At 46.6% G+C, this 72,089-nt stretch overlaps 1 long non-coding RNA gene across 1 annotated transcript; it reads left to right on the forward strand.

Annotated features, from left to right (window-relative positions):
• Window positions 1-37,576: 37,576 nt before the first annotated feature.
• On the forward strand, window positions 37,577-39,599 carry LOC125541183. The gene is made up of 2 exons (XR_007297455.1): window positions 37,577-37,849; window positions 39,301-39,599. It is a non-coding gene; the product is annotated as an uncharacterized LOC125541183 (long non-coding RNA).
• The last annotated feature ends 32,490 nt before the right edge of the window (window positions 39,600-72,089 follow it).

Consider the following 72,089-nt stretch of genomic DNA (forward strand, 5'->3'; position numbering starts at 1 on the left):
AGATCACAAGCACAAGATGATGATGGCCATATCATATCACTTATTTTGATTGCATGTTATGTTTATCCTTTATGCATCTTATCTTGCTTTGATTAACGGTAGCATTATAAGATGATCTCTCACTAATTATCAAGAAGTGTTCTCCCTGAGTATGCACCGTTGCGAAAGTTCTTCGTGCTGAGACATCACGTGATGATCGGGTGTGATAGGCTCTACGTTCAAATACAACGGGTGCAAAACAGTTGCACACGCGGAATACTCAGGTTATACTTGACGAGCCAAGCATATACAGATATGGCCTCGGAACACAGAGACCGAAAGGTCGAGCGTGAATCATATAGTAGATATGATCAACATAGCGATGTTCACTAATGAAACTACTCCATCTCACGTGATGACCGGACATGGTTTAGTTGATTTGGATCACATAATCACTTAGAGGATTAGATGGATGTCTATCTAAGTGGGAGTTCTTTAAGTAATATGATTAATTGAACCTAAATTTATCATGAACTTAGTACCTGATAGTATCTTGCTTATTTATGTTTGATTGTGGATAGATGGCCCGTGCTGTTGTTCTGTTGAATTTTAATGCGTTCCTTGAGAAAGCTAAGTTGAAAGATGATGGTAGCAATTACACGGACTGGGTCCGTAACTTGAGGATTATCCTCATTGCTGCACAGAAGAATTACGTCCTGGAAGCATCGCTGGGTGCCAGGCCTACTGCTGGAGCAACACCAGATGTTATGAACGTCTGGCAGAGCAAAGCTGATGACTACTCGATAGTTCAGTGTGCCATGCTTTACGGCTTAGAATCGGGACTTCAACGACGTTTTGAACGTCATGGAGCATATGAGATGTTCCAGGAGTTGAAGTTAATATTTCAAGCAAATTCCCGGATTGAGAGATATGAAGTCTCCAATAAATTCTATAGCTGCAAGATGGAGGAGAACAGTTCTGTCAGTGAGCATATACTCAAAATGTCTGGGTATAATAATCACTTGATTCAATTGGGAGTTAATCTTCCAGATGATTGCGTCATTGACAGAATTCTCCAATCACTGCCACCAAGCTACAAGAGCTTCGTGATGAACTATAATATGAAAGGGATGAATAAGACTATTCCCGAGCTCTTCGCAATGCTGAAAGCTGCGGAGGTAGAAATCAAGAAGGAGCATCAAGTGTTGATGGTCAACAAGACCACTAGTTTCAAGAAAAAGGGCAAAGGGAAGAAGAAGGGGAACTTCAAAAAGAACAGCAAGCAAGTTGCTACTCAAGAGAAGAAACCCAAACCTGGACCTAAGCCTGAAACTGAGTGCTTCTACTGCAAGCAGACTGGTCACTGGAAGCGGAACTGCCTCAAGTATTTGGCGGATAAGAAGGATGGCAAGGTGAACAAAGGTATATGTGATATACATGTTATTGATGTGTACCTTACTAATGCTCGCAGTAGCACCTGGGTATTTGATACTGGTTCTGTTGCTAATATTTGCAACTCGAAACAGGGACTACAGATTAAGCGAAGATTGGCTAAGGACGAGGGGACGATGCGCGTGGGAAATGGTTCCAAAGTCGATGTGATCGCAGTCGGCACGCTACCTCTACATCTACCTTCAGGATTAATATTAGACCTAAATAATTGTTATTTGGTGCCATCGTTAAGCATGAACATTATATCTGGATCTTGTTTGATGCGAGACGGTTATTCATTTAAATCAGAGAATAATGGTTGTTCTATTTACATGAGTAATATCTTTTATGGTCATGCACCCCTAAAGAGTGGTCTATTCTTATTAAATCTCGATAGTAGTGACACACATATTCATAGTGTTGAAACCAAAAGATGCAGAGTTGATAATGATAGTGCAACTTATTTGTGGCACTGCCGTTTAGGTCATATCGGTATAAAGCGCATGAAGAAACTCCATACTGATGGGCTTTTGGAACCACTTGATTATGAATCACTTGGTACTTGCGAACCGTGCCTTATGGGTAAGATGACAAAAACACCGTTCTCCAGTACTATGGAGAGAGCAACAAATTTGTTGGAAATCATACACACAGATGTATGTGGTCCGATGAATGTTGAGGCTCGTGGCGGATATCGTTATTTTCTCACCTTCACAGATGACTTAAGCAGATATGGGTATATCTACTTAATGAAACACAAGTCTGAGACGTTTGAAAAGTTCAAAGAATTTCAGAGTGAAGTTGAAAATCATCATAACAAGAAAATAAAATTCCTACGATCTGATCGTGGAGGAGAATATTTGAGTTATGAGTTTGGTGTACATTTGAAACAATGTGGAATAGTTTCGCAACTCACGCCACCCGGAACACCACAGCGTAATGGTGTGTCCGAACGTCGTAATCGTACTTTACTAGATATGGTGCGATCTATGATGTCTCTTACTGATTTACCACTATCGTTTTGGGGATATGCTCTAGAGACGGCCGCATTCACGTTAAATAGGGCACCATCAAAATCCGTTGAGACGATGCCTTATGAACTGTGGTTTGGCAAGAAACCAAAGTTGTCGTTTCTGAAAGTTTGGGGCTGCGATGCTTATGTGAAAAAGCTTCAACCTGATAAGCTCGAACCCAAATCGGAAAAATGTGTCTTCATAGGATATCCAAAGGAAACTATTGGATACACCTTCTATCACAGATCCGAAGGCAAGACTTTTGTTGCTAAATTCGGAAACTTTCTAGAGAAGGAGTTTCTCTCGAAAGAAGTGAGTGGGAGGAAAGTAGAACTTGACGAGGTAACTGTACCTACTCCCTTATAGGAAAGTAATACATCACAGAAAACTGTTTCTGTGACACCTACACCAATTAGTGAGGAAGCTAATGATAATGATCATGAAACTTCAGAACAAGATACTACCGAACCTCGTAGATCAACCAGAGTGAGATCCGCGCCAGAGTGGTACGGCAATCCTGTTCTGGAAGTCATGCTATTAGATCATGATGAACCTACGAACTATGAAGAAGCGATGGTGAGCCCAGATTCCGCAAAATGGCTTGAAGCCATGAAATCTGAGATGGGATCCATGTATGAGAACAAAGTATGGACTTTGGTTGACTTGCCCAATGATCGGCAAGCAATTGAGAATAAATGGATCTTCAAGAAGAAGACTGACGCTGACGGTAATATTACTGTCTACAAAGCTCGACTTGTCGCAAAAGGTTTTCGGCAAGTTCAAAGGATTGACTATGATGAGACCTTCTCACCCATAGCGATGCTTAAATCTGTCCGAATCATGTTAGCAATTACCGCATTTTATGATTATGAAATTTGGCAGATGGATGTCAAAACTGCATTCCTGAATGGATTTCTGGAAGAAGAGTTGTATATGATGCAACCAGAAGGTTTTGTCGATCCAAAGGGAGCTAACAAAGTGTGCAAGCTCTAGTGATCCATTTATGGACTGGTGCAAGCCTCTCGGAGTTGGAATAAATGCTTTGATAGTGCGATCAAAGCATTTGGTTTTATACAGACTTTTGGAGAAGCCTGTATTTACAAGAAAGTGAGTGGGAGCTCTGTAGCATTTCTGATATTATATGTGGATGACATATTACTAATTGGAAATGATATAGAATTTCTGGATAGCATAAAGGGATACTTGAATAAGAGTTTTTCAATGAAAGACCTCGGTGAAGCTGCTTACATATTAGGCATTAAGATCTATAAAGATAGATCAAGGCGCTTAATTGGACTTTCACAAAGCACATACCTTGACAAAATTTTGAAGAAGTTCAAAATGGATCAAGCAAAGAAAGGGTTCTTGCCTGTGTTACAAGGTGTGAAGTTGAGTCAGACTCAATGCCCGACCGCTGCAGAAGATAGAGAGAAAATGAAAGATGTTCCCTATGCTTCAGCCATAGGCTCTATCATGTATGCAATGCTGTGTACCAGACCTGATGTGTGCCTTGCTATAAGTCTAGCAGGGAGGTACCAAAGTAATCCAGGAGTGGATCACTGGACAGCGGTCAAGAACATCCTGAAATACCTGAAAAGGACTAAGGATATGTTTCTCGTTTATGGAGGTGACAAAGAGCTAATCGTAAATGGTTACGTTGATGCGAGCTTTGACACTGATCCGGACGATTCTAAATCGCAAACCGGATACGTGTTTACATTAAATGGTGGAGCTGTCAGTTGGTGCAGTTCTAAACAAAGCGTCGTGGCGGGATCTACGTGTGAAGCGGAATACATAGCTGCTTCGGAAGCAGCAAATGAAGGAGTCTGGATGAAGGAGTTCATATCCGATCTAGGTGTCATACCTAGTGCATCGGGTCCAATGAAAATCTTTGGTGACAATACTGGTGCAATTGCCTTGGCAAAGGAATCCAGATTTCACAAGAGAACCAAGCACATCAAGAGACGCTTCAATTCCATCGGGATCTAGTCCAGGTGGGAGACATAGAGATTTGCAAGATACATACGGATCTGAATGTAGCAGACCCGTTGACTAAGCCTCTTCCACGAGCAAAACATGAGCAACACCAAAGCTCCATGGGTGTTAGAATCATTACTGTGTAATCTAGATTATTGACTCTAGTGCAAGTGGGAGACTGAAGGAAATATGCCCTAGAGGCAATAATAAAGTTATTATTTATTTCCTTATATCATGATAAATGTTTATTATTCATGCTAGAATTGTATTAACTGGAAACATAATACATTTGTGAATACATAGACAAACAGAGTGTCACTAGTATGCCTCTACTTGACTAGCTCGTTAATCAAAGATGGTTATGTTTCCTAACCATGGACAAAGAGTTGTTATTTGATTAACGGGATCACATCATTAGGTGAATGATCTGATTGACATGACCCATTCCATTAGCTTAGCATCCGATCGTTTAGTATATTGCTATTGCTTTCTTTATGACTTATACATGTTCCTATGACTATGAGATTATGCAACTCCCATTTACCGGAGGAACACTTTGTGTGCTACCAGACGTCACAACATAACTGGGTGATTATAAAGGAGCTCTACAGGTGTCTCCAAAGGTACATGTTGGGTTGGCGTATTTCGAGATTAGGATTTGTCACTCCGATTGTCGGAGAGGTATCTCTGGGCCCTCTCGGTAATGCACATCACATAAGCCTTGCAAGCATTGCAACTAATGAGTTAGTTGTGAGATGATGTATTATGGAACGAGTAAAGAGACTTGCCGGTAACAAGATTGAACTAGGTATTGAGATACCGACGATCGAATCTCGGGCAAGTAACATACCGATGACAAAGGGAACAACGTATGTTGTTATGCGGTCTGACCGATAAAGATCTTCGTAGAATATGTAGGAGCCAATATGGGCATCCAGGTCGCGCTATTGGTTATTAACCAGAGACGTGTCTCGGTCATGTCTACATTGTTCTCGAACCATAGGGTCCGCACGCTTAACGTTACGATGACAGTTTCATTATGAGTTTATGCATTTTGATGTACCGAAGTTTGTTCCCGGATGTGATCATGGACATGACGAGGAGTCTCGAAATGGTCGAGACATAAAGATCGATATATTGGAAGCCTATATTTGGATATCAGAATCGTTCCGGGTGAAATCGGGATTTTACCGGAGTACCGGGAGGTTACCGGAACCCCCGGGGGGGTTATTGGGCCTACATGGGCCTTAAGGGAGAAGAGGAAAGGAGGCAAGAGGTGGCCGCGCGCCCCTCCCCTTCCTAGTCCGAATAGGACAAGGGAAGGGGGGCGGCGCCCCCCCCTTTCCTTTCCCTCTTCCTCCTCTTTCCCCCTTCTCCTTCTCCAATTAGGAAAGAAGGGAGTCCTACTCCCGGTGGGAGTAGGACTCCCCCTTGGCGCGCCCCTCCTTGGCCGGCCGCCCCTCCCCTTGGCTCCTTTATATACGGGGGCAAGGGGGCACCCTAGGACACACAAGTTGATCTTCGTGATCGTTCCTTAGCCGTGTGCGGTGCCCCCTCCACGACATTACACCTCGGTCATATTGTAGCGGTGCTTAGGCGAAGCCCTGCGACGGTTGAACATCAAGATCGTCACCACGTCGTCGTGATGACGGAACTCATCCCCGAAGCTTTGCTGGATCGGAGCCCGGGGATCGTCATCGAGCTGAACGTGTGCCAAGAACTCGGAGGTGCCGGAGTAACGGTGCTTGGATCGGTCGGATCGGGAAGACGTACGACTACTTCCTCTACGTTGTGTCAATGCTTCCGTTTCGGTCTGCGAGGGTACATAGACAACACTCTCCCCTCTCGTTGCTATGCATCACCATGATCTTGCGTGTGCGTAGGAAATTTTTTGAAATTACTACGTTGCCCAACACTTAGAGTTTGATCTGGTTGGATTCTCGGATGCTGATTATGCTGGTGACAAAGTTGATCGCAAGTCTACATCAGGCACATGTCACTTTCTGGGACGATCACTTGTATGTTGGTCTTCAAAGAAGCAGAACTGTGTATCTCTCTCCACTGCTGAATCTGAATACATTGCTGCTGGATCTTGCTGCGCTCAGCTTCTGTGGATGAAGCAAACGCTCAAGGACTATGGCATTCATCTGAAGCAAGTGCCACTCTACTGCGACAACGAAAGTGCCATCAAGATTGCCAACAACCCAGTTCAGCACTCGAAGACAAAGCACATTGAAATTCGTCATCACTTTCTCAGAGATCATGTTGTGAAGGAAGATATTGATATCATACACGTCAACACTGAAGAGCAATTGGCAGATATCTTCACCAAGCCCTTGGATGAGAAGAGATTTTGCAATTTACAGTGTGAGCTAAATATCCTGGAATCCTCAAATGTCCTGTGATCAGGCACACATCCTAACCCTTATGCATATTGATGACTTAGATGTGCAACACACGAAATAAAGTATATCTTCAATCAATGAAGACATACATTCTAAGTGTGAATACATTAATGTGGAATTTGACTTTGGAGCGCCACGATAATTGTGCACCGTGTCTGGGTCTAATACTTCCTATACGGTGGGTAACACCACCACCAAATGTTCTATTTTGAAGTGTTTCACTCATGGCGTTACCTTGCTATGTCTTCACATTTGGTTTGGCTTCAATCTCAACATGTCTTCATGATTATCTTCACTATGTTGATTATATATATATATACTAGTGTTCTGTCCTCTACAACATTCACTTATAGCTATGTCTTCTTGTTGAATCTTTTGAACTAAGTGAATGTGATCGGACCCTAACCTCTCTATGCTATCTATCTCAAATTCTATCTCTCCAAATCATATGCATTCTATTGAAACTTTCGAATGTCTTCTCTGCGTCCTTGTCAGCAGAAGATACAAAGACAAACCTTAAGTCCACTTTCAATGCTCATTCCTCCACATGAAACCCGAAGAAGTAGGAACGACCACCCGACAATCCAGGCGTGCATGGGACGTGGAACAAACCCCAAAATTCTGCATGATGGCCACGTGTTCCTCAGATGCGAATCGCCAGGGGCACCTGTGTAATAACGTCGTGCTGCCCCTGTACCTATAAATACACACTTCACGGCGGTCATTATCTCTTCTTCCACTCTCGCACGAACCCTAGCGCCACCGCTAGCCCTCGACGATGCCGGCAACGAAGCGCTTCGCTGCCGCAACCTCTCCGACGCCGTCTTCACGCCGACCGCGGACATCGTCCTCTCCGCCGTCGCCGTAGGTGTCCTCTGTTGCCAAGTTAGGGCACGGAAGATCGAACTGCTCAGCCTCATCTTCCACTCCGTCTAGCAGTTCTTAGTGTGGTAAATAAAACTTCCTTTTTACGGCACCATTGATCCTATGGCTTTGTCACTTTCTACCACAAGCAGTTTCTATTCACACAAGTTAGATCTCTCTCATACTACATCTCATAACATGCCTAGTATATTCACTTATGCTTCACAAATTAGTTAGATTCCTCACTTGTACTGATCTCTGGATTCGTACAAATCTGGAACCAACTCCTTATCTATGAGGGAATGTCTTCGCACGATGAGGTCAATGTCTTCTAAACTGATTTATATTCAAAATCTTCTGAGAATGCATATGACCTCTTCCCCTTCCCTCGCACCTTAATGCTGTCACAGGTACATGTCCGTGGGAGAATCCCTTGGTTCTCATAGTCTGCATTCATTTGCAGAATTCTTACAACATCATATAAATTCTCCCGAAGCAAGTTCCTGTTTGTCCAGCAAGCGAAAATCTTTGAAGCCTTTGAACGTGTTGAAGCCTTTCAGTTTAAAGTTCATGGCTTCAGAGAAATAAGCAAGGAAGGGTGGCAAAAAGTGTCGTGGAGAAACATCTAGAGATCTGCCAGATGACCTCTCAGAACTGTACAAGATAGATCCTGAAGAGGATTACAATCAGCGCAAGACCCGAATCCAATGGATTCGAAGATATTGGGCAGAACAATGGTTCAAATACCGATTTGTAACCCAGGAATATGCTGAGAAAAATGCCATCAAGAGACCGTGGGGAGACATCCTATACAAGAATCTTCAACCAGGTCCAGAGATGAAGCCATTGAACAAGGCTTCTATCCCTGCATGGTCCGTGGGCCACAGCCTGCTTATGCACACCCATCATCACTACTATGGTGTCGTGACGACATTCTGTTCAAGCGCAACTTCCAGTTTGCCCAGAACTCAGCGAAGCAAAACAAGAAGACATTGGGACTAGATTTCAACCCTGGTCCCTCAGCTCCAAGGGCCGATGGCACACGAGATGCGGAACCCAATGTCGTCGGTCCTTTCTACAACCTTGAAGGCCTCATCACCCATATCTTGGTTCAAGGGACTGCAGTGAATGAGACTGCAGCTGACACTGAATCAGATGAAGCGCCTGCAGCGCCGAAGCCAAAGAAGTTGAAGAAGCCTAAAGCTTCAAAGCCTGCCCCTTCACCAAAAATCTCACGGGTGAAGCCACTGGCAACTGCACCTCCTGAAGACAGTGTGCAGTCCGAAGATTTATCACGCATCTCCAAGCCCCAGAAGGTCAAGATGCCTCTGCCACACACCGGCCAAGAGCTAACAGCTGCTGCCATTCTGCGCAATGATGCCATTGATCTGTCAAGTGATGAAGATCTTGCAGATGACGCTCTTGAGCAACTCATCAAGAGCAAAGAAGAAGCAGAAATCTTCAATGATCTGCCTCTCTTTGATGTAACAGTCATTCACAACTTCATTGATGAATGGTTTGACACACCAAACATCAGCTTCGACGATCTCCAACTACCCATTGGCCTCAGTGTCGCCTTCCATGGCGCCATTGCTTCAGAGTTAGCTATCGCCCAGCGCATTATCGAACCGAAGCAGAAGATTGACTTTGAGAAATCTTATTTCAAGAAGCATATGGCCAAGCTCAGCGTGCAAGACGTGAAGAATTTCAAGATTATGCTGCACGAGCTCAAGGAAGCCTTTCTAAAGAAACGTGCAGAAGCTCAGGGTTCTCGTGAGCGCATGAAGGTCCTAGCTGATAGGTGTGTGCAAGCCTACAATGAGGCTGAGAAGCACAAGGCCCTTGGGCGTCCTGGCATCGACCCCAGGATGGCTGCCAAGAAGCAGAAGAAGCCCGCTATGGCTGAACCTGAAGCACAAAGGCAGGAGGCAGATCCCCTTGTCTTCCCAACTAGCATGACTGGCCCGAAGCCAAAGGCCAGGTCAACCGCTTCAGAACTGAAGAAGACCAGGACTGCTGAGGCTGAAGCAAGGAAGAGAAAACATCCTGAAGCCTCTGCTACTGCCCCCGCCAAGAAGAAAAGAATGACCAAGAAGGAACGGGCTGCTCCCACAGAGCCCTTGATTGTTGAACCCATTTCCATGGTTCACCCCGATGCCGATCCATAAGAACGTCAACTGACTGTCCATGAGCCTGCTTTCACAGAGGCTCATGAAGCTGAAGACCTTCCAGCAGCTGATCCCCTCGCTGCTGAGGACATTGGTCATCATGACCATGTTGAAGATGATGCAGCCCTTCCTCAGCTAGAGCACCAACAGGTATCATCGCCTGTGCTCATGGATAGTGAACTCATCAGCATTGGTCGTCCACTGACACCAATAGCACAGGATGCTTCGTGGGTGGATCGCCCACAAGAGGAAGAAGACTCTGAGGTCCAGCCAACACAAACTCCACAGGCATCGCCCGCGTTGCGCAGGCTTCGCAAAGGTCCAAGGCCTCAAGTCTCTGCGTCTGAAGCTAAAACTGCTGAAGACATTCCGGCTGCATCAGCCGATGAAGAAGAAGTACCACAAGCTGCTAGTCCCCTGTCCCACCAAGAAGCAGTTCTCGAGGAGAACGTGATCGTAAGCGACCCTCTAGCTCGTCAAGTGGATATTGAAAATCTTGCGGCTGCCACCACCAACACCACTGAAGCCACTGACGCTGTCATGGCTGAAGCAAATGTGGAGCCCTCACCAACAAAAGCACTAGAAGTCAGCGAAGCCACTGATCCCACTGCTTCTGTTCCTGCGTCTGCTGTCGATCCCCAATTCGACTATCATGTTGAGCACATGCCTCAAGTACAGAATCCAATCCCAAGATTGCCAAGGTTCCCAGGTCCTGCATCAGCACCTGGCTCCTTCAATATCAATGGCTTCAGAGCAGACAACACATTCTTCAACAGCTCCAGGAACCCCTACTCCAGGGAAAGAATATCATCTGATCGGTTCTGGAGTTATCCGCAATGAAGCTATTACTCATGCATTCTTTACAACCAAGGTCGCATCTTCCCACACAAGCGCCTTGACATTGAAGCAATAGCTGGTCTGCCCTGTCTGGAAGAAGCTCTGAATTGCTTCAAAGAGGTTGGACTGCTGCCGTTCGTCACTGACCAAGAGCATTGGAATGAAGAGTTGCTGCTCCAATTCTATGCCACACTTCACATCCGCGGGTATAGCAGAGATCCGAAGACTTGGGTCCTGGAGTGGATGACAGGAAACGTTCATCACGAAGCCAAAGCCTTTGACATCATTGAGCTCACTGGTTTGTCCACTCCTGGCGATCTTTACGAGCATGGCTGTCAGCTTCATAGTGAAGCTATTGAGAGCATCCTTCAGAAGACTGGACCTAATATGAGTCAGATGCTCAGTATGATGAAGCCATTGCCCCAAGATGCTGCTTATCCCACGGAGTTCTTCGTTGAAGACCTTGAGTATCTGCCAAGAACCATTTATCACATCATAAGGCGAACTCTCTGGCCAATCAAAGGACATTCTCCCCATGCCAAGCTGGAAGGTGCAATGAAGACTTTGGTCTTCTACATTCTTCATGGAAAATGCTTCAATACACAGGATTTCTTCATTCGCCAACTTGCTGCATCTGGCTCTGATCTATTTGGTTTGAAGTTCTATGCCCCTTGGGTGATGCGGCTGATCAAACTTCACTCCGCTATCTCATATCAGCCCTCGGCCCGCAACTATCGGATCTTTTTGCCTGATGTGGATATGTCTATTGAAGCCATCTATCCTGAGCCTGCCAAGGAACCTCTCAGTCTTCAGAATGCAGAGCATCAAAGTTTCACTCAGAATGTTGAAGGCGTTGAAGCCGTAACTCGTGTGTATCCTTTGGCTAGCACTACACGTGCACCGCATCCTGCTCTCACTGAAGCCACTGATAGTACAACTGCTCCACGACCCAAGAAGCGCACTCGTGTTCTCAACGACCGAGAGCTTCTTGTGGCTCTTCATCAGAAACAGGATAGGCATCATGACTGGCTGAAGCATCAGATGCAAAGCCTCTTGGTGGATGTTAATCGCATTCGCAATCTTGCCACCAAGAATACTTTTGTTGCCCATGAAACCTCTCGCCGCACATGGAAAGGGCTAACACTGAGGTGTTCTGAAGATGATCTTCAAGAGGATGGCTTCACTGAGCGATTCAAATTTGACTCCACACCTCCTCGAAGGGCAGTGCTGCGACGAACTCCATCCCTTGAAGACTTTGAGTTCTCTTCCTCTGCTGCAACTGTGAATGCCAGAGTAATCGAGGATGAAGACGATGCTACTTCACCGCCACCTCCTTCAGCACGCTTCGACTCTGCTCCAAGCTCTTCAGCACCGCCAAACACAACCAATGACCCTGCTGCTTCACCTACTCCTCATGGGAACGAGTAGATGCTCTATGTCTTCAAACCTTTTTGGTCCTTACTGACAAAAGGGGGAGAAGCATATGAGGTTGATAGTCTTCAAGCGGGTCCATATGGGCGGGTGCTTTATATTTTGCTTCGTGCTTACAACTCTCGTTTTGCTACATTTGGTTCTTTGAGTTGTAACACTTAAACTCGATGGTCGTCTGCTACTTATTTGCCACCTTGTGTTGCGATGATAAATTCCGCATGTGCGACGATAAATTCCGCATTTAGATCATTCTGCAGACGTCCATTTTCCATTATGCATGTCATTATCTTCATATACTTTCACATGCATAGTGGATTGTCATCATAAGTTGAAGTGGATCTCCACAAGTACAACCTGCCATGTGCATTTGCATTCCAAAAGCAAATTACTTATATGCACATCTTCAGGGGGAGCCCTTGCAACTTATGAAGACAATTCCTTATCCTTTACAATTTCACAGATTATATTCCCCGTTGAAAACTTCAACTAGTTTGTCATCAATCACCAAAAAGGGGGAGATTGTAAGTGCATCTAGTGCCACCCCTAGTTGGTTTTGGAGTATTGACGACAAACCTAGTTGAGGGACTAATGTGTTTGTGAGAATTGCAGGATAACACAGGTAGAAGTCCCTCATTGATTCGGTTTTCCTACCAGAGATGACCCCTAAAAATGTATGAAGACATTGAAGTCAAAGGTGGTATATGAAGATACTCACATTGAAGACTATGACAAGAGAAGACACCACATGAAGCCTATGGAGCTCGAAGACTTAGATCTTTCGTAGTTCTCTTTCTTCTGTGTTGAGTCATAGGAACCACCGTACTGTTAAGTGGGGTCCAAGAGAACCAGTCAGAATGACTAAAGTGATGCTTAAACAAAACCTATGTCTTCGAGTGAAGACTTTGAGAGCGAATCTTGTCCAGAGTCGGGCAAGTCAGCTTTGCTTGAAGCCCAAGTAAAGTTGTCGTGTGAGTTTGAAATCTGACCGTTGGAACACGTGTCAGTTCCTTAGTGACCCAGGGTCATTTCGGACAAATCAGGTCGGGTTGCCAAGTGGCTATAAATAGCCCACCCCCTACAACCATAAACGGTTGGCTGCTCAGATTCAGAGTACGGCTTTTGTCGTTTGAGAGCAACCCACCTCGAAGCCTTTGAGAGAGAATTCCTTGCGAGGATAAAGCCCTAACCACCGAAAGCCAAAGAGAATTAGGCATCACTTAAGTCTTCTTGTCTGTGTGATCTGAAGACTTATTACACTTGAGGACTGTGCATCCTCCAGCCGGTTAGGCGTCGCGTTCTGAGAATCCAAGAGACATTGTGGATTGCCGATGAACGAAGTCTGTGAAGGTTTGGGAGTCTACCTTGAAGACTTACCAGAGTGATTGGGCGAGGTCTGTGTGACCTTAGCTCAAGGGGAATACGGTGAGGACTGGGTGTCCTGAGCTGCGTGTTCAGGACTGGGTGTCCGGGACTGTGTTTCCTAAGGTTTAAATACCTAGCCGCCCTAACCAAACGTACAGTTGTCACAGCAATTGGAACTGGTCCAACAAATCATTGTCTTCAGCGAGTCACTGGTTTCATCTTCCCTTCCCTTTACTTACTGTTACTCCTTGTGAAGTCATTGTATGTTCGCACTATCTTTTGTCTTCACTGAGTGACTGCGTGTTCTGTGTGGCTTCACAATATCTTCCTACCTGATCCTTACTACATTGCTGCTATTAGTCATTGTGCTTTCATCTATTGAATACTTGACTATGGCTTGCCTAGTGTAGTCTACCTTCCGCTGTAGGGTAATAGGTTTATTTCTATCGTTTGTCTTCATAACTTCCACATTTTGAAGACTTTCATAAAAAATCGCCTATTCACCCCCCTCTAGTCGATATAACGCACTTTCAGTTGGGCGCACCTCCAGCTCGTCCAATGCTGCCTGGGCCACTGGCGGCAACGGATGATCATCGGGCCAGGGAGGCAGCCCGTGCACCTGATCAGCGGGAACAGGGCCCTGGCGATAACAGGATCGCCACTTTGCGCAATTATCGCCGAATGCGAGGGTTGTGTTTCAAATGTGGTGAGCGGTCGGCCCGGGGCATCAATGTGGCCCAACTGTTCAGTTGCACATTGTGGAGGAACTGTTGGACATATTGCAAGCTGACAATGTTGAACCAGAGATGCCTGAACTAGAGGAGGACGACGAGGTTCTCATGTGTATTTCGAAGGTGGCCACAACAGGGCAAACCACCCCTCGTACAGTGCGGCTTGTGGGGAAGATAGCAGGCAAGGAGGTTTTAATTCTTGTTGATTCAGGCAGTTCGCATAGCTTCATCAGTGAGACAGTGGCAGAGCGGGTGCAAGGGCAGATTCGACTGCAGCAACCTATGGTGGTCAGAATTGCTGATGGAGGTTCTATGTCATGCAATGGGGTCATTCCCGCTTGTGCTTGGGCGGTTCAAGGGCAGGAATTTGTCACTGATCTTCGCGTTCTTCCCTTGGGCTGCTATGATATGGTTGTTGGGATGGATTGGCTGGAGGAGTGTGGGCCAATGTGGATAGACTGGGCAGTGAAGCAGCTCCAGTTCTAGCATAAGGGCGCGTTGATCACCCTGACAGGTGTGCAGAGTAAGCTGGAGCCTGTCCAACTCATATCTGGCGCTCAGCTGCGAGCCATCGAAGACATGGACACAATTTCTCAAGTGGTGTTGTTACACGCTGTGGGTCCTGATGTTCATATCACTACAGTCCCTGAGGAGATTCAACAAATGCTTGATGAGTACCAGTTGGTGTTTGCAGAACCAACGGAGTTGCCCCCTCACAGGTCGTGGGATCATACCATTCCACTGTTTCCTGGGGCTAAACCAGTTAACATCCGGCCTTATAGGTATACACCGGAGCAGAAGAACGAGATTGAAGCACAGGTCCGAGAGCTGTTGAAGGCAGGATTAATCGTTCCAAGTGTCAGCCCGTTTTCTTCACCGGTGCTGTTAGTTCGGAAGAAGGATCAAACTTGGAGGATGTGTGTGGACTTCCGCCATTTGAATGCCATCACAGTGAAGAGTAACTACCCCTTGCCAATCATCAACGAAATCCTTGATGAATTGGTTGGTTCCTGCTGGTTCTCGAAACTTGATTTGCGAGCCGGATACCATCAGATCCGAATGGTTGAGGAGGACGAGGCAAAAACAGCATTCAAAACGCATTAGGGCCACTTCCAGTTCAGGGTTATGCCGCCCGGAGTGACGGGAGGACCGGCTACGTTCCAAGGTGGTATGAACACAGTGCTCTCACCTCTCATCCGTAAAGGCGTGCTCATGTTTATGGATGATATATTGGTCCATTCCCGCACCTGGCCAGAGCATGTGACTCTCCTTCGTGCCGTGCTGAAGATACTCTTGGAGAATGGTCTAAAGGCGAAGATGTCTAAATGCACATTTGCTCAGAATCGCATGGACTATTTGGGACACCACATCAGTCAGGAGGGTGTCGCCACGGATACCACTAAGATCCAAGCAGTGCATGATTGGCCAAGACCGGACTCAGTTCGCAAGCTAAGGGGATTCTTAGGGCTGGCAGGATACTATCGCAAATTTCTCCGCAATTTTGGCGTGATTTCACGACCATTGACAGATATGCTGAAGAAGGGGATAGTTTTTGTGTGGACACCAGTAGAGGATACAACATTCAAGGAACTGAAGCGAGCATTGATTGAAGCCCCTGTTTTGGCGCTTCCAGACTTTTCCAAGCGGTTTGTCGTGGAGACAGATGCAAGTGCTATAGGAGTTGGAGCTGTGTTGATGCAAGATTCACACCCGGTGGCGTATCTCAGCAAAGCATTGGGGCCTAAGAATATCGGACTCTCTGCATATGAGAAAGAGTGTCTAGCTCTCTTGCTAGCCATTGAACGCTGGAGGCCGTACCTGCAACACGCAGAATTCACCATCCGCACGGATCAGAAAAGTTTGTTGAATCTTACGGACTAGCGATTGAACACCTTGATACAACAGAGGGCGTTTACTAAGCTGGTGGGGCTGCAATTTGTTATCCAGTACAAGGTGGGAGTCGCCAATCGAGCCGCGGATGCTCTCTCGCCCCGTGATCACCTTGCTGATGCTGAACTCGTGGCTGTGTCAGTGTGTAAGCCAACGTGGTTGGAAGTGATTGCTGCGAGCTATCGAACAGACCCGGAAGCGCAACAGAAATTGACAAAGCTAGCGGTGCAGACCCCGGATGAACAAGGCTACTCTTTGAAAGATGGCATCATTCGGTACCAAGATAGGATCTGGGTGGGAGTGGACAGTGACATTCAGCGTTCCCTGATCACGTCCTTGCATGATAGCGCTGTGGGGGGCCATTCCGGTTTCCATGCCACTTATAATCGCATCAAGAGATTGTTTTGCTGGAAGGGAATGAATGATATGATTAAGCAATATGTGCGGGCTTGCGTAACCTGTCAGTGGGCGAAAACTGAGAGGGTTTCACCAGCAGGGCTGTTGCAGCCTTTGCCAATTCCAAAGAGGCCTTGGGCAGTGGTATCGCTGGACTTTATTTAAGGGCTTCCTAGATCCGGTGGCCATGATGTCATTCTGGTGGTTGTGGACGAGTTCTCGAAGTATGCTCACTTCGTGCCCCTGACTCATCCATTCACGGCTCTCTCGGTGGTGACTGTTTACATGCAGAACATCTTTCGCTTACATGGTCTTCCCTTGGCTATCATATCAGACCGCGATCGAATATTCACGAGTGCTGTGTGGCAGGAGCTGTTCAAGTTATCCCAGACTCAGTTGCGATTGAGTTCATCATATCACCCTCAAACGGATGGCCAAACCGAAAGGGTGAATCAGTGCCTGGAAGGATATCTTCGCTGTGCAGTTCATTCATGCCCCCGCAACTAGAGTAAATGGTCGTTTCTTGCTGAGTATTGGTACAACACCTCTTTCCACTCGTCGCTGGGTCATACGCCATTTGAATTGATCTATGGGCATTTGCCTCGCGAGTTTGGGGTGATGCAAGTTGAGGAGTGCTCGGTGCCCGACTTGGCATCATGGCTGCAGGAGAGGGAAGTGATGATGCAACACCTTCTTCAACAACTTAAGCGTGCTCAGGATCGCATGAAGAGGCAAGCGGATAAACACCGTACTGACCGGGAGTTCGTTGTTGGTGACTCTATTTTCCTCAAGCTTCAACCGTTTGTGCAGACGTCCATGGCCTAGCGACCGCATTAGAAGCTGGCCTTTCGATACTATGGGCCCTATCCGATCATTGCCCGCATTGGTGCAGTGGCCTACAAGCTGAAGCTCCCCGAAGGCAGCAAAATTCATCCTGTGGTGCATGTGTCTCAGCTCAAGAAGCTGGTCGGTCCAGAGATTCCGGTGAGTTCTACCTTGCCCCCCGCTAACACCATCCTGCAGGCAGAGCATCAGCCGACGTGCATCCTGGGGCACAAGATGATCAAGACGCAGGGTGCCTCTCAACCCCGAATTCTGGTGCGGTGGAGTGACCTGCCATCGTCTCTGGATACCTGGGAGGATTTAAGCGATCTTCAGCGTCGTTTTCCGGTGGCACCGGCTTGGGGACAAGCCGGTTCTCAAGAGGGGGTGAATGTCACGGCTGACATGGTGGACCCGAAGTGCCTGGAGGAGAAGGACTCAACGGTCCCGGTGGTTGGTGGACTGTGAGGCCGAGTGGATTAGTTTGGTCGGTTCGGTTGGGCCTATGCTTGGCCTTGTGGGCTGCAGCCCGTCTCATTCTTGTATAACTAGGCCTTCTCTGTGTAAGTTGAGGATATCGATGAAGTGGATATTGAATCGGCCGTGAGCGAGGAGCTGATCTTCTCCTCCGGAACCCTAAATTCCTTCCCCTCCCCTACCGATCCCCTTTCTCTTCCCCACTCCAATCCCTCAATAGATCGGGCCAGTTACAAAGGCTCGGATTTGTGTTCAGAAATGCGGACTACATACGTACGGTATGGAAGGTTCAAATTTTGATAGGATCAATCTATAGAGGGTCCAATAATTTGACAAGGATTCAGCCGTATATAAACATGCAGGAGGACACAACACACAGGTTTAGAGCAATACCCATCGCCATTGGCACGGCACTCGTTCGTTCGAACTGAGACTCGCCTCGATCAGGTCTTCCGGCGACATGGCAAGCCAGCACCCCGCCATTGACATCGCCGAGGACGAAGACCGTCGGCAAAGAGAGCGCCACGCTAGAACGGCCGAGGAGGAGGAGGAGCCTTCCATGAAGGGCTAGTGTGTGCAAATTTACCTGCAGCGTATGCGATCATATAGTAACTTATGCAAATTTCCGAATGGCGTGTCTCTAATTCATGCCCATCTTCTCTTTTACGACACGTGTTATCCTTCTTTGCTTACCTCTTTCTGGAGGCTGGCGCCATCTTTTACATTATACGGGACCTCAAGCGCACCCCGGATGAAATTAGCACCTATCTCATTAGCTATGCTTTGGTGACCCTGCCTTCCATCTTCCTGATAATTGGCATAGCTTGTTGTAATCCGAAAGATGCAAATTAGATTTCGGGTGATACTAGAATCTGGATGGACACGTATACTGTTTTGTTTGCTCCAATGGATTTTTTGTCCAAAAGGACCCCCTGACCAGCAGAAGTGCCAAAAAGGACCACCCGTCAAAAATATGGACAAAAAGGACCCCCTAACTAGTGGCGGCAGGCGCAGCAGGCGACACGTGGCACCGGCCGCCACGCCAGGAGGCGGCGGGCCCTGCCGCCACGGCAGGAGGCGGCGGCCCGGTGTATAATGTCCTTCGTACAGTTCCACGAGACAGGACGGAACGGGGCGAGCATGGTGGGCCCGACCGCCACCGGGTGAGGCGGCCCCTCTTGCTCCTGCCGGTTGCAGGCCGACAGGCCCTGCTGCACATGCGACGTGACTGCGGGCCATGCCGCCACCGGGTGAGGCGGCCTCTCTGCTACAAGCGACAAGGGGACATTGACGACGCTGATTCCTGTGTGCGACAGCGACGCTGACGGCGGTGATTCCCACGCACGGGAAAATGCACGCTGATGCCCTGCTTTAGGTTCTTCCGCCCGAGAATCAGTCCTGCTTTAGCTTCTTTTGCCTCAGCGGATGGGACAACACTGTGAGAATCGCTTTGGCTATTGCTTGAGCGGATGCGACGACACTGCGGGAATCAGTCACTCGCCGCGGGAATCCGATGCTGCGGGAAGCTGTTGTGCCGACACTACAGGGATCCTAAAATTTCCTGCTTAATTTTCTCGCCATCATTTACCGTCTGAGCTTATAAAAGGAGACACCGAGGCTCTCGTCCAGCCATCCTCGAAATTGCCACTGCGCAAAGTGTGTAACACATTTTTTCAGTCGGTATGAGTTTGCCTTGCTCGGATCAAAGCATTAGGCCAAGGAAAATGAAGAATGCAAGTTTGCCTCCGGGGGTGGCAGTCCTGCGGTGTTGGTGTGGAGATCTTTGCAAGGTGAAGGAGGTTACAGATTTTTTAGATTGGTTGGGCATGAAGTTTTTCATGTGCGCCAATTATGAGGAAGATCCACCCGTAGCTATTTCAGAGTACGACAAGCCTTCGATATGCTTTAACCATCACAAATAGATATTTTTGGTATTTTGATAGATTCTTTAATAACATTCTTGTTTCTTATTGTAGTCTCCTCCGCCTCTGTGCATGTACTATCGTTGGATTGACACGAAGATGTCGGCTTGGGCAGTGACTGAGATTCGTGAAAGAAGTCGCCATGCGTGGAATAATTTCTATGTGGAAGAGCGACACGAGAAGGCGGAAGCTGAGGAGAAAGCAGAGCAAGAGAGAGAGTTAAAAGAATATTATGCGGAGCAACACCGTTTTTTCAGGATTTAGGAAAGAAAAACAGGGAAGAGGCTCGTCGCATGGAGGAGCAGGAACGACAGCGAAAGGAGGCTCGTGAGGCAGAGAGGCAGAGAAAGAAAGAAAGGGCTCGTCAGGCCAAGGAAGCAAAAGAAGCTGGCGATGGAAAAGGAAAATATCCACACTGGACTCAGTAGATTCCTGTGGTAGTATTATAAATTTTGCAATCATTTGTATCTTTAATTCTGCAGCTTAATGTAGCTTTATTTCAGTAGTTAAATGTAGCTTTATTTCAATTCTATGATGTCTCTCCCCCACTGCCCATGGCTCGTACGCGCCTCACTCGGTCTGGACGACGGCGCCGCACTCGGTCTGGCTGACCTCGCTACCGGCATGTTGTACGCTCCAGTGACAACGTCGTCGCCTCTACCGCATCTGAACTTTGTTGCCATGTATTCTTGAAAACGTTTCTGGAATGACTTGCGAGCTGGGCCCTGGGCCGGCATGTTTTCCGTAGCCATCTTCCCTACTTCGTTGCAACTTTCAAGCTGAACAATATTTGGATGTTATTTGGTTCAAATGATTATGAAATGATGGACCTAAAAAAGTTATCAGTGATTACCATCTAGTCACGATAGTAAGCTGCATGCAGCTTAATACATCTCTGCGCCTGCTCCTCCTGTGTGAGATGTGTTGGTATAGTAGCTGGCTGACTGCCAGGCTAGTACGTGTGTTGATGCAGTACCACTGCTTGTACATTTGATCTGTACTTTCATCGTACGGTCTACAAAATTAAATAATTAGATAAACCATTGTAATGAAAGCAAAGCATCTTCAAGCATCGTATGATCATCGTAATAAAATAATGTAAATAAAATATACCTAAGTTGATGCACTATATCTGCTAGTGCTTCATTTTCCCACTTATGTACCCATTGAATGTTGTGTTCCCTCCAATCGTATAAACTCCAACCCCTGCCCGTATTGGTTAGCCTGCAAATTATGTAACAAAGTGTGAGTTTAGTAAATTAAAAAAGACACTAACTATTTAGGCAGGTGGAATCTTACTTATGAGTTTCCTCATCTATACATCTTGGAAAATGTGGTGGAATCTTTTGATAGAGACCGAACTGTCTCATTACACGCTCTGGATTGTAAGGCTCAACACACCACAGGAACAATAAGTTGCAGCGAGTCAGCCAGAATGCACTATCGCTCAAGATGCCTGCTATGATGGGTCGAGCATCAAAGACCATTTGTACCTACTCCTGAGTCCACAGGTTCCATGTGATTTCTGCCTCATCAAGTATCTCAAACTGCTGGTGGTACATAGGGTAACAATTTTTTGCAATATCTGGAGACCAACGTTTCCGTGCCTTTGTCCACCTGGTGGCCATAGTTGCACTACTGCCCTCGCTAAAGTTGTATGGGTGTACGGGGTTTACTAAACGAGGTTGTCCTACAGGGAGGTATTCCCAGGACCACAACTGTAGAAACTCGTAGGCGACACAAAGTAATGGAGCTTTTTTGTGCGAAAGAGGTTTTTTGTGTGGCATCATACAAGCCTCTATATGTATGAGATAGCATGGCAGAACCGAAGCTGTATTTTGGCTGCTCGGGTAAAGGTCCATCTACCATATTCTCTGCAATGTAGATGATACCAGGGAGAACTACATCCCCGTGTGAATTTGGAAACATAGTCCCGAGGAGCCACAACAAATACGCAAACAGATGTCTTTTTCTCGTCCCCTCATCAGCGAAGCTAGATATAATACGAAAGTTATCACGAAGCCAGACGAGTGGGATGCCCCGAGGGCCACAACGTTGTGATTCTGGCATTTCCATCCCAAGACGGGCTGCTATATCTAATGCCCAAGATGGAGACACTCGTGGAGAGACTAACGGCTCACCTCTAATTGGTAGAGCAGTGATCATAGAAACATCTTTCAGTGTAGGTGCAAGCTCCCCAAAACGAAAGTGAAAGGTGTGGGTTTCAGGTCTCCACCGGTCAACGAGGGATGTCAAAAGGGATGGGTACGAACGTAATTGGTCATTGCATGATGTGAGAAATGCAAAACCTTGTAGTCCATGAGTGACAAGGTGAGCAAGGAAAGAATTGTGTATTGGCCATGTTTGCTTTATGGTTCGAAGTCTAAAGGCCGATAATCATGCTTAGTATTTGGGTTCAAAAATAGGTGGCAACGGTGGCCGGCGTCATGGGGCCCCTGCAAAAGCACTGGCACTTCAGCCATAACCTGCACACAAACATACACATATAAATTATGAGGAAGACATAAATACAAATGCAAATGGAAATTAACTTAAAAATACAAAGAGATACAATTTACATTAATTATCTGAAGTGAACATCACAAGTACAATAATACAAAGAGATTCAATTTAAATTTAATATAAGTACACATAACGAGTAGAAATATAAATAGACATAGCGAGTACAGATATATCAACATCATGCGGTGTGGTTGGCTCGATACGGGCATTCTCTATGAGAATGTCCAGGACACCTACAAACGTGGCATCGCCTTGGTTCTCCCATCCGGCTATGATCCATGTCATTGCGATGATGCCTAGACTGACGTCGTCCCTTTGCGGTTCTCATCAAGTCGGCGTTCAGAACCCATTTCAGCCCATCTGGCCACAACATTTTGTAGTTCATATCAATGCCCCAAGCCCAGAACTCACCGTTCCAAGTGTTGTACAAATTGTACATGTTGAAGTACGGCGATACGTATGGCTCGACACTAATTTTTTGATCAGCAGCCGCCCGGAGAACATGACTGCAAGGGTAGCCCTCAAGCTTGGGCTTGTTACAAGTGCACTCATAGGACGTTGAGCCGAGGGTGACAACTTGCTTTTTTGACCCTCTGTGGTGACCCTTAACGTACTTGGCTCGCACATTGACCTCCCACTTATTCCTAAGTGCGTCCACTTTCCTGCAGCCATGACTTTGGGACTTCTTTGCTTTCTCGTCCAGATGTCTTTGCATCTTCTCGAACCATGGCTTGTTCAATTCAACTTGTGCTTTGGCGACGGTGACCCTGTCTGCAAAGTATGACAGGGTCCTGTTCCAAGTTTCTTCAATTAGGGCTATGATAGGCAGTGCTCGCACCCCTTTAAGAACACCATTGTACACCTCTGACATGTTGCTGGTCATTATTCCATACCGAGCCTCGGTGTCGTGAGCCTGCGCCAACTTGTCCAAATGAGGGCAATTCTCGCAGATCCACTGGCTCAAATTTATGGGCGGCCTACAACCCCTCTGGTCTTCTCTCTGCGGCAAGGCCGCGCGGTCGATCTCACCATTGATGCCTGCCCAGATCGCATTCATTTTGGCTTCCATTCTTTGCATGCACATCCTCTTGAATAACTTGAACCAATCCTTGTTTTTGAATTTGGAGTAAAAGTTTGCTGCCAAATGCCTCATGCACCACCTTCCCTCTAGATCGGGCCAGCCCCACTCTTGTTACGATGCCTTAATTATGTTAAGAGCGCTTAATAATCCAGTGTTGCGATCAGAGATGATGCAAACACCTTCACGCTCTTCCACGACACCCATCTTCACGCAGCTCAGGAACCACAACCAGCTATCTTTGTTCTCGCTCTCGACCAGTGCATATGCAATAGGAAGAAGCTGATTATTTGCATCCGCTGTAATCGCCACCAATAGTGTGCCCTTGTACTTTCTAGTGAGAAAGGTACCATCAACTGATAATACCGGCCGACAGTGCCTAAAGGATTGTATAGTCTGGGCGAATGCCCAGAATAAGCGGTCCAGGATTAGCTCACCCGGGTTCATTGGGTTTGGACGTTCTCTCCGCCAAACTTGAGTCCCCCTATTAGCACTTGCTATCTGATGAAGCATTCTGGGGGCATAAGAATAGGCCTCCTCATAGGTACCATACAAGTTCTTGAATATATTTTCCTTCGCACACCTAGCCTTGCTGTAGCTGACAGGGAAGCCATTTTGATCCTCTGCATCTTTTTGCAGAGCCCTAACACTAATGTTGAGACTTCCCTGCACAATCGTTTCCATCATCTGTGCCACATATCTTACTGTCACATTGCAGTGATTTGAAAGAGTCCTAGTTTGCTCATAGGTATGCTCCACTATTTTTGTGATATGCCATGACTGACATACCCCAAGCTTCAGTCTAGCGAGAACTCTTCCGCGGCAACCTTTCGCGGTGTGGATGCATATGACCTTCATCTCCGTTTTATCAGACTGCTTCACTCTATGCTGGCGGTGGATGCCAATTGCATAGCTACTCATTGCCTGGTAAGCAGACTTCTTGTCTGGGAAAACTTGCCCAACCTCCAGGCTCCCCGCTCCTAGGCCAGAAGCAGAGTGAAATTCATTGGTGATGCTCATATACAGTAAAAACCCAGGTTGCAGTGCCGCCGCGACCGCCCTCTGAGGAGGAACATCTTCTTCTTCGCTTGACTCCGAAGACGCAGAAGAATGATCATCATCATCTAGCGCCTCCGGCAATCCCTCCATGTGTTCGCTCATGTCAACGGTCGTAGACCAATATCCTGTGTCATACACAGGCTGGCCGCCTGTCGGTTCCGATGGGCCGACGCTAGGGGCTGATGTGATGGCCAACTCGACCTCACCACCCCTGCTACTGCATCCGGCAACATCAGTGACTGAAATGAACTCCACATACACCATCGGTTGACCATACATTGAGTTATGGGATTGCTTGCAAACCTCATGTACGACCCCCACGACCGTCACTTGTGACAGGCCGCAAACCCCAACGGGCAACTGTCCTATCATTTCCTCCGTCAACGACGAAGGCCTCCATTGTCATTTTCCCCCTGCATCCCTGGGCCAAACACCGCTCGGATGCACCTTCTAACTGCCGCGTAACCCACGTTGACCATGTCTCTCACTACAACTGTAGTCGACTCACACAAGGACACATCCACCCCGAAAGGACTGTCGCGTAAGACGTTCCCATAGTACACTACTAAATTTTCCATAGTACCTAACCACCATACATGTTTACATTTCAAATAATTAGTAACTGATCACTTAGTAACGATGACAAAATTTACATATCATACGACTAAAATAATAACCATATTTTCGTTACAAATATTCGGTTTGTTTCTAGAATCATTTGCTTAGACTTTAAGGGGTTGTTTGGTTAACGGGTATTTAAAGATCTATTTTTTCTCAAACTTGTCTACGAGAGTAAAAATGACAATTAGTAAAAACTAATTTTTCTTACAACAGGTTATGACAAAACCGATGGTAATTACTCGCTATCCAAACAACCACTAAACATAATAGTACGATAATAACATTTTAATATCATATGAGTAAAACATTTAATTTCTTCCGGCTTTATATAATTTTTTCATATCATACGATAGCAATCATTTATTTACAAATAATAATATTTGCAGCGGCATGCACATTATTCACAATAGTACATCAATATAAAAAATATTAACAAAATTACGGTGTCATTTTATACCTTAGCTTCAATATGGACGTGCTTGCGAATGCAATTAAGAGTCCAAATAGTTCGAATAAATTTCCGTCACCAGTACTATATGAACGGAGTCAACCTATTATCACATGAACATCAATATTACACACGGATTTTTCTTTCTGCTATCAAAAGTATGAAAATAGCACTTGCATGTATGTGGTCATCACCTCAAAAGGGACAGCAAAGATGGAAACACAATTTCTTCAATCACGCCATCTCCTCCTTGTTTACTACTAAGATAAATTATTTTACCTAATTACATACATCATCAAGTACATTAGCACATAATCTTAACATATAAAATTTAGATTATTGCGACATAACAAAGTAGACCTATGGCTTCCTAACATAGACTTATTAATAAACATACCACATGCAATGAACAATTACAGTATAAGTTTTTTTCTTAATTACCGTATTAAGATTTCTCGCATGCCAATACTAATGGACGCACCTAACATAGATACAACATCTTCAACCTACTCTTCTAAAAATATATTATAAATGTTGTATCTGTCGTCTGAAATTATTTCTAACCTCTAAGCACTAACATCGCATAGCTAATGACGAGCTAAAAGACTAACTAATTACCATCGTGCATGCACAAAAAATTCCATGTATTGCAAAGCTCATACCTTGATCTTCAACTTCGTAGTTCACTTCGCTTAGCAAATCCTACTCCTCAAGCTCTAAATGACTCCAAATGACTCCTCCAAGTGCTAAAATTATGCCTAAAACAACAGAGAATACACACTTATGAACTAATGAAATAGAATGAAAACATCATGCATGCGAATGAAACCAACAAAAATGGATAGATCTTACCTTAATCTATCTTTTCTTCAACTTCATCATCTTCGAAATCCAACTCTAAATCAGCCAAAATCACGAGTGAAAGTGGCTACCAAGTTTTTCTTTCTGTCTGTGTATTCTTCTACACTTAGAGAGAGGAGAGAGGCAGAGAAGGCAACCAGAGATATGCGAGAGAGAGTGTATGAGCACGGAGCCGCGGATGTGCGTTTAAAAAGAAGAGGACCACTATATTGTCGGCAGAACGAGCCAGAACTCACCTACCGCGGCATCGGATTCCAGCATCGCGGTGTCTCATCACACGCAGCAACAACAACGCTCTCGAGTATGCGGCAGGAAAACACACGTTGAAATCAGCACGTCTGAGTGCTGTCTCTTCGGCTGGAGCAATAGACGGAAGCGAGAATCACGCACTGCTTTAATCAGTGTCGTCTACGTAGCAATCAGTACTACAAAGTTTAGGCGGGAACCCGATTCCAGATCATCGAAACTTGTGGCAGAAAGCAAAACAAGGAACCATGGAATCAGCGCCCATGAAAATCTGCGCCGTCAGCACGGGAATCAGCGCCGTCTGCGTCGTTGTCGCGCGTGCAGCTACAGGGACGCCGCCTGCTGCAGTGGCGGCGTGGCCCACATGTTGGGCCCGCGAGCAGCACGGCCTGTCGGCCCGTGAGCGACAGCGACAACAGTGGCCGCCTCACACGGTGGCGGCATGGCTCACCTGGCCTTACCCGTTACGTCGTGGCTGCTGCGCTGTACATAACCCGTTACAACCCGCGCTGCCGCCTCATACTGTGGTGGCAGGGCCCGCCGCCTCGTGGCGTGGTGGCAGGTGCCACGTGTCGCCTGCCGCCACTAGTGAGGGGTCATTTTTGACAATGTTTTTGACATGTGGTCTTTTTTGACAATTCTGTTAGCCAGGGGGTCCTTTTGGACAAAAAATCTGCTCCAATGTACAACTACTTTTGCCAATCCAAGATGTGTTCGTGAGTCCTGGGTGCAATTTCCCTTTTGTTTTCGTCCAAGAATCTATCTATCTTGAAAACCTATCAGAAAATTAAGACATTCCTTTTGAGCTTTTAAACATATTTCGATGACACTCAGTTTTGACCCGGTTTTTCGTTAATTAATTAGGCAATTCTCCTCTTAATTAATTGATGAGGCAAATCTTTTGCCTCCATTTCGAAGAAAAAATATTTCGATGACACAGGTAGTACGCCATTGATTTTGCAAGCATACTACTAAGATCAATATCGGCATGGTAAAAGTCCTACTGAGTGCCTGAACATAGACAGACATACAGAAACCCTTTCCCTCATAAAAAAACAAAAATACATAAAAAAACCCCGATGTCCTATACCACGGAAAAAAATTGTTCAGAGACAAAGTGTTAGATTTTTTTTTTTTTGAAACGGTAAGTGTTGGAACTGTCAACTGAACCAAGTAGAGAACCACCAGATGGTATTGTTAGCCTACTTGTAAACGATTGATTAGGAAATAAGGACCACACACACGTATGGAAGGTTCAAATTTGGTTAGGACATGTGGAAGGTCCAATTATTTGACAAGGATTCAGACGAAGACCGTCGGCGGCGGCGAAGAGAGCGCCCCGCCAGAAGGGCCTTGGAGGAGGCGGAGGAGGACGCTCACACTCGAGCGCGCATTATGGGCGTCAATAGGGTGTGTGGAATTTACCTGCACCATGTGCAATATATAAATAACTTACGCAACTAGTAGCCTACTACTATCACTAATTCATGCCCTTTCTTCTCTTCTATACCGCAGGTGTTATCCTTGTTTGCCTACATCTCTCTGGAGGCTGGAGCCGTCATGTTTATTATACAGAACCTCAAGAGCACCCAGGATAAAATTAGCGGTTGTGCTAATTCTCAGTCGACTGAGAATTAGCTATGTCTCAGTCGACAAGAATTGTTATATAATTTGATGGATCTGTGATTTGTCGCTGTATTCCTCTCGTCCAAAACAGGCTTTGTCCCTGCGGGCAGATGGCAGAGCGTGCCTTCTATGGGCTTTGCAATTGTATCTGACCGTGGGCTGTGGCTTGAGGTACTTTCCAATTTCTTTTTTTCGTTTTTTATTTTCTCATATGTCTCCCATGTGAACATTTTGTTTTTTCTTTGTTTTTTATTGGGATTGTGTGTACAGTAGGAAGCTCAGTGGAGCAGCTCACTCTGTGTACATACGTACTCTTTTCCTTTTTATATTTTCTGTTTTCCTTTTGTATTTAGTGTATTTATTTTTCATTTTAGTTTTATAAAACTGTTTTCGCTTGTATTTCTATTTTTCATATTTTCAGTGGAGCAGCTCACTTTGTTTTTTGTTTTTTTTGCTTCTTTATTCTGAAATAATTGTAGCACTGTGTGAGTCAGCAACATGAGGTCCGGGGCTGATGATAATTGCATGTCTGCTGCACTGTAGGAGTTTGTCACTGTGCCCATGTATCCAGTAGAGTAGTTGGGATTTTGTATGTCCATACTTTGCCCCCACGCCTTTCTTTTTTGTTTGTATCAAATATGTGATAGTAGTTTCAAGCAGAGAATCGCCCCCATAGTTTAGATCTTTTTTAGGTTTGATTTTTTTTGTGCATTCATGCACAATCGTGTCTCTTGCTCATGTGTCTCTATCGGCAATGTCAGTGTGGTGGATTTTTTGATGATGAAATTGGTCTCTTTGCTTGTAGGTAGATTCACTTACCTCGATAAATAAAGCTCCGTTTTTATGTGCCACCGTCAAGTGTCATTCAGATTTTTTTTTTGCTTTTTTTGTTTATTTTGAGGTTCTTTTCAGTAAAGATTGTTTTACAACTAGTAGTACTAAATTTCTTTTAGTAGGCCAAGAGACTGAAGATGAAGTATGTTTCTGCGTTGGATTGTACTGGAAGTAGTATTTTATCAACACATTTTTTATGCTTGTACGTACTTATAGAGAAATTTTTACACCCCCTTTGTACATCCTTTGTACAGAGAGTATATTTCATTTTTTTACACCCTCTGTTCATGAGTAGGTGACAAGACAGATGTGTCTTTAGCGTTTTGCTAAGTTGACATTCTTTTTTGTTTTTTAGGATATAAACCTTTGCTAGTTATCTTTTTTACACATTTTTTTCCTTTTTTTAATCTGGTGAGTGCTATAATTTATACTGTTTTTACTGAGATATTTTTTGGTGTCTCAAGAAGTGCTTCTCTCATATCCCCTCATACACATGATTGAAGCCATTAGCAGGAGTGATTCAATTCACTTGTTTTGTTTTATTCTAGTCTGACATTAGTATGTCGAAGAATATGATTTTGCTGAAACATTACTTTTGCGAAATCAGATCCATGTTTTTGAGGATTATCTCTGAACTCAAATCCCCTCATATGTATTACTGGGCCATAACTAGGAGTTGTATAGCCCTTTTGTTTGTTTTACTTGGTTGCAACTCGACTTTCAGTTTTGTTGTGCGGGAAGAGGCGTCAGTTGCATGTCCCACAATGGGCACGCAACTGCATGTGTTCTAACTTGGTATCAACTAGGGGGGCCTTTGTTTTGTCGGAGGGGGCTACGTCGAGAGAGATGGGGCCCAGTTGCATGTCCCACACTAGACGCGTAACTGCATGTCTTCTAACTTGGTCGCAACTGCATGTCTTATAACTTGGTTGCAACTCGACTTCCATTTTTGTTGTGCGGGGGAGAGGCGACAGTTGCATGTCCGACAATGAGCACACAACTCCATGTCTTCTAACTTGGTCGCAACTGGGAGGACCTTTGTTTTGTTGGAGGGGCGGCGTCGAGAGAGATGGGGCCCAGTTGCATGCCCCACACTAGGCACGCAACTGCATGTCTTCTAACTTGGTCGCAACTGCATGTCTTATAACTTAGTTGCAACTCGACATCCATTTTTTGTTGTACTGGGAGAGGCGCTAGTTGCATGTCCCACAAAAGGCACGCAACTGCATGTCTTTGAGCATGGTCGCAGCTACATGTCTTATAACTTGGTTACAACTCAACTTCCATTTTTTGTTGTACGTGGAGAGGCACCAGTTGCATGTCCCACACTAGGCACGCAACTGCATGTCTTTGACCATGGTCGCAACTGCATGTCTTATAACTTGGTTGTAACTCGACTTCCATTTTTGTTGTGCGGGGGAGAGGCGCCAGTTGCATGTCCCACAATGGGCACACAACTCCATGTCTTCTAACTTGGTCGCAATTGGGATGACCTTTGTTTTGTCGGAGGGGGCAGCGTCGAGAGAGATGGGGCCGAGTTGCATGCCCCACACTAGGCACACAACTGCATGTCTTCTAACTTGGTCGCAACTGCATGTCTTATAACTTGGTTGCAATTCGACTTTCATTTTTGTTGTACGGGGAGGGGCGCGAATTGCATGTCCCACAACAGGAACGCAGCTGCATGTCTTTGAGCATGGTTGCAATTGCATGTCTTATAACTTGGTTGCACCTCAACTTCCATTTTTTGTTGTACGGGGAGAGGCACCAATTGAATGTCCCCACTAGGCACGCAACTTCATGTCTTCGACCATGGTCGCAACTGGGGCGGACCCTTGTTTTGTCAGAGGGGACGCCGTCGAGAGAGATGGAGCCAGTTGCATGTCCCACAACGGGCATGCAACTGCATGTGTTCTAACTTGGTCGCAACTAGGGGGGCCCATGTTTTGTCGGAGGGGGCAACAACAAGAGAGAGGAGTCCAGTTGCATGTCCAACTATACTCATGCAACCGCATGTCTTCTAGCATGGTCGTAACTTAGTGTCTTCTAACTTAGTTGCAACTAGGCGCCTTTGTTTTGTCGAAGGGGCGGCAACAAGAGAGGGGGGCAACTAGTCATGCAATTGCAAGCGTTGTCCCCGGGACTATAACTACATGTCTTTTTACAAACATTTTTCGCAACTAGACTTTTTTGCTTGGTCGGAAGGGGGGCAGCTCCACCATGAATCCCTACCCTCGCTATGTGTCACACGAGCACCATAACGCCCCCATTTTCTGCCATGCCCGCAAACACAAATCAAGCACCCGATCTCACAACCAGTTTTTTTCTTATTTTTTGAAATCATACAATTTTTTTCCTTTTTTCTTTTTGCATTTTTTTTCTAAGGATGAAGAATTTTTTTAATTTTTTGTCTTTTTGTATCTGATTCTGACAGCAGAGCTCATTTTCTCAAAAAAAGCATATGAAAGGAGAGAAGAGTTACTTGTCCAGATCCTCAGACACATTTTTAATGCTGTTGTGAATGGAGTTTGCTAGTAGGCACGGAAAGGCAAGCTTCGCCCGGATTGCAATTGCATGTCTTCCAATAGTTACGCAATTGCATGTGCGTCTCCTGATTGTAACTCCAACTTAGTACTGTTCTGTCCGCGCAAAGAAAGGCAATTGCAGTTGCTATTATGCACGCAAGTGCAAGCATCTTTCCAATGCACTTTAAAATAGAAGAAAATACTTCTCTCTTATCACACGGTAATCAAAACCAATAATAATCTACACATGGTCTTCTTAATTTCTACACGCACTTAGCTCATTGGGGGTTGAGTAATTAAAGAGGAAAGAGATGGTGGCTTGTAAATTTCCAATGCTTCTTTTACTTCACTTCATAATTTGTCCTTAAATCTCTAGATGTACACTCTTCACCGGGCGGAGGGAGTACATGTCAGCCGCATGCAATTGCATGTCCTCGATCGAACGCAATTACATGTCCTTGATCGAACGCAATTACATGTCGCACACAATTACATGTCATTCACATGCAAATTACTTTTCCCCTTCCAAAATAATATTGATACCCATTTGCACACTTGTCGGCCGCATATAGTTATTCGTCGGTCACAAACAATTAAATTGTCTTCTTCTTTATATTTTATTTGTTTTTATATTTTTTTTCTTTGTTGCATTAAATGTTTATTTATCATTTAAAAATACCAAAAAATTTAAAAAAGATTTAAAAAACAAGATGACACAAAAACAAGGAACAGAGCATTAGCAATGCTAGCGTAAAAAAATTGTAAAAATATTTTTTGTTTCTTTGTGTTTAAATACTTGTATTTTTTTCCTCCAATATAAAATCACCATAAGTAGCATGTCCATAGCTCACATGGTCACACCCAACTACAAGCAGCATATCCAAGGATTTTTCGGCGGACAAAAAAAATACAAGAATTTGAACACAACAAAGCTGCATCATTTGTCGAGGCTGAAGGTACTAATTAGCAGACACTTACATGGGCAGTGGTACGTCCCAAGTACAAGAAAGAGAAAAAAATATCCGGCAAACTGCATAACGGTGCAGAGGAGAAAACGTAAGACAAAAGCCCAATAAAGGACCAGGCCAGCCCATCACGAAGACAACACATAGACAGTTTCAGACAAAACAAAAAAGCCTGCTCTGTACATGTACTGATGTCATCAGTTGACTTAGACTTCGCGAAGTCTCAATCGACTGAGACCTAGATAGACCCTAAAATTAGCATCTATCTTGTTAGCTACGCTTTGGTGACCCTCCCTTCGATCTTCCTAATAATTGGCATAGTTTGTTGTACTCCAAAAGATGCCAATTAATTTTCGGGTGATACTAGAATCTGGATGGACATGCATACGGTTTGCTCGAATGTAAACTATAGTTTTGTTAAGGGGAAAGCTATTTTCCTGCCGACTGTTGGTTAATGCCAGGCACGTATGATTTATTTTTTTTCTTCGATCTTTTTTTTCTGATCGGCTCGATCAGCTTCTGCTCTGTCGTGTAAAAAGAGCTTCAAAAAAGTAGTGCCACTGCTAGGATTCGAACACAGAACCCGTTGGTCGTGGCAACGACTCATTACCAGCTGAGGTGACTACTTGCTGTGCTTCATTTGCAGGTTAATCTGTATTTCTACCTTAGTAAATGAGAGCGAGAAAAAATGACCACAACACCTTTGATGAGGAGACAAAACCATTTGCTCCAAGTTTTTTAAAGGGCCGATACAACGTGTTTTGTACTTCATTTGTCTCTTTTTTGTAGTGATGAATGTTTTCTAGAGAAATAAATGTTTCACTCGTATAAAATTCGAACAACGGTCTTCTCGTTTGTCATATCTCGGTAAATTCTTTTGTAATGAGATTGATAATTATATGTACCACAAACCTGATAGCTTATGTACAAATATCGTCGTAGCTTTTTTTTGACAAAATAATTCCTGCCGACTGTTCGTTAGCGATAGGCACGCACGCTTCGATTGCCGTCGGATGCGCATCGAACGATCCCGCGAAAGCCTCCCGAGCGCCACAGTTTCCTTTTCTTTTCTTTGTTGCATGCACGCACGATCCGCTTCAGATCCGATTTTCTTGCTCTTCTCCCGATCCATTTTTTCCTCTCCAGATCTTTTTTCGTTCGAGATTTTTTCACGCAAAAATTGGTGTGAACAAGAGAGGATTCGATCCTTGCACCACTAGTGAGCCAACTCAACTAGCCTACCACCTGACCTACGATCCCTTTCTTGAACAAAAGAAAGTAAATGGGCTATTTAACATGTCTCCTCTACTACGTATGCATAAAAACGAGTTAATTTAGTGTTCGATTTTTCCGCGCTTAGGTACCCCGTTCCTGCTAACTTTACCGACAGGGGGGGTGATGAAATATCTTCCGTTAACTTTCGTGTGAATAACATGGTAAGTAAAACTTCATAGACCTGATAACTTATGTACCCCGGTCCTAAAAACTTTGTCGGCGAGGGTGAGGGTGGGGGAGTTGTTTAAACATACCACGGTAACTTCTGTGCAAATAACATGTTAACTCAAACATGCCGGACCTGATAACTTATGTACCCCGGTCCTGATAACTTGGTCGGCGAGGGTGGGGGTGGGGCAAGTCGCTGAAACATGCCATGGTCACTTCTGTGCAAATAACATGATAACTCAAACATGGCGGACCTGATAACTTATGTACCCCGGTCCTGATAACTTGGTCGGCGAGGATGGAGGTGGGGCAAGTCGCTGAAACATGCCACGGTAACTTCTGTGCAAATAACATGATAACTCATACATGGTAGACCTGATAACTTTGTCGGAGGGGTCGGGGTGGGGGTGTCGTTGAAACATACGACGGTAACTTCTATGCAAATAACATGATAACTCACACATCGTAAACATGATAAATTATGTACCAGTCCTGGTAACTTTGTCGGAGGGGCCGGAGTGGGGGAGTCATTGAAACATACCACGATAACTTCTATGCAAATAATATGATAACTCACACATCATAGACATTAAATTATGTACCCAGGTAACTTTGTTGGTGGGGTTGGGGTTGGAGGAGGGGGGAGTCACTGAAACATACCACGATAACTTCTATGCAAATAACATGATAAGTCACACATCATAGAAATGATAAATTATGTAACCAATCCTGATAACTTTATCGGCGGGGGTAGGGTGGGAGGAGTTGTTGAATCATACCACGATAACTCTTCTGCAAATAACATGATAACTCACACATCACATACTTGATAATTTATGTACCCGACCCTGATAAATGTGGCGACTGTGGCGAGGGGTGGGGGGGGGGGGCAACCCCGGTAATTTATATATGTAAATAGCTTGTTAATAGACACATACTAAGCTGATAACTCACATACAAACGCCATTATAATTTTTGACCTAAATTTTTATTGTTGAAAAATATACACCCTGTAATTTCTATGTAAAAAGCATGATAATGTATACATCATAGATTTGATAACTAATATCTTACGTTTTAAACACCATGGTATCTTTCATCCAAGGGAAAAAAGTTTTTTAAACACTTTCATCTGTAATTTATGTGTTAAATTACCATACTTCCTCATGCCTTAACCTTCTCGTACTGTAGTTATCAGCCTTATCATGGTATAATTATCATGTTGCTCATACCCTAATTATCACGCTGGTCATGCCAAAGTTACCAAGCCAAACTTTATTTTTTTTCTGATATGGCAGAAATAAGAAAGGTTCAAATAATATTGTTTGCCTACAATAGACAACAACAAAAGGTGGCTTAGTTGGTTATTAGGCTCAATAGGTATTGCATAGACCTAGGTTCGAATCCTCTTTCAGGCACTTTTATTTTATTTTCATATTATGCGGTGAAAAACCAGAAAAAACCACTAGCGATTTACCACGGTTTTTGAGAGAAGGAAAAAAATCAGTGGAAAGCGAGCGTGGGAAGATAGCGATCACGTAGGAACTAATCGTGCGGATCTGTCGCTAACGACCAGTCGACTGGTCGTTAGCACAGTCCTTTTGTTAATCCAAGAAGTGTTCATGAGTCCCGGGTGCAATTTCCTTTTTGTTTTCTTTCAAGAACCCATCCGGGACACCTATCAGTGATATTAAGTCATTCTTTTTGATCTTTTAACTTTTTATTCCCATGCTTGCCTCTGATGGGAGATTTCGACACCTCCTAGTTTTTTTTGATAACCATACAGTAATTAAGAAATGAATTGTCTGCTTCATTAATGGGAGACTGCCGAAAATTGTCACAAACTAGATGATCATGTTTTTTTTTTTGAAATTTAAACAGTCTCTATTTATTCATAAAAGGTAGGAATCTCTGCGAGAGAATGTGCAAGATACAATCAGGCGTCGTACATGATCATGTTAGAAATAGGTTATAGTGCCCAAGCATCGTACCGACACATGTGTCCGCATGGTGGCAAAATTGACAAATCTGACCTATAGACGAAACTATTTCACAAACTGAACTGTGTTTGAAAAAATTTCACCCAACTGACATTTTTATGTAACACCCAACATTTAGGCGTCACACTATATTGTGCAATGCCTAGCTCTCAGGCGCTACACGTTTAGCCAGGGTTGCACTACAGGCTGCCTGAAAAATACTAAGTCAATGTGCAACGCCTGAGAGGTAGGCGCCACACTATACAGTGTAGCGCCTAACTTATAGACGTTGCACTAGTGGCTGATATATTTAAACCTTTCACCAACGTTATGGTGTGGACACACTCTAAACAGTGCAAGCCCATGCGTGCATGGCACGGTGTGGACCCGGCCCAAATATTGTATCCACTTGCCATCTTCATATATATTATGTATACTACTTGTACCACTTTTTCTCCAGCATGCATGCATGAAAGCACATGCCCAGACGTGCTGCGCGTACCTCTGCCAGTAGGCTCTTTTGTCTGCTTCCACATTTTGTTTCTTGCCCTCTCCTGTGTGTTAAATTAACTTTGTGCATGAGTTTGCATATTGCATGTTGTGCAACACCTATACACTAGGCGCTACATTGTATAGTGTAGCTCCTACCTCTCAGGCGTTGCACATTGACTTAGCATTTTTCAGACATTCTGAGATGCGACACTGGCTAGACGTGTAGCGCCTGAGAACTAGACGTTGCACAGTGTAGTGTGACGCCTAGATGTCGGGCGCTACACAAAAGGATCAGTCGGGTGAAATTTTTTCAAACACAGTTTAGTTTGTGAAATAGTTTCATCCATAGGCCAGATTTGTCATTTTTGCCCCGCACGGTCGCGTCCCTTTGCCTGTATAGACATCAGTGTCCGTACATACGCATCTTCCTCATGTCCGTGCCCTCTCGAGGCGCACTTTAACTTGTATATATACCTAATTTATCAATGGAAAGAAAACACCTGATTCATTCACTCAGTTACATCTCGTTTTCATTCAAAACGTTATCAGCTCATTCAACACGTCATCAGCATGCTCTCTGGCGGAGCAATTTCACGGCGAGACTCGTCAGCAACGCTGAAACAGGCGGCAGGCCACTCCCTCCAGCCGGTGGGGCGAGCACGCTCGAACACCCGAAGAAATCACGGGAGAGAAGAAGAACCAATAGAATCGGTAAGTATAAGGCCATGGAACGGCCGAGGTCACGATGAGGGAACGCCATCCGACGCGATGCCTCCCTCCGAAGCGCGTGCAGCGGAGTTTGCCACGGCGCGACGCTACGGCAGCCGACATGCGAAGACGCCCACGGCGCGGTGCTTCCCACCCCGCAGCGAGGCAGCGCCCTCCGGAGCGCATCCAACAACGACGGCGCACACGGCGGGGGGCGCGCAACCTGCTATGGCGCTCGGCCCGGAGCAAGACGCATCCGCGTCCTCTCGTGACTTCCCGCAAGGGGAAGTGGGCCGACGCCCTTGGCTTGCTTCAGCGCGGCGTGGCGGTGCCCGTAGGCCGTAGCCCTCGGCACGACTCCTCGTGGAGCGGCAGCACCATATCCTCTAGCCCCTCGACCCGGCCTAGGACCACGGCCCCCAAGGCGACGGCAGACGACGTACTACGGCTCGCCGCCTAAGGCCTCGTTTGTTTCGCGAGTATTGGAGGGGTTTTCAGCGAAATTTCCCCGCGAGGCCCAGATTCCTCCCGAATACCCGTTGGCCCATTTGGTAGGCAGGGTTTTCTCGGCCCAACCCCTTCGATTCCCCTTCGACCCACCTGTTCCCACACGGTTCAGAATCATCTCGCCCGCCCTCGAGGATTTGGCCGCCCCGACTCGAGACGATGCCGCCGACGCCGCGCCGCCCGACTCGACGCCGGCGATCTCTCCGGCCTACTGGACTTCTCACTGGTGGTTAGTCATCGCAGCCCCTCCCCTCCCCCCTCCTCTCCATGGCTGCCACCGCCCGCACGCCCTCCGTCCTCCTCGTCCTCACCGTCGAGCACGCCAAGAACGGCGTCCCCTACCCCAGCTCCACATGGACCCTAACCCTAGGCCAGCCAGCTAGCTTGCCAAGAATGCCCGCCTCCTCTAGCCTATCTGTTTGTTTGTGCTACCGGGCTCTGTTCTGATCCAGTGGCAAAACAGATGTTAGCTTGTGCCTGCTGTTCTACACTGCCTTATTTTCTATACTGCTGTTCTGATCCAGTGGCAAAACAGATGCTAACTCTGTCATGTGACTATCTTCTACATACAGTATCTTTAACTAAAGTGGCATTTTGATTATCAAGGAAATTAGTAGTATCTCGGTAACTAAAATGACATTTTAATTAGCAGCGACTATTCAGATTTAACAAGGAACTTACAAATAACATGCTTTAACCTGTCAAGTCACGAGGAAGATTTGCGGTGGTCTGGACTCTACTGGTGCATGCTTTAACCATCTTCTTTCATTCTCTCGAACACGCATCTAATTGCGTGTCATTTTTAGTTACCATCGTCTTCCATGCTTTTGCTTTTCACCGAGACAAATTTCAAATTATCAGTAGCTATTGTCTAATTGTGTGAGTTGGTGTAACAAGGAACTTGCTTTTGCCAGCTGTTTTATCAGGAATCCTTTTTGTGTGGTCAGGGAAATCTTTTTTGTGAGGATCTCTATTTAGGTGCACTCTTCCTATCCAGTTCATTGGTCTGACTTCGAAGTGCCAGCTCAATTAATTAGGTGCCCTCACCAACCAATGGTTAACCTAGCTGACCTCCCTTTTTGAAGCCATGTATATACCCGTACACAGGCAGCTTATTCCCCTTGCCAATAATTAGTGTCTCTTAGCTCCTATGCTTGCAGTAACCTGCTGGCTTCCCTTTTTAATTAGTCCTATTAAAACATCTGAATTACTGCTGTGTAATGCATGGTATGTTGTGAGACAGAAACATGAATCAGTGCTACTACATCTGTTAAATACTCCAACACATGGTATGTTGTGAGACAGAAACATGAAGAATCACTTGCTTAACATGTGACCAGATTTTGCGTGACAGTTCTCCAGTTCTTCCTTGGAAGCTTGCAAAACTTGATGACTTGTATTCCATTCTTTTGTAATCAATCCTGTTTTCGAGCAATTTAAGTTTGATAAATCATTTCTTGCTTGCTGGAAACTTTGCTTTAATATATACAGCTTGTTTCTTGCTAGTAGTACAATGCTCCTACTACAAGTACAATACTCCTTGCTTGTTCTATTCCTGAAACTTGCTGTACTACAGGCCTACTTATGTTCCAGAAGGCACTCTAATGTTCATCTAGCAAAAATTATAGTTATAAGTTATTCTGAAGGCACTCTAATATTCATCTCTTTTTGTTTCATCAGGTTCTCAAGCACCAAAAGAAGCAACAATAAACAAGCTGGAGGGATAACTTTCTCTCAGATTCTCAAAGATAGATGATCATGACACCAAAAGATTGATATATCTGTATGCGAAATTATAACTGATCTTGAGCTATTCCAGAAGTACTTGTGTTGCGTTATCTTTGCTGCAAAATTATGTTGGGGCTGTGATGAACTGTTGTTGCTGCGAAAGATCATGTTGTCATGATAAATTATGATTCCTGGGATTCGGGATTCGAAGTCATGTTGTTATGATAAATTATGATGTTGTTGTGATGATATATTGATTTCGAGTCATGCAAAATTATGTTGCTGATGGGAAAAACTACTGCTAAATTATTCCCCTGTAGCAGCTTTTCTCATTTTTATTAGGTGGCCTTTACAATTCTGTAGCAAGGATATAAGGGAGTTAGTTACATTGTAAAGATTGAATTTTTAGATGTTCTACACCATGTTATGTCAATTTGACAAACCCTACCTACCAAACAGAAATTTTAAACGAAGAGGATTGGGGATGGAGGGGTTTTGGGGATTCAAGGGGTTTTGAGGGGATTGGGTGGAAGGGAGGGATTCACCAAATCCTCCCAAATCCCCGCCTCCGAAATCCTCCCAAATCCATTTGTGCCAAACGAGGCCTAAAGGTACTGCGGCAGCCAACGAAAGCCGCTCGCGTCTCCCTCCTGCACGGCCTTGACCGCGTCCGCACCTGGCCCGGGTTCTCGCGGCGGAGCGGCCGACTGCGGTGGAGACGCAAGCTAGCGACCAGCGCTCGGCCCCAACTCAAGCGACCGGCACGCGTCGCAGTGCGTGCTCCGGCATGTCTCACTTCCGCAGCTGATTCTAGTTGGGGAAAATTCCTGATAGAATCCACGCGAGGAAGTGGAAACGTGGGATGTTTGCGTTATAATCCTTCCACTTTCTCGTGTTTAGAGGCTTGTCCTCACGTATTATGCTGCTTGCATTTAGGCATTTTTGGCTTAGTATAAATAGCAGTGTAACCCTCCGGTGCACTGTAATTGGCATGATCAGTTTGTCATTTTGCCAATCCCGACAACATATCTATTTGGTATGATTTGCGACTGAGAAATATATTTTTTCTTGCAAAACAATCTTATTGCGATTGAGATCAATTTTTTCTCGCAAAATATCAATTCACCCCGATGAAATTATCTTGCAACATGATACAAGATCATCTCATCTGATTTGAGGTCTATACAATTCAAGTTTTTCACTTGAGCTTCAAGTTTGCAACATCATTATTATTCATTACATCAGTAGTGTATATATGTAGAGTAACTTGTAGTCTAGAATAAACTATGATGTAATATATTTCTATGTTATTCTACATGTTGGGATTATTTACATCCATTGTTTGCAATTGAGATTTTAATTTCTTGCAAATAAAAATCATTTCATCTTAATTGAACCTTTTGGCTTAATACGTGTAACAATTGATATGCAAAATTCGAAGTAATTTCTTCAAATTAATGTTTTGGGATCACATGGTAGAGTGTAGATCTATTGCATTGTAAATTATCTACCTTTACTGTTTAAGCCTACATTTTGTCATTTTTTGACATTATGATTGCTAAAGTGCTCTCCCATATATTTGATTAAGTCATGGCATAAGGCATTTGAAGTATGAGATCTACCGATTTCATCGAATTATACTCCTCTAATGCTGCTAGATCTACTCCTAATTTTCTTTTGGAGAATATCTACAAAGTGTTATGCTTAACAATTTAAAGTTCACACTAATGGTCTTAGGCCAACTCCTTGAAATTTCCATTAATTTTGCAAAATTCATTACAATATAAACCATGATGATTTTTAATTTACTCATAGTAAATTAATTATCTCTGATTTACCCATATAGGTAACTGATGGCTAGAGAATTTGAGGCATTCGCCCTCAATGGCCACAACTACCCTACATGGACCATGGACATCATGATCGCTCTTGTGCCTCTTGAAATAATCCGTGCAATCCAAGACCCGTGTGCCCCTCTACCGGTTGGAGTCACACTGCTAACAAAAAAATATGTTATCTTATAAATCATAAGGCATTATATCAATCCAGATCTTAGCATCTAGTGCTGGCTATAAAACCGTGTAAAGGAAGACATGGGCAAGAAACGTGATAATGATTATTTCGTATGAGCAATTCCTGGGACACAAAGAATCTCAAGGGTAAATGTTTGAATCTCACTTCAACCTTCAACCTGACAGCGACTAGGAAGTCAATTGTTCGTGCGGTGTTTTTCCATGACCTAGCGACAACATGACTATCTAGCAGTCACGAGACCCTTTGGGCATGGAGAACATGATGGTTGAATATGACTCAACTAACATGTTTGAAGACTTCGTCTAGTCTCTCAATATCCCGAGTGGTCAATATAATTTATGTCCATTTATGATGTTCTAATAAGAACGTAAGTATTGTTGTCATCATATATTGTAGGCTGTTGTCCGAACTCCCACAAAGCTCCCCCTCCCTAGGTTTGTTTTGACTTTGCAAGAAAAAGTGTGTCTGAACCGGTGGAGGGATCGATACAAGCCCGTGTTAGATGGCTAAACATATCCGGAGTGTGCGTGGAATTTGGAGATGCCCTTATGACCTTTGAGATAACTGGTGCAATTTGGAGAACCTATAGCATGATCCCTACGGTAACATTCACTTTTTGTGTTTGGCTTAGACGATCTTTCTTGATATTATGCGTGGCGCATGTGTGTGATCGTCTAAACCCTACCTCCTAGCGGTAGATTTATTTATGTATACTTCATGTACTTGGTTTCTATCTGGTTTCTCACAATTAATCAGGCAACTCTCTTCTTCTATGAAATGACATAGCTTATGTCCTTGCTGTTGGAAATATGCCCTAGAGGCAATAATAAATTGATTATTATTATATTTCCTTGTTCATGATAATCGTTTATTATCCATGCTAGAATTGTATTGATAGGAAACTCAGATACATATGTGGATACATAGACAACACCATGTCCCTAGTAAGCCTCTAGTTGACTGGCTCGTTGATCAATAGATGGTTATGGTTTCCTGACCATGGACATTGGATGTCATTGATAACGGGATCACATCATTAGGAGAATGATGTGATGGACAAGACCCAATCCTAAGCATAGCACTAGATCGTGTAGTTCGTATGCTAAAGCTTTTCTAATGTCAAGTATCATTTCCTTAGACCATGAGATTGTGCAACTCCCGGATACCGTAGGAGTGCTTTGGGTGTGCCAAACGTCACAACGTAACTGGGTGGCTATAAAGGTACACTACGAGTATCTCCGAAAGTGTCTGTTGGGTTGGCACGAATCGAGACTGGGATTTGTCACTCCGTGTGACGGAGAGGTATCTCTGGGCCCACTCAGTAGGACATCATCATAATGTGCACAATGTGATCAAGGAGTTGATCACGGGATGATGTGTTACGGAACGAGTAAAGAGACTTGCCGGTAACGAGATTGAACAAGGTATCGGGATACCGATGATCGAATCTCGGGCAAGTATCGTACCGCTAGACAAAGGGAATTGTATACGGGATTGATTAAGTCCTTGACATCGTGGTTCATCCGATGAGATCATCATGGAACATGTGGGAGCCAACATGGGTATCCAGATCCCGCTGTTGGTTATTGACCGAAGAGTCATCTCGGTCATGTCTGCATGTCTCCCGAATCCGTAGGGTCTACACACTTAAGGTTCGGTGACGCTGGGGTTATAGAGATATTAGTATGCGGTAACCCGAAAGTTGTTCGGAGTCCCGGATGAGATCCCGGACGTTACGAGGAGTTCCGGAATGGTCTGGAGGTAAAGAATTATATATAGGAAGTGCTATTTCGGCCATCGGGACAAGTTTCGAGGTCACGGGTATTGTACCGGGACCACCGGAAGGGTTCCGGGGGTCCACCGGGTGGGGCCACCTGCCCCAGGGGGTCACATGGGCTGTAGGGGGTGCGCCTTGGCCTACATGGGCCAAGGGAACCAGCCCCTAGAGGCCCATGCGCCAAAGGGACAAGAGGAGGGGAGAGTCCTAAAGGGGGAAGGCACCTCCGAGGTGCCTTGGGGAGGATGGACTCCTCCCCCCCTTGGCCGCACCCTTCCTTGGAGGAAGGGGCAAGGCTGCGCCCTCCCCCTCTCCCTTGGCCCTATATATAGTGGGGGGAAGGGAGGGCAACCATACCTGAGCCCTGGCGCCTCCCTCTCCCTCCCATGGCACATCTCCCTCCTCTCACAGCGCTTGGCGGAGCCCTGTTGGAATCCCGCTATTTCCACCACCACGCCGTCGTGCTGCTGGATCTCCATCAACCTCTCCTCCCCCCTTGCTGGATCAAGAAGGAGGAGACGTCGCTGCTCCGTACGTGTGTTGAACGCGGAGGTGCCGTCCGTTCGGCGCTAGAATCATCGGTGATTTGGATCACGACGAGTACGACTCCATCAACCCCGTTCTCTTGAACGCTTCCGCGCGCGATCTACAAGGGTATGTAGATCCACTCCTCCCTCGTTGCTAGATGACTCCATAGATAGATCTTGGTGACACGTAGGAAAATTTTGAATTTATGCTACGTTACCCAACAGTGGCATCATGAGCTAGGTCTATGCGTAGTTTCTATGCACGAGTAGAACACAAAGTAGTTGTGGGCGTTGATTTTGTTCAATATGCTTGCCGTTACTAGTCTTATCTTGATTCGGCAGCATCGTGGGATGAAGCGGCCCGAACCAACCTTACACGTACGCTTACGTGAGACCGGTTCCACCGACTGACATGCACTAGTTGCATTAGGTGGCTGACGGGTGTCTGTCTCTCCCACTTTAGTCGGATCGGATTCGATGAAAAGGGTCCTTATGAAGGGTAAATAGCAATTGGCATATCACGTTGTGGTTTTTGCGTAGGTAAGAAACGTTCTTGCTAGAAACCCATAACAGCCACGTAAAACATGCAAACAACAATTAGAGGACGTCTAACTTGTTTTTGCAGGGTATGCTATGTGATGTGATATGGCCAAAAGGATGTGATGAATGATATATGTGATGTATGAGATTGATCATGTTCTTGTAATAGGAATCACGACTTGCATGTCGATGAGTATGACAACCGGCAGGAGCCATAGGAGTTGTCTTAATTTATTTATGACCTGCGTGTCAACATAAACGTCATGTAATTACTTTACTTTATTGCTAACCGTTAGCGGTAGAAGTAGAAGTAATAGTTGGCGAGACAACTTCATGAAGACACGATGATGGAGATCATGATGATGGAGATCATGGTGTCATGCCGGTGACGATGATGATCATGGAGCCCCGAAGATGGAGATCAAGAGGAGCAAAGTGATGATGGCCATATCATGTCACTATTTGATTGCATGTAATGTTTATCATGTTTATGCATCTTGTTTACTTAGAACGACGGTAGTAAATAAGATGATCCCTCATAATAGTTTCAAGAAAGTGTTCCCCCTAACTGTGCACCGTTGCGATAGTTCGTTGTTTCGAAGCACCACGTGATGATCGGGTGTTAGATTCTAACGTTCACATACAACGGGTGTAAGACAGATTTACACACGCGAAACACTTAGGTTGACTTGACGAGCCTAGCATGTGTACAGACATGGCCTCGTAACACAGAAGACCGAAAGGTCGAGCATGAGTCGTATGGTAGATACGATCAACATGAAGATGTTCACCGATGTTGACTAGTCCGTCTCACGTGATGATCGGACACGGCCTAGTTGACTCGGATCATGTAATCACTTAGATGACTAGAGGGATGTCTATCTGAGTGGGAGTTCATAAGATGAACTTAATTATCCTGAACATAGTCAAAAGATCTTTGCAAATTATGTCGTAGCTCGCGCTTCAGTTCTACTGTTTAGATATGTTCCTAGAGAAAATTTAGTTGAAAGATTGATAGTAGCAATTATGCGGACTAGGTCCGTAAACCGAGGATTGTCCTCATTGCTTCATAGAAGGCTTATGTCCTTAATGCACCGCTCAGTGTGCTAAACCTCGAACGTCGTCTGTGGATGTTGCGAACATCTGACATACACGTTTTGGTAACTACGTGATAGTTCAGTTAAACGGTTTAGAGTTGAGGCACCGAAGACGTTTTGAAACGTCGCGAAACATATGAGATGTTTCGAGGGTTGAAATTGGGATTTCAGGCTCGTGCCCACGTCAAGAGGTATAAGACCTCCGACAATTTTCTTAGCCTTCAAACTAAGGGAGAAAAGCTCAATTGTTGAGCTTGTGCTCAGATTGTCTGAGTACATAAATCATTTGAATCGAGTGGGAGTTGATCTTCCAGATGAGACAGTGATGTTTCTCCAAAGTCATTGCCACCAAGCTGCTAGAGCTTCGTGATGAACTATAATATATCAGGGACATATATGATGATCCTTGAGATATTCGCGATGTTTGACACCAAAGTAGAAATCAAGAAGGAGCATCAATTGTTGATGGTTGGTGGAACCACTAGTTTCAAGAAGGGCAAGGGCAAGAAGGGATACTTCATGAAATGGCAATTCAGCTGCTGCTCTGGTGAAGAAACCCAAGGTTGAACCCAAACCCGAGACTAAGTGCTTCTGTAATAAGGGGAACATCCACTGGAGCAGAATTACCCTAGATACTTGGTAGATTAGAAGGCTGGCAAGGTCGATAGAAGTATATTGGATATACATTGTGTTGATGTGTACTTTACTAGTACTCCTAGTAGCACCAGGGTATTAGATACCGGTTCGGTTGCTAAGTGTTAGTAACTCGAAATAAAAGCTACGGAATAAACGGAGACTAGCTAAAGGTGAGCTGACGATATGTGTTGGAAGTGTTTCCAATGTTGATATGATCAAGCATCGCACGCTCCCTCTACCATCGAGATTGGTGTTAAACCTAAATAATGGTTATTTGGTGTTTGCGTTGAGCATAGACATGATTGGATTATGCCTATCGCAATACGGTTATTCATTTAAGGAGAATAATCGTTACTCTGTTTATTTGAATAATACCTTCAATGGTCTTACGCCTAAAATGAATGGTTTATTGAATCTCGATCGTAGTGATACACATGTTCATGCCAAAAGATATAAGATAGTAATGATAGTACCACCTACTTGTGGCACTGCCACGTAAGTCATATCGGTATAAAACGCATGAAGAAGCTCCATGTTGATGGATCTTTGGGCTCACTCGTTTTTGAAAAGTTTGAGACATGCGAACCATGTCTATTGGTATCTATGCATAAAGAAACTCCATGCAAATGGACCGTTTGAACTCACTTGATCTTGAATCACTTGAGACATGCAAATCATACCACATGGGCAAGATGACTGAAATCCTCGGTTTCAGTAAAATGGAACTAGAAAGCAACTTGTTGGAAGAAATACATTTTGATGTGTGCAGTCCAATGAGTGCTGAGGCGTGTAGTGGATATCGTTATGTTCTTACTTCACAGATGATTTGAGTAGATGTTGAGTACATTTACTTGATAAATCACGAGTCTGAATTATTGAAAGGTTCAAGTAATTTCAGGGTGAAGTTGAAAGATCGTCGTGACAAGAGGATAAAATATCTATGATATGATCATAGAGATGAATATCTGAATTACGAGTTTGGCACAGAATTAAGACATTGTGGAAATTGTTTCACAACTAATACAGCCTGGAACACCATAGTGTGATGGTGTGTCCGAACATCATAACTGCACCCTATTGGATATGATGCATACCATGATGTCTCTTATCGAATTACCACGATAGTTTATGGGTTATGCATTAAAGACAACCACATTCACTTTAAATAGGGCACCACGTAATTCCGATGAGATGACACCGTATGAACTATGGTTTAGAGAAACCTAAGCTGTCATTTCTTAAAAGTTTGGGGCTGCGACGCTTATGTGAAAAAGTTTCTGGCTGATAAGCTCGAACCCAAAGCGGATAAATGCATCTTCATAGGACACCCAAAACAGTTGGGTATACCTCCTGTCTCAGATCCGAAAGCAATAAGGGATTGTTTCTAGAATCGGGTCCTTTCTCGAGGAAAAGTTTCTCTCGAAAGAATTGAGTGGGAGGATGGTGGAGACTTGATGAGGTTATTGAACCGTCTCTTCAACTAGTGTGTGGCAGGGCACAGGAAGTTGTTCCTGTGGCACCTACACCAATTGAAGTGGAAGCTTATGATAGTGATCATGAAACTTCAGATCAAGTCACTGCCAAACCTCGTGGGATGACAAGGATGCGTACTACTTCAGAGTGGTACGTAATCCTGTCTTGGAAGTCATGTTGCTAGACAACAATGAACCTACGAGCTATGGAGAAGCGACGGTGGGCCCGGATTCCGATAAATGGCTCGAGGCCATAAAATCCGAGAGAGGATCCATGTATGAAAACAAAGTGTAGACTTTGGCAGAACGGCTCGATGGTCGTAAGGCTGTTGAGTACAGATGGATTTTAAAAGGAAGACAGACAATGATAGTAAGTATCACCATTAAGAAAGCTCGACTTGTCGTTAAGATTTTTTCCGACAAGTTCAAGGAGTTGACTATGATGAGACTTTCTCACTCGTAGCGATGCTAAGAGTCTATTGGAATTATATTAGCGATTACTGCATTATTTATGAAATCTTGCAGATAGGATGTCAAAACATTGTTTCCTCGACGTTTTTTTGAGGAAAGGTTGTATGTGATACAAACCGGAAGGTTTTGTCAATCCTGAAAGATGCTAATAAGTATGCAAAGCTCCAGCAATCCTTCTAGGGACTGGAGTAAGCATCTCGGAGTTGGAATGTATGCTTTGATGAGATGATCAAAGATTTTGGGTTTATACAAAGTTTATGAGAAACTTGTATTTCCAAAGAAGTGAGTGGGAGCACTATAGAATTTCTGATGAGTATATGTTGTTGACATATTATGGATCAGAAATGATGTAGAATTTCTGGAAAGCATATGGGGTTATTTGGAAAGTGTTTTTCAATGGAAAGCCTGGATTAAGCTACTTGAACATTGAGCATCAAGATCTATAAGGATAGATCAAAACGCTTAATGGTACTTTCAAATGAATACATACCGTGACAAGATTTTGAAGGAGTTCAAAATAGATCGGCAAAGAAGGAGTTCTTGGCTGTGTTATAAGGTGTGAACATTGAGTAAGACTCGAAACCTGACCGCGACAGAGTAGAGAGAAAGGACGAAGGTCGTCCCCTATGCTTTAGACATAGGCTCTACAGTATGCTATGCTGTGTACCGCACTTGAAGTGTGCCTTGCCATGAGTCAGTCAAGGGGTACAAGAGTGATCCAAGAATGGATCACAGGACAACGGTCAAAGTTATCCTTAGTAAATAGTGGACTAAGGAATTTTCTCGATTATGGAGGTGGTAAAAGAGTTCGTCGTAAAGGGTTACGCCGATGCAAGCTTAACACCTATCCGGATAAGCTCTGAGTAGAGATACCGGATACGTATAATGGAGCAACAATTTAGAATAGCTCCAAGTAGAACAGTTATTTGGAATGGCTCCAAATATAGCGTAGTAGCTGCATCTACAAGATGACATAGAGATTTGCGAAGTACATACGGATCTGAAAGATTCAGACCCGTTGACCAAAACCTCTCTCACAAGCAAAACATGATCAAACCCAGAACTCATTGAGTCTTAATCACATGATGATGTGAACTAGTTTAGTGACACTAGTAAACTCTTTGGATGTTGGTCACATAGCGATGTGACCTGTGAGTGTTAATCACATGGCGATGTGAACTAGATTATTGACTCTAGTGCAAGTGGGAGACTGTTGGAAATATGCCCTAGAGACAATAATAAATTGATTATTATTATATTTCCTTGTTCATGATAATCGTTTATTATCCATGCTAGAATTGTATTGATAGGAAACTCAGATACATGTGTGGATACATAGACAACACCATGTCCCTAGTAAGCCTCTAGTTGACTGGCTCGTTGATCAATAGATGGTTACGGTTTCCTGACCATGGACATTGGATGTCATTGATAACGGGATCACATCATTAGGAGAATGATGTGATGGACAAGACCCAATCCTAAGCATAGCACTAGATCGTGTAGTTCGTATGCTAAAGCTTTTCTAATGTCAAGTATAATTTCCTTAGACCATGAGATTGTGCAACTCCCGGATACCGTAGGAGTGCTTTGGGTGTGCCAAACGTCACAACGTAACTGGGTGGCTATAAAGGTACACTACGGGTATCTCCGAAAGTGTCTGTTGGGTTGGCACGAATCGAGACTGGGATTTGTCACTCCATGTGACAGAGAGGTATCTCTGGGCCCACTCGGTAGGACATCATCATAATGTGCACAATGTGATCAAGGAGTTGATCATGGGATGATGTGTTACGGAACGAGTAAAGAGACTTGCCGGTAACGAGATTGAACAAGGTATCGGGATACCGACGATCGAATCTCGGGCAAGTATCGTACCGCTAGACAAAGGGAATTGTATACGGGATTGATTAAGTCCTTGACATCGTGGTTCATCTGATGAGATCATCGTGGAACATGTGGGAGCCAACATGGGTATCCAGATCCCGCTGTTGGTTATTGACCGGAGAGTCATCTCGGTCATGTCTGCATGTCTCCCGAACCCGTAGGGTCTACACACCTAAGGTTCGGTGACGCTAGGGTTATAGAGATATTAGTATGCGGTAACCCGAAAGTTGTTTGGAGTCCCGGATGAGATCCCGGACGTCACGAGGAGTTCCGGAATGGTCTGGAGGTAAAGAATTATATATAGGAAGTGCTATTTCGGCCATCGGGACAAGTTTCGGGGTCACCGGTATTGTACCGGGACCACCAGAAGGGTCCCAGGGGTCCACCGGGTGGGGTCACCTGCCCCGGGGGGCCACATGGGCTGTAGGGGGTGCGCCTTGGCCTACATGGGCCAAGGGCACCAGCCCCTAGAGGCCCATGCGCCAAAGGGACAAGAGGAGGGGAGAGTCCTAAAGGGGGAAGGCACCTCCGAGGTGCCTTGGGGAGGATGGACTCCTCCCCCCCTTGGCCGCACCCTTCCTTGGAGGAAGGGGCAAGGCTGCGCCCTCCCCCTCTCCCTTGGCCCTATATATAGTGGGGGGAAGGGAGGGCAACCATACCTGAGCCTTGGCGCCTCCCTCTCCCTCCCATGGCACATCTCCCTCCTCCCACAGCGCTTGGCGGAGCCCTGTTGGAATCCCGCTACTTCCACCACCACGCCGTCGTGCTGCTGGATCTCCATCAACCTCTCCTCCCCCCTTGCTGGATCAAGAAGGAGGAGACGTCGCTGCTCCGTACGTGTGTTGAACGCGGAGGTGCCGTCCGTTCGGCGCTAGAATCATCGGTGATTTGGATCACGACGAGTACGACTCCATCAACCCCGTTCTCTTGAACGCTTCCGCGCGTGATCTACAAGGGTATGTAGATCCACTCCTCCCTTGTTGCTAGATGACTCCATAGATAGATCTTGGTGACACGTAGGAAAATTTTGAATTTATGCTACGTTACCCAACACTTGCCTCATCAAGCATTTTGTAAGAAAGCGTTTGCTATTTCTAAACTGAGATAGTTATTATCATGTCAATTAAATTGAACAAAATGTTTACTGGATAAAGTGTCAATGATGTGTCCGACTTTAAAATAGTCGCTCTCTTGCCTTTTGCAATCAGATCCTAGTTTTGAACTGAAGAATCACTTATTTCATCTCTATGCATGGGCCATGTTAGGGCATCTTCAATGGCAACTCGCAAATTTCCTCTGGCATGCTTCCATGGATGGGAGGGAGGGACCAGTCCGTGGACACATATGCGGGAGGACGCCATCCAATGCTAGCCGCATATATTTCAGACTTTTTTTCAACAAACCGGCTGAAATTCATGCAAACACGACCGTATTTCATACAAACATGACAGATTTCATACAAACACAATGGATTTTCATTACATTTCAAACATCTAGAACAAAAAAAAACCCGACTCTAAACCTATCCTACGGCTGCGGCGCCCGGCATCCAAGCCCGTGTCATCCTCCATCCGCCGTCTCCATGAGCACCGTCGATAAAACCGCTGAAATGAAGGTGTGGTCACCACGAGGAAGAGTAGAACACGGGAGACGGACCGGCCCACAAGGGACACTAGGCCCTGCCGCCTCCCGTGGCCTACTCATCCTCGGAGGAGTCCGCGAGCTGTCCGTCGTCGGTGGATGTGAGATCCACGATGGAATGGTGGCGCCGACGCTGATGGTTCGTCGGCGTCACGTAGGAGGCACAGTTCGTGTTGTTCTACTCCGCGATCGCCTGCAACCATGCCTCCGCGGTGGCCGCTTCCTGGCGAGCGACGGCTTGAGCGCGGACGCCATCGTAGATGGCACGTTGCTCCACGATGAAGGTGGGGTTCGCCTTGGCCATGGGCCGCCACAGCCTCCTCGCTTGCCCGCTCACCGTAGATTTGGCCCTCCGATAGTCAGTGCTGCTTCAGGAGGAATAGGTTGTACCGTTGTTCCTCCTGCGCCTGCTGGAACGCTGATACGTCTCCAACGTATCTACTTTTCCAAACACTTTTGCCCTTGTTCTGGACTCTAACTTGCATGATTTGAATGGAACTAACCCGGACTAATGCTGTTTTCTGCAGAATTATGGTGTTATTTTTGTGCAGAAATAAAAGTTCTCGGAATGACCTGAAAATCAACGGAGATTATTTTTGGAATATATAAAAAATACTGGAAGAAGAATTGAAAGCACAAGTGCTCCCTGGGTGATTTTGGTAATTAATGATAACATATCTCTTGTTGGACTAACACTTTTACCTAGTATGTTTCAGATGAGTTCAACAATGAAGTGGCATGGACTAGAGGATGTGGAACCCCTTCAAAATGCTAAGGACAAATGATTGGCCCAAGATCCAAGCTCAAGACTCTACATTTTATATTTTAGTGATCCAAGATCACATTGAGTCTATAGGAAAAGCCAATACTATCAAGGAGGGATGAGGTGTTGTTTAATGAGGTTCTTGCTTCATAGTGCTTAGTGATATGCTCCAAAACCCTCAACTACCTTCCCACATCCAATATGTCCTAAACCAAAAGTCAAACTCGGCCCTACCGATTCTTTCTATCCGGTGCCACCGAGTTTCAAAAGTCATAGCCACTGCCACAAACCCGAGGCAAATCGGTCTTACCGATAGGGATTTCGGTCACACCGAGATGGGGTTGTAATCTCTCTGTTTCCCTTCGTAACGTTTCGGTCCTACCGAGATGAGCGATCGGTCCCACCGATATTGTAATGTAAACTCTCTGTTTCTCTTTCGTAACATTTCGGTCCCACCGAAATGAGCGATAGGTCCCACCAAGTTTACCTGATCAACTCTTTGGTTAGCTTATTACCAAAATCGGTCCCACCGAGTTTGTGTAATCGGTCACACCGAGATTACATTATGCCCTAACCCTAACCATATCGGTCCTACCGAGTTGCATCTCAGTCCCACCGAAAACCCTAACGGTCACTAGGTTTGCTAAATCGGTCCGACCAAGTTTTTCACTTCGGTCTCACTGAGATTGGTAAATTGTGTGTAACGGTTAGTTTTTGTGTGGAAGCTATATATACTCCTCCACCCACTCTTCATTCGTGGAGAGAGCCATCAGAACATACCTACACTTCCAATACACATTTTCTAAGAGAGAACCACCTACACTTGTGTTGAGACCAAGATATTCCATTCCTACTTTTGGGGATATTACTACTGGAGGTAAACCGGCCTTATGTAGCCGGGTTGACTCCTTGAAGATTAGAAGCCCATGAAGACGTAAAGATGCTAGCGCTTTATGGAGGGCCCAAAGGCGAGTTATAGTATGTAAATGTAAACCAGCCTAGTCATGTAACTTGTATAGTAAGATAGAAAGAGAGAGGCCGAACCGGATACGTTTATAAACCGGCTTCGGGACTCTGTAGCCCGTCGGGCGTCAACCTATGTATATAAAGGGACGACCCGGCCACGGTTTAGGGACAGACAACAACAACTCGAAAGCCAGACAAAGCAGATTCGCTCCGTGGCCTTCGAAACCCTATCAATACCAATAACAACTAGACGTAGGCTTTTACCTTCATCGAAGGGGCCGAACTAGTATAAACTCCCGTGTCCCCTTGTCCGGTTTAACCCCTTTAAGCTAACCCGTTGCGATGGCTCCACAACTAAGTCCTTTCACGAGGACATCTGCCGTGACAAACCCACGACAGTTTGCGCCCACCGTGGGGCTATCGCACGATGGTTTCGAGTTCTCGAAGGGCAGCTTCGATGGACTTAAGGGATACGCTGTGGGCCGGATGACGAAGAGTCGCCGCGGCAAGCTCTACATCGACAACGCAGGATGGGGTCCCGAGGCCGATTCAATCGAATATGGGTATCAGGTCCCCTTTGGTGGGATTCACGTCTTCATCGGCAAGATCGGCGAACCGGCCCCCGAGCCGGACATCTGCACCGACATCATCGAAACGGCTCGGCGTGCAAGTCCTTCGCCGGTTCAGCCCGAGGCAAGGCATGTTTTCGTAGGTGTCGTCCATGGATCAGGGCGCGAGGACGGACCGGTGTCCGAAGGAGAAACCGTAGTCTGCTCTGATGACGAGTCTTCCGGAGAAACCGAATCGCTTTACCAGTTGCAGGACGACCGGATTGAGGGAGGATCTGAGGGCAACAGTATTTCGGATTCCCCCGGTCTGCCAAACCGGGCCGCCATCTTCATGGCCGGCACACAATCAGCGCCTCATTCATCTACCGCCGCAGCAATGCTCTCCAGTTCAACAACGGCCACACCAGCAGGGGCAGGAAGCTCGGCGCCACCTCCGGCCCAAGTCTTATCTGATTTGTTCGACGCTCTGGCAACATTGATGTCCATGGAGGTAGACGCAGCAGCCAGGGATCAGCACGATGCGGAGATTGCAAAGGTGAAAGATCAGATAGCCCAGGCCAAGGCGGACCTGGCAGGAGAGAACGCCAGGATGGCTACGGAGCGGGCCGAGTTGGAAGCACAGGCTTACCGGATTAGACTGGATCAGAATGCTTCAGAGGAAGTCATGAGAAGAAGGTACCGATCACGTCTCCTGTCGGTTTATGAGCCACAGAATCTTTTCAACACGCCAGGCGCAGGAGCTAGTAATCAACCCACACTAAACCCGGCGGGGGTGCCGGGAGCAGGAGCGCCGGTTCAGCCGCGCACGATGGACCTGCCTCGCCAGAACAACATTGTACCATCAACGCCGCCCGGGCATTATTCCAACCCGTTGGACAACATTGTGGCCGCTGCGTCATGCCTGGCGGCCCTCCCAACGGACGGCGAGTCACCAGTGGCAGTGGAAGCACGTCGGGCCAAGGATCTCCTTCAGACATGACTAAATCAACAGGAAGCATATTCACACAGCTGTGAGAGGATTCACTCCACTCCCCGCCCAAGCCGGAGTTATAGCAGACACGTGGAAGACGAACCGGCCGTGTCCAGTAGTGCACGCCGCCGAAATTTGCCACGAGGGAACAACCCGGCTGGGGGAGGTGCTAATGCACAAGATGTTGTGGATCATGGCCATGCACGTCGAGAGGCCAAGTTGACAGCTCGACACGAGGCACGACAGCATACTCCGGTTCACCCCACTGCCTCCGTGGAGCCAGGGGCGATGTTCAGTTCCTTAGGGGTACCGTGTTTATCTCCTGCTTTGCGTAATGTGCGACTACCCAAGGATTTCAAGGGACCTCGTAAGGTACCAAATTATACCGCCGATTTGCAGCCAGAGGCGTGGGTGGAGAGCTATGAGATGGCAATGGAGATGTTAGATGTGGACGAGGCGGTGTGTGCTAAATATTTCACCATGATGTTGGAAGGAACAACTCGCACTTGGTTGAAGAGCTTGCCAACCAACTCTATTGGATCATGGGCCGAATTGAAGCACCGATTTATCCAGAACTTCAAGGATACGTGTAAGCAGCCGATGTCAATTGTAGATCTGGCCGCTTGTGTCCAAGAGGAAGGGGAGTCCACGACCCATTGGGTCAAACGGGTCTCGGCAATTTTGCATTCGTCAGATCGTATCAACGCAGACACCGCAGTGTTAACGGTAGAGGGTAATTGTGGTTTCAAACCATTGAAACAGAAGTTGGGAAGGCTCAAACGTCACTGTAATGACATGTCAACACTCATGGCTACTTTGGTTAAATACGCCGATTCAGATAATACCAAGGATCCGGATTCAGAGGAGGACAAACCGGAGAAGGGTAAGAAGACCGGCAATGCCAAAGGCCAACAACACAATCCGGCAGGCCATGGAAACACTGGTAAGCGCAAGGCCGACAGTGGTTTGGACTTTGTCGCAAATACCAACGCATAGGAGAATGGCCAACGCCGTAAAGGCAAGCAGCCCTAGAGGGGTGGAGGTCCAGGCAACAATTTGGAGCGTTTGTTAAATCAGCCCTGTCCAAAGCATGGATCAAAGGAGAAACTGACATCACATCTCTGGAAGATTGTTATATCATGCGGGATTTCAAGAATTCCAACATGTTCCAATATGACAACGGCCCGCCCGGCAGTTCAGGAGGAGGTTTCCATGGGCCGGGTTACGGAGGCGGTGGTTCCGGTTTAGGGTTTCCAGGCAATCAAACCGGACACGTCAATCAAGGACACCACGGCAATCAGGGAGGTTACAACCATCAGGGGAGTCAGCAGCAGCAGCAGCAGTCGGGTTATCAGAGCAATCCCAAACAGCTGAACAGCGGGCAATATCATGTCTTCACTACTAGTTTGTGCAAACGTGATCAGAAGCTTCACAAAAGGGTAGTCAACTCTGTTGAGCCGGCAGTACCTCAGTATTTACGCTGGTCGGAGCAACCTATTTTGTGGAGCAGAGAGGATCACCCGCCCCGGGTTGATAATCCAGGTCACTTGGCCTTGGTGGTAGCCCCTCAAGTTGGGGGAAGTAGTATCAATATTTTGTATTATGATACATTCCGCCATATGGGGTTGACAGATAAGGATCTTAAACCGTCGAATATGGTATTTCATGGTGTGGTGCCTGGTAAGTCTGCATATCCTGTTGGTAAGATAGCTTTGGAGGTAGATTTTGGAGATGACTATGATTCAAGGTCAGAAACAGTGACATTTGAGGTGGTGAAGATCAGAAGTCCGTACCACGCTCTGTTTGGGCGGTCGGTTTATGCTAAGTTTATGGCAAGGCCATGTTATGTTTACCTGCAGCTTAAAATGCCAGGTCATAAGGGGACTATCACAATACATGGAAGTATAAAGATTGCTTTGGAGTGTGAAGAAGGCGATGCGGCTTATGCTGAGTCGGTTTGTGCCACAGAGGAGTTAACATTCTATAAGGAGCAAGTTGATCCGGCAGACATGACCTCCTTAAAAAAGCCAACCATAGAACATGATCCAACATTGAAGTTCAAATCAGCTACAGACACTAAGATGGTTTACTTTGTCCCTGGCGATTCATCCAAACAGTTCAGCATCAGCGCTAACCTGGATCCAAAATAGGAAAGCGTGCTCATCGAGTTCATCCGTGAGAATCGGGACATCTTTGCATGGAAACCTTCTGACACGCCAGGTGTACCGAGAGAACTCGCTGAGCACACACTCAACATTGATACGAAATTCAAACCGGTCCGACAGTTCCTCCGCCGCTTCAACGAGGAAAGGCGCAAGGCCATAGGTGAAGAGGTCGCCCGTTTGTTGGCTGCTGGGTTTATTGTTGAAGTTTTTCATCCAGAGTGGTTAGCCAATCCGGTGCTGGTTCTTAAGAAAAACGACACTTGGCGCATGTGTGTGGACTACACAGATTTAAACAAGGCTTGCCCTGCAGACCCTTTTGCTCTCCCTCGCATTGGTCAAATAATTGATGCTACGGCGGGTTGTGACCGTTTGTGTTTTTTGGATGCTTACTCTGGTTATCATCAGATCAAAATGGCAGTTAAGGACCAGGAGAAGACAACCTTTATAACTCCCTTTGGAGCCTTCTGCTATGTTTCCATGCCCTTTGGACTCAAGAGTGCCCAGGCAACTTACCAGTGATGTGTTAAGAATTGCCTTCATAAGCAAATTGGGTGCAATGTCCATGCGTATGTAGATGATATTGTGGTCAAATCCAGAAAGGAGGAGACTTTGATAGATGATCTACGGGAAACTTTTGACAATCTCCGGGTCTACAAGATGATGCTCAATCCGGAGAAGTGTGTTTTCGGTGTCCCGACAAGCAAGCTCTTAGGCTTTCTGGTTTCAAACAGAGGCATTGAGGCTAATCCGGAAAAGATTGCAGCGATTACGTCCTTGGCTAAACCGGCGTGTATTAACGATGTGCAACGTCTGGCCGGCCGGATTACAGCCTTGAGCCGGTTTATCAGCTGCCTTGGAGAGAAGGCCATTCCCTTATATCAGATGCTCAAGAAAACGGATAACTTTGTCTGGAGTGAAGCAGCTGATAAGGCGTTTGAAGATCTGAAGAAACAGCTCGTGGAACCGCCCGTGCTGGCAGCACCGATCGATAAAGAGCCCTTATTATTATATGTGGCGGCTAATGCCCGCGCTGTCAGCGTAGCCATTGTGGTAGAGCGCAAAGAGCCTGGCAAAGAGTATCCGGTTCAACGACCGGTTTATTATATCAGTGAGGTGCTCATTGAGTCAAAACAAAGGTATCCGCATTGGCAGAAACTGGTGTATGGGGTGTTTCTGGCAAGCCGGAAGCTCAAACACTATTTTCAGGGCCATCCTATCACAGTAGTCAGTTTAGCTCATCTGGGTGACATTGTAAGTGCATCTAGTGCCACCCCTAGTTGGTTTTGGAGTATTGACGACAAACCTAGTTGAGGGACTAATGTGTTTGTGAGAATTGCAGGATAACACAGGTAGAAGTCCCTCATTGATTCGGTTTTCCTACCAGAGATGACCCCTAAAAATGTATGAAGACATCGAAGTCAAAGGTGGTATGTGAAGACATTCACATTGAAGACTATGACAAGAGAAGACATCGCATGAAGACGATGGAGCGCGAAGACTTAGATCTTTTGCAGTTCTTTTTCTTCCTTGTTGAGTCATAGGAACCACCGTATTGTTAAGTGGGGTCCAAGAGAACCAGTTAGAATGACTGAAGTGATGCTTAACCAAAATCCTATGTCTTCGAGTGAAGACTATGAGAGCGAATCTTGTTCAGAGTTGGACAAGTCAGCTTTGCTTGTAGCCCAAAGTAAAGTTGCCGTGTGTGTTTGAAATCTGACCGTTGGAACATGTGTCAGTTCCTTAGTGACCCAGGATCATTTCGGAAAAATCAGGTCGGGTTGCCTAGTGGCTATAAATAGCCCACCCCCTACAACCATGAACGGTTGGCTGCTCAGAGTTAGAGTACGACTTTTGTCATTTGAGAGCAACCCACCTCGAAGCCTTTGAGAGAGAATTCCTTGCGAGGATAAAGCCCTAACCACCCAGAGCCAAAGAGTGTTAGGCATCACTTAAGTCTTTTTGTCTGTGTGATCTGAAGACTTATTACACTTGAGGACTGTGAATCCTCCAGCCGGTTAGGCGTCGCGTTCTGAGCATCCAAGAGTCATTGTGGATTGCCGGTGAACGAAGTCTGTGAAGGTTTGGAAGTCTACCTTGAAGACTTACCAGAGTGATTGGGCGAGGTCTGTGTGACCTTAGCTCAAGGGGAATACGGTGAGGACTGAGTGTCCTGAGCTGCGTGTTTAGGACTGGGTGTCCTCAGGTTTAAATACCTAGCCGCCCTAACCAGACGTACAGTTGTCGCAGCAACTGGAACTGGTCCAACAAATCATTGTCTTCAACGAGTCACTGGTTTCATCCTTCCCTTCCCTTTACTTACTATTGGTCCTTGTGAAGTCATTGTATGATTGCATTATCTTTTGTCTTCACTGAGTGACTGCTTGTTCTGATTGGCTTCACAATATCTTCCTACCTGATCTTTACTGCCTAGCTGCTATTAGTCATTGTGCTTTCACTTCATTGAATACTTGACTATGGTTTGCCTAGTGTAGTCTACCTTCCACTGCATGGTAATAGGTTTATTTCTATCGTTTGTCTCTGAAACTTCCATGTTTTGAAGACTTTCATAAAAATCGCCTATTCACCCCCCTCTAGTCGATATAACACACTTTCAATTGGTATCAGAGCGAGGTACTCCCTTGTTCTGTGTGATTTTGGTTTAACCGCCTGGAGTTTTAGTTATGTCGACCACAGGAATGAAGACTGTGTCATGCCCCATCTTTGACGGTCACGAGTATCCCAAGTGGAAGGCCATGATGAAGAAGCGCCTCATGGCGATGAACAGCGAGCTGTGGACCATCACTGAGATTGGTCTGACCGATCTGTGCAAGATGGCGGAAGCTGATGACATTCGCAAGTACACTCTTCTCAACCTCACGGCGAAGGACATCATCTGCTCCTGTCTGTCTCAAAATCAGTTCAGGAATATCATGCATCTCGATCATGCAAAGCTTATCTGGGACCGTCTCTCTGAGGTCTATGAAGGTCATCGAACTCGTCATGATCCTTGGTTTGAGGACTTTAAGGAATCTCTCAAAGCGATGACATTCGAACCAGAATCATCATCTTCTGCATCATGCCTTATGGCAAAAGATGCTAAGGTAACTGAATGCTATCTATCTGAATCCAGTGATGATGAATCTGGTGATGAATTTGGACCCAGCTATGCAAAGCTTGCTTCCCTTGCCACTAAACAACAGAAAGCTATGGAACATATTCAAAAACTGTTAGACAAAAGCGATGACCTGTTGGACGCTGAAATGACTCGATCTCAGTCCTTAATTGAAGACATAAAAAATCTTCATGTTAAGTATGAGGAACTTGAAAGTCGTCATGAAATGTTCTCAACAACTCATGAAAAGCTTTCCTATGATTATCTTCAAAGGAAGCAAGAACTCGAGAAATTGAGAGCGGCTCATGAAGATCTTCAAAAGGAAAATGAGTCACTTCGCGCTGAACAGATCAGTCCCACTCAGGAAGGATTTGAACCACCATGTCTTAAATGCCTTGAGCGTGATAACGCTACTTCTGTTGCTGAATGTTCTACTGCTGCTACTGTTGCAATATCTTCAACTGTTGATGTGGTAACTAACCCCTCTGCTGAGGATGCCACTGCTATTGCTGATGAGAATGCTAGGGATGTTCAAAAGTCTCAAAGGGCATCAGACACTATGTGATTTTCTCAAAAGGCAGATCCTGAACCGAAACCCTAGGAAAGAGGGTGTTGGGTTCGAAAGGAAAATGAATGCTGATGGCTCTTACTGGAAACCTGAGCAGTACCCCAAACCCACATGGGTTGCTGCAAAGGAACCTTCAGCGGATCCATCCACCCTATCTGGCTTCACTTGTGCTAACCCCATTGTTATTGATGAATCCTTTGATGCAAACTATAAACTGTTTAAGAATCAGAATGGTGAAGTGTTTGCCAGGTACATTGGTACTAACTGCAGGAATGGGCCGCCTATGAAGAAAGTCTGGGTGCCGAAAAGATGTTTGGAGAATCTTCCTATGAATGTCGTCATGACACCACACATGAAGAAGACAAACCCCAGACCACAGGCTTCATACGGTCCAAAGGCTTCATACAGACAGAGGACTCACCTGAGTCGCACTAACGCAAATGTTTTGCAGGGGAACCATACTCAGGCATATGAATATGACAGCGGTTCATCAAACCGTCATGTTCATAGGACCAAGAACTACTCTGCTTATTCTTATGAGTACTATTGTCCACCTGCAAGACTTTTTGCTAGGGCTCCAAAGCCAAAGTTCTCAGATGCTGCACTTAGACTCATTGCTCCGAAGCCACCCTTGAAGATGTGGGTGGCTAAGAAAGCTTAACTCTCTTTTGCAGGTGTAAGTGCATCTAGTGCCACCCCTAGTTGGTTTTGGAGTATTGACGACAAACCTAGTTGAGGGACTAATGTGTTTGTGAGAATTGCAGGATAACACAGGTAGAAGTCCCTCATTGATTCGGTTTTACTACCAGAGATGACCCCTAAAAATGTATGAAGACATTGAAGTCAAAGGTGGTATATGAAGATATTTACATTGAAGACTATGACAAAAGAAGACACGTTATGAAGCCTGTGGAGCTCGAAGACTTAGATCTTTCGTAGTTCTTTTCTTTTGTGTTGAGTCATAGGAACCACCGTACTGTTAAGTGGGGTCCAGGAGAACCAGTCAGAATGACTGAAGTGATGCCTAAACCAAAAACCTATGTCTTCGAGTGAAGACAATGAGAGCGAATCTTGTCCAGAGCCGGACAAGTCAGCTTTGCTTGTAGCCCAAGTAAAGTTGCCATGAGAGTTTGAAATCTGACCGTTGAGACACGTGTCATTTCCGTAGTGACCCAGGGTCATTTTGGACAAATCAGGTGGGGTTGCCAAGTGGCTATAAATAGCCCACCCCCTACAACCATCAATGCAGGCTGCTCAGATTTCAGTGCACGACTTTTGTCGTTTGAGAGCAACCCACCTCGAAGCCTTTGAGAGAAAATTCCTAGTGAGGAGAAAGCCCTAACCACCCAGAGCCAGAGTAAATTGGGCATCACTTAAGTCTTCTTGTCTGTGTAATTTGAAGACTTATTACACTTGAGGACTGTGAATCCTCCAGACGGTTAGGCGTCACGTTTAGAGCATCCAAGAGACATTGTGGATTGCCAGTAAACGAAGTCTGTGAAGGTTTGGGAGTCTACCTTAAAGACTTACCAGAGTGATTGGGCGAGGACTATGTGACCTTAGCTCAAGGAGAATACGGTGAGGACTTGGTGTCCTTAGCTGCGTGTTCAGGACTGGGTGTCCGGGACTATGTGTCCTAAGGTTTAAATACCTAGCCGCTCCAACCAGACGTACAGTTGTCACAGCAACTGGAACTGGTCCAACATATCATTGTCTTCAACGAGTCACTGGTTTCATCTTCACTTCCTTTTACTTACTGTTACTCATTGTGAAGCCATTGCATGCTTGCTCTATCTTTTGTCTTCACAATGTAACTGTATAATTTGTTTGGCTTCATAAATTCTTCCTACCTGATCCTAATTACACTACAGCTATTTGTCACTATGCTTTCACTCTGTTGATACTTGACCATGGCTTGCCTAGTGTAATCTAACTTCCGCTGCATAGTAATAGGTATATCTTTACTGTTTGTCTTCATAACTTCCACGTTTTGAATACTTTCATAAAAATCGCCTATTCACCCCCCTCTAGTTGATATAACGCACTTTCAATTGGTATCAGAGCAAGGTGCTCCCTTGTTCTGTGTGATTCGGTTTAACCACCTGGAGTTTTAGCTATGTCGACTGCAGGGATAATCAAAGTCTCCGCTGCGTGCCCCGTCTTTGATGGAACTGAATATCCCTACTGGAAGAATAAGATGCGCATGCATCTTGAAGCCATTGACGTCGACCTATGGTATGTCGTCGAGAACGGCGTTCCCAAGGCTGGAGAAGGTGTCACTGCTGCTGATGTCAAGAAGTTCACTCAACTGGACTCTACTGCCAAAAATATCATCTGTGGTCATCTGACAAAAGGACAGTATGGCCGTGTGAGTGCCTTGAAGACATCCAAGCTGGTCTGGGACTGGCTCTCCAAGGTCAATGAATGCATCTCAACCCAGAGAGATCAGACAATCAGTGTTCTTCGCAACCTCTTTAACCGCTTCAAGCGAAATGACAATGAGAATGTCCAGCACACATTTGACCGGCTCACTGACATCACAAATGAGCTTCAAGCCCTCGGCGCCACTGAGATCACCAAACATGAAATCGTCAAGACACTACTGAGATCACTTGATAGTTTGTTTGACATCCTAGCCCTGATGATTCAAGAACGTCCTGATTTCAAGACACTCGTTCCGTCTGACATACTTGAGAGGCTCAGCACACATGAGTTTCAGCTTTCTGAGAAAAGAGATATCTACGGTCCAAACTATGGGCGAACTCGTGCCTTGAAGGCAAAAGCTGTTTCCTCATCTGAAGAAGAATCTGACAGCAGTTCTGATGATCCTGAAGACATTGGAAGGGAACTTGCAATGCTAGTGAAGAAGTTCCAAAAATTCACCAAGAAGAAAGGCTTCAGAAAATCTTCACGATCAAGCTCAAGGAATGATGAAGCTTCTGCTCATGACTACAAGAAGAAAACATGTCACAAGTGCAAGAAAACTGGACACTTCATCTCTGAGTGTCCACAGTGGGACAATGAGAACAGAAGGAAGAAGAAGAGCAAGGAATATGATTCTGACGACAAAAAGAAGAAGAAATACTCAAAGTCTTCTTCCAAGTCTTCCTCAAAGTCTTCATCACACAAGAAGAGCTCATCTGGCAAGGCACGTGCGTTTGTTGGCAAGGAAATGGATTCAGAGGAGGAGTCCGCTTCTGAGGAGGCAGAGGTGGAGTCTGAGGAGGAGTCTGATTCTGGCATTGCGAGTCTGGCTACAGCATACGTCGCCAAGTCCATCTTCAACACTGAAGACAATGACTTCATCACCGACACCGATGCAAATAACAAGAACGACTCCACTCCTACCTACTGCTTCATGGCACGCGGTGCCAAGTTAAACACATGCACTACTCGATATCAAACATCTAGTGACGATGACTCTGACTGTGATTCGAAACCCAGCTACAAAACACTTGCTAAAATTGCAACTGAACAACAGAAAGCTATGGAACATATTCAAAAACTGTTAGACAGAAGCGATGATCTGTTGGGTGCTGAAATGACTCGATCTGAATCCTTAATCGAAGACATAAAAAATCTTCACATTAAGTATCAGGAACTTGAAGATCGTCTTGATACTCTCTCAACAACTCATGAAAAGCTTTCCTATGATTATCTTCAAAGGAAGCAAGAACTTGAGAAATTGAGAGCGGCTCATGAAGATCTTCAAAAGGAAAACGAGTCACTTCGCGCCGAACAGATCAGTTCCGCTCAGGAAGGATTTGAACCACCATGTCTTAAATGCATTGAGCGTGATAATGCTACTTCTGTTGCTGAATGTTCCACTGCTACTGCTGTTGCAATATCTTCAACTGTTGATGTGGTAACTAACCCCTCTGCTGAGGATACCACTTCTATTGCTGATGAGAATGCTAGGTTGAAGACATTGCTTGAAACAGGGATGTACAAAAGTCTTAAAGGACATCAGACATTATGTGATGTCCTCAAGAAGCAGATTCTGAACCAAATTCCTAGGAAAGAGGGTGTTGGGTTCGTAAGGAAAATAAATGCAGATGGCTCTTACTGGAAACCTGAGCAGTACCCCAAAACCACATGGGTTGCTGCAAAGGAACTTTCAGCAGATCCATCCAATTTATCTGGCTTCACTTGTGCTAACCCCACTATCATTGATGAATTCTTTGATGCAAACTATAAACTGTTTAAGAATCAGAATGGTGAAGTGTTTGCCAGGTACATTGGTACTAACTGCAGGAATGGACCGCCTATGAAGAAGATCTGGGTTCCGAAAACGTGTCTGGAAAATCTTCCTGTGAATGTCTTCATGACACCTCACATGAAGAAGATAAACCTCAGACCAAAGGTATCATACGGTCCAAAGGCTTCATACAGACAAAGGACTCACCCGAGTCGCACTAACGCAAATATTTTGCAGGGGAACCATACTCAGGCATATGAATATGACAGCGGTTCATCAAACCGTCATGTTCATATGACCAAAAATTATTCTGCTTATTCTTATGAGTACTATTGTCCACCTGCAAGACTGTTTGCTAAGGCTTCAAAGCCAAAATTCTCAGATGCTGCACTTAGACTTATTGCTTCTAAGCCACCCTTGAAGATGTGGGTGGTTAAGAAGGCTTAACTCTTTTTTGCAGGGAAAGGTCTCCAGCAGAAAACTAAAATCTTCTGACGCTATTGCTGGGGACCTTAAAAATCTTGTAGGGCGCAAGAAAAAATGCCCGAATGGCATCATTATGTACTTCGTTCCTGAATCGCATGCTACTCTCCCTATTAGTCCTAATCTGGATCTAAGTTTTCATAACCCACTGGTTCGTCAAATGTTTTTGCTTCACAATTCTCTTCGTGAAGCCTATCCCCCTAACTGCACTGTAGGGTACGACACCAGCGTCTTCAAAGTCTTCAGAATGGATTATTGACAGTGGGTGTACAAATCACATGACTGGCAAAAGAAGCCTTCTTATGGACTCAACCTTACGTCCATCCGACAAGAGCCACATCACATTTATTGACACTGGTAAAAGTAAGGTATTGGGTCTAGGTAGAGTTGCAATCTCAAGGGATCAACACATGGATAAAGTCATGCTTGTTGAATCCCTTGGCTTCAACTTAATGTCTGTCTCAATGCTTTGCGATTTGAACATGATCGTAATGTTTGGAAAATATCGTTGCCTAGTACTAATGGAATCTGACAAGTCTCTAGTGTTTGAAGGGTATCGAAAAGATGATCTGTACGTGGTAGATTTCTCAGCAGGGCCACAACTTCTAGTATGTATTCTTGCAAAAGCTTCAGAATGCTGGCTTTGGCATCGGAGGCTTGGGCATGCTGGCTTGAGGAACCTCCACACCCTGGCGAAAAGGAAGCATGTCATAGGCATCGAGGGCGTCAAGTTCAAGAAAGATCACTTATGCGGTGCCTGTGAAGCAGGGAAGATGACGAGGGCAAAACATCCTTCGAAGACAATCATGACTACTACTCAACCCTTCGAACTGCTCCACATGGATCTTTTCGGTCCCACTCACTACTGAACTTTTACTACTAATGCTTGCCTCTATGGCTTCGTCATTGTTGATGATTACTCTAGATATACTTGGGTGCACATAATCCTTTACAAGACTGAAGTGCAGGATGTCTTCAGACGCTTCGCCAATCGTGCTATGAACAATTTTGGAGCCAAGATAAAGCACATCAGAAGTGACAATGGCACTGAATTCAAGAACACTGGCCTTGATACATATCTTGATACCTTGGGCATCACACATGAATTCTCAGCTCCGTACACACCACAGCAGAATGGCGTCGTCGAACGCAAGAACAGAACACTCATTGAGATGGCCAGAACGATGCTAGATGAATACAAGACTCCAAGAAAATTCTGGACTGAAGCCATTGACACTGCATGCCATACAATCAATCGTGTTTATCTTCACAAGCTTCTGAACAAGACATCTTATGAACTCCTAACTGGCAAGAAGCCAAATGTCAGTTACTTCAGAGTATTTGGCGCAAGGTGCTGGATCAAGGACCCACACCACACCTCAAAGTTTGCACCAAAAGCACATGAGGGCTTTATGCTTGGATATGGAAAGGATTCGCACTTCTACAGAGTCTTCAATATCTTTCATTACAAAGTGGTTGAAACAGTGGATGTGCGGTTCGATGAGACAAATGGTTCACAAAGAGAGCAACTGCCAAATGTGCTAGATGAAGTTCCAGCTAGTGAATCAATCAAGCTTATGGGAACTGGAGAGATTATACCTTCTGAAGCTCATCCTGAAGAAGAACTTATCATCTCAGCACCTGATCAACATGAAGACAATGCTCAGCCTGAAGACATTCCTCCCAACAACAACACAGACCAGCAAGAGCAAAGTCTTCACCCTGTACATCCTCGTGTTGCCAATGAAGTGCAGATTGACAGAATAATTGACAGCATCAATGCACCTGGTCCACTCACTCGATCAAGGGAAACTCAGCTAGCAAATTTCTGTGGGCACTTCGCATTCGTCTCAATATCAGAACCCAAGAAAGTTGAAGAAGCCTTCATGGAACCTGAATGGATTCAAGCTATGCAAGAAGAGCTTCAACAGTTTGAGCTGAATAATGTATGGGAACTGGTTAAGCGTCCTGATCCACGGAAGCACAATATAATAGGCACCAAATGTGTCGGGTGGTAGGTGCGACATATGCCAACGGGTGGCTTATCATTGTGGGAGCCAGTAAGACATCGCCGGTGCCTCGAAATGGGATAAGGCGAAGACATGCACGCCGGCGGATCTTACCCAGCTTCGAGGCTCTCCGTGGAGATAACACCCCTACTGCTGCTTTGCGGGGTCTCCGCATGTTCGCTAGATGAATCAAGTAGCTACACAACGCTCCTTGAGCTGTTTGGTGGAAGGAGGAAGAAGGGCACGACTAGCCTGCTTCTTCTCCTTGCGGGGTGTCTAGAATTAGCAGGGGGTCAAACCCTTTGCATGGGTGCCCTGGGGGGTTTATATTGGTCTACCCCCCAGGGGTACATTGGTAATCCGACTGGGCGCGGGGCCCAGCCGTCTGGGACTGCGCTCGCCGGCTTCTCCGCCGACTGCTGGGGCCCGTCGGCTGGCGGGTCCCGCCGGCTGCCAACTCCTTGGCAACAGGCAGGTCCCACTGCCCAGGACCTGGTCGGCGGCTGGTTACTGTGGCTTCGTCTTGGTGACGTAGGCTTTGTCGTGATAGGCGTGGCTACAGTGCCGCTGCTCGTCTGGCGATCGCTGTAGCCTCACCGTGTCTTGTCTCCTTAATAGGGCGTCTCCTTCGAGGGAGGCGGCTAGCCGACTGCGGGGAGCCGGCTCCGTCTCGAGCCGACTGGTTGGGGGCGCGGCCGCCTTCGGGCGTCTCTCTGCCCAAAGGGGCCCACCGTCCGTGGGCCACGCTGGTGGCCCATCGTGGGCAACGCCAAGGTCAACATGGCAACAGTGCGCGCCGGACGGGTCATGCCTACCCCGTACGACGCACTGTGCCAGGCGTGCTCCGGGATTCGGGGGTGGCAGGCTTCACTGTAGCCACGCCCCGTCACTCCGCTGTTAGGTGGGTGCAAACTTTGAGGGTACGGTCTCGACCGCTTTATGGGAGCCGGCTTCTTGGAGTCGGCCTTCTCATGAGGGCTAAAGTCAGACCGCCTTCCGAAAGCTGGCCTGGGTGGCAGCCAGCAAGGGGAAGGCGGCCCTATGTCTTGGATTCTGGAGAGCCGGGTGGGCTCATAACTTTTTCAGAAGGGCCAGGGGAAGCCGGCTAGGCTACCCATGGCTATTTACTCCGACAGTAGTCCCCAAAGCTGATCGAGCTCTGAGGCGAGCAGGGGGACGAGAAGCTTGGTCAACTTCCCATCCTGAAGAGCCGGCTTCGCGGGCGTATGCCGACTTCAGAGAGCCCCGCGTCTTGCAGGCGGGAGGAGGGGGGGGACCTGCGTGCTGACCACGGGCCCTCCCGCGGCCACGTGGCAGCGAGATCCTGCGAGCGCACGCGTGCGACGGGACGCCGCCGCAGGCCCGGGCCCGCCACTCGCGAGCCTTGGACCGGGCGCGGATCTTCCGTGGCCCACAGGGGCCACTCGCCTTCTCGAGGCAGTTTTGTTTCGCCGCTAAGGCTCAATAATCGCGGGACGTGGGGAGTGGGCACGATCGATTCCCACACTTCCCTACGCCACGCCTCCTCGGCTCCGCCACGCGAGCCTATAAGTAGGGGGAGGAGGGAGAGCGACAGAGGTTCGCACGCTCTCTCCCGCTCCACCCCTCCTAACCCTCGTTTCTTCCTCTCGCTGCCGTCGCAGCTTCCCGTCACAGCACCCCCACAGCGTCCTGCTCCCATGGCGTTGTCAAGCTCGTGGGACGGCTCCAACGTCCATGAAGACCATGTGGAGTTCCTCCGCCAGACTCGGTGCCTGCCCGGCGCCGACCTCGTGCGGGTCTGCCTGGCGCCGGTGACGGAGATCTCGCCGGCGCCGGAGGAGGGAGAGCGGGTCGTGTTCCACTCGCACTGCCTGCGCGGCTTCGGCCTCCCGGTGAGCGGATTTCTGCGCTCCTTCCTCGAGTTCTACAACCTCTAGCCGCATCACCTCACGCCCAATGCGGTGATGCTGCTGTCGGCCTTCGTCTCCCTCTGCGAAGGCTTCTTGGGGCCGCTCCCCATGCTGGAGCTCTGGGGAGAGTTCTTCCAGAGCAAACTCGGCACCGTCGTCGCCGGCGTGCCCGCACCCTGCGGGGCCTTCATCGCCATGAGGAGGGAGAGCGAGAACAATCCGTTCCCGTCCATCCCCCTAATCCAGTCGGTGAAGGTCTGGCAAAAATCATACTTCTACGTGAAGAACGTCGCCGAGCAAGGAGACTACATCAACCTGCCGGCTTACGTAGCCGGCCCGCCGGCTGGGAGGCAGCCCTCGTGGAGTTTCCGGTCCCGGTCACTGTCTCCGGCCGGGAACGCTGCCGTCTCCCGGCTTCGGGTGATGATCCAGTCGGAAGGCCTGCGCGGGGCCGACTTGGTGGCCGCCTTCGTGGAGCACCGAATTCTTCCTCTCCAAAGCCGGCCCCATATGATGTGTCAGATGAGCGGCCGCTTCGACCCAAGCCGGCTGAGCACATGGGAAATGCCCCACGCGGAGGTGGCGCTCATGGTTAATTACATCGCCAACTGCAAGCTCGCCGGGGATTGGCAATATGGCAAGGCGCCGTACTCTCGCGCCAATCCTCCGCCCGTGGTAAGCTTCTCTCTCTATCTTCTTTTTGCCGTCAGCCGGCTTCGTGACAGCCGGCTTCTGACTAGTCGGTTCTTTTTGAGCAGAACCCTCTTCTTCCGCCGCCGGCCGGGGTGGCGGGGATTGAACGCCAGTATGCCCCCGACCGCACTGTGGACGACGTTGATGACCCGGACTTGGGGGCGGCCACCATGGAAGACGCCGTCGTGGGGGACAGCGCCGAGCCCGAAGGCTCAAGGTTCACCGCGAGCTTCGAGGACTGGCCGGACGATTTCGAAACCGAAGTCGCCCCGCGTCACCAGCCGGCGGCCGACCATCAGGGCGCGGGCTCGTCTATCGCGCCGGCTGTCGGTAGCGCGCAGAAGCGCCGGGCCGCTCCAGGCCTCTTCGGCAGTCGGCCGAAGAAGTCCAAGCCCTCCACCACGGCGACAAAACGAGACGAGGCGACCGCGAAGGCGGCCTGCTTCCGCAAGGCGGTGAAGCAGCCTCAGGCGGTTTCAGCGTAAGTCACTGGTTGCCTGGTCGCATGCCCTTCATCATTTTATTTCTCTTCGAATATTCTTCTTAACTTTTCTCGCTTGCTGGACAGGGCGCCGCTTTCCCTTGAGCGGGGTCCGGGCGGCTCCGTCGTGGGGCCGGCTGGAGGGTCTTTGAGCTCCCACCGCGTGGACCCCCGTGCCGATCTCAGGGAGGCCACAGAGCGGAACGCCCGTGAAGCGCGGGAGGAGCGCGAGGCGGCGGAGAAGGCGGCCGCCCAGGCGGCGAGGGAGAAGGCCGACGCGGCAGCCAAGGCCCAGACGGAGGCGGCTACCGCGGAGACGGAGGCGGAAAGCTCGCGCAACCAGCTTCCGCTGCTCGCCATTCCTCTCCGAGCCGTAGCCCCCGACACCCCATTGCCCTTGGCAGAGGAGATCGTCCAAGACCCGCCGCTAATGGAGAGGGGGGAAGACCCTGTGGCCTTTGCGAGGAGAGAGCCACCAGTAGCGCCAACCGGAGCGGGCCAAGGCGGCCAATCATCAGCGGCGCCAGAGGGGCCGACCGGAGGCGAGCCGGAGAACAGAGCCGGCCTCGAGGTGCAGCCGGCGACGAGCCGGCGCGCAGGGGGAGGCGCCGCTCCGCCGGAGTTGCGCCGAGTCACGGGCGCAGGCCAGTCGGCGGAAGACTTGGAGGCGGCCAGCACTGCCACGTCCGAGTAGTGGACTCCCAGCGGGGGGACTGGCGAGCTGAATGTGGCGGCTCAAGGGGTCCGGAGCCGGCTGCAAGCTCAGGCCGCCCTGCTGCAACAGTTCACCCAGGAGTTCTTGTCACGCGAGCCACTATCCGGGTGAGTCCTTCGTTTTGGCTGCTTTGCTTTCTTATTTCTTCCGTGGGGGCGCGTCAGCGCACCCACTGGGTGTAGTCCCCGAGATTCGGGCCGACTGCTGCGCAGTCGGGTCGGATCTTTCTCGACGGCTACCTTACTTTGCTTTTTTTTGAACTTTCAGGAATATCACAACCTTCGTGCTGCCGCCTTCAACTCCCAGGCTCAGGAGTTGAGTCGGAGGACCGACGACCTGGCCGACAGCCGAAGTAAGTACTCGATCTTGTCTGTCTCCTAAGAAGCTAACCGACCAAGAGGAGAGCCACAAAGCGGCCCTGTAGGCGGCGCAGGAAAGTGAAGCCGCCTTGAAGGCGGAGTATGAGACCGAGGCGGCGAGCTGGTCTGAGACCCGGCGAGCCCTGGTCGAGGGCTTCGGCCGGATCGAGGATTTGATCGATGGTAAGCCGCCTTCCTCGGCCCTCCCCTGCCCCTTGCCGCCTGGGTTTTTGGCTTATCTTGAGCTGTTGCTTGTTTTTTTTGCAGACTACTTCCCCGGCTACTCCGCCTTCGCCGCCCAAAGCATTGAGGCCCATCGTGAGGCGCGTCGTCAGGCGGGGGCCAACATCGCACCGGATGCGAACCGGACACTTGAGGAGCAGCTCCTGGCTGTCCAGGCACAGTTGCAGCCGGCTCATCGGATGCTTCGCCGGCTCCAACATGTCGGGGCGCAAGTGTTGGCCGCCCTCTGGCCCGGCGAGACGATCCCCCGCACCCCGAGCCAAACTGCCGACTGGCTGGAGGTCGCAGTTGGTCGCTTTGAGGCTTGGAAGGCGTCGGCGGCCCGCCTCGGAGCCGGGCGGGCGTTGGAGTTCGTTCGGGCTTGGTACCCAGGGCTGAGCCTGGACCAGCTGCGCACTTGGCGGATGGAGGCCGATGCGGAGCTAGAGGAGGTGAGGCCGGCTATCGCTCAGCGAGCTTCGACGATCGCCGAG

This window comes from Triticum urartu, chromosome 2 (assembly GCF_003073215.2).
Source record: "Triticum urartu cultivar G1812 chromosome 2, Tu2.1, whole genome shotgun sequence".
NCBI classification, from domain to species: Eukaryota; Viridiplantae; Streptophyta; class Magnoliopsida; order Poales; family Poaceae; genus Triticum; species Triticum urartu.